At 42.8% G+C, this 71,656-nt stretch overlaps 5 protein-coding genes across 5 annotated transcripts in view; 2 read left to right on the forward strand and 3 right to left on the reverse strand.

Moving 5' to 3' along the window:
- Nucleotides 1-18,795: 18,795 nt before the first annotated feature.
- On the reverse strand, nucleotides 18,796-30,678 carry LOC306786713 (adhesion G protein-coupled receptor E3-like; the record flags this gene model as incomplete). The annotated part of the gene is made up of 20 exons (XM_079281559.1): nucleotides 18,796-18,873; nucleotides 21,917-21,982; nucleotides 22,133-22,292; nucleotides 22,496-22,587; nucleotides 22,870-22,936; nucleotides 23,024-23,265; nucleotides 23,392-23,595; nucleotides 23,703-23,897; nucleotides 23,984-24,159; nucleotides 24,357-24,470; nucleotides 24,561-24,723; nucleotides 24,848-24,877; nucleotides 25,115-25,195; nucleotides 25,440-25,477; nucleotides 25,576-25,722; nucleotides 25,812-25,958; nucleotides 26,103-26,246; nucleotides 26,473-26,598; nucleotides 26,691-26,837; nucleotides 30,669-30,678. 20 exons carry the CDS (start codon nucleotides 30,676-30,678, stop codon nucleotides 18,796-18,798), a joined length of 2,427 nt encoding a protein of 808 aa, XP_079137685.1.
- On the forward strand, nucleotides 30,227-34,770 carry gtf2f1 (general transcription factor IIF, polypeptide 1). Its single transcript, XM_079281278.1, has 14 exons — nucleotides 30,227-30,278; nucleotides 30,649-30,724; nucleotides 30,972-31,018; nucleotides 31,304-31,376; nucleotides 31,534-31,727; nucleotides 31,910-32,080; nucleotides 32,218-32,432; nucleotides 32,581-32,731; nucleotides 32,849-32,907; nucleotides 33,113-33,244; nucleotides 33,386-33,456; nucleotides 33,685-33,823; nucleotides 33,931-34,069; nucleotides 34,219-34,770. The coding sequence occupies exons 2-14, from the start codon at nucleotides 30,713-30,715 to the stop codon at nucleotides 34,421-34,423; spliced, it is 1,608 nt and encodes a 535-aa protein (XP_079137404.1). The 5' UTR covers nucleotides 30,227-30,278; nucleotides 30,649-30,712; the 3' UTR covers nucleotides 34,424-34,770.
- Nucleotides 34,771-36,167: 1,397 nt separating this feature from the next.
- Nucleotides 36,168-41,011, reverse strand: LOC306786714 (GDP-L-fucose synthase-like; the record flags this gene model as incomplete). Its single annotated transcript, XM_079281560.1, has 10 exons — nucleotides 40,881-41,011; nucleotides 40,566-40,680; nucleotides 40,294-40,422; nucleotides 40,011-40,084; nucleotides 39,479-39,612; nucleotides 39,302-39,366; nucleotides 39,052-39,118; nucleotides 38,825-38,904; nucleotides 37,108-37,207; nucleotides 36,168-36,223 (listed from the first exon to the last, which is right to left on the reverse strand). The coding sequence occupies exons 1-10, from the start codon at nucleotides 41,006-41,008 to the stop codon at nucleotides 36,168-36,170; spliced, it is 948 nt and encodes a 315-aa protein (XP_079137686.1). The 5' UTR covers nucleotides 41,009-41,011.
- A 2,760-nt stretch (nucleotides 41,012-43,771) lies between these two features.
- On the reverse strand, nucleotides 43,772-47,263 carry alkbh7 (alkB homolog 7). Its single transcript, XM_079282375.1, has 4 exons — nucleotides 46,895-47,263; nucleotides 46,062-46,235; nucleotides 45,808-45,932; nucleotides 43,772-45,682 (listed from the first exon to the last, which is right to left on the reverse strand). Exons 1-4 carry the CDS (start codon nucleotides 47,168-47,170, stop codon nucleotides 45,562-45,564), a joined length of 696 nt encoding a protein of 231 aa, XP_079138501.1. The 5' UTR covers nucleotides 47,171-47,263; the 3' UTR covers nucleotides 43,772-45,561.
- Nucleotides 47,264-53,370: 6,107 nt separating this feature from the next.
- Nucleotides 53,371-71,656, forward strand: part of cacna1aa (calcium channel, voltage-dependent, P/Q type, alpha 1A subunit, a) — a gene marked incomplete at both ends in the record, with an annotated part of 78,129 nt that continues 59,843 nt past the window's right edge. Inside the window, one exon of the mRNA XM_079281410.1 lies at nucleotides 53,371-53,696. Within this exon, the coding sequence (XP_079137536.1) occupies nucleotides 53,371-53,696 (326 nt within the window). The remainder of the gene's footprint in view (nucleotides 53,697-71,656) is intronic.

Consider the following 71,656-nt stretch of genomic DNA (forward strand, 5'->3'; position numbering starts at 1 on the left):
CTGTACTTTGCATGACTGTCACAACTACTGTCTTAAATAACCCTTATAGTGATTGGTTGAATATTCAGCCTGTGTTTACTATTTACTGAAACATTTGAATGTGTGTTTAGGTTGGTTTTGGTTGTCTCTGTGCCTCTCTGACATCTTTATCTTTAAATCCCACATACTGCTCACTTCAGCAGTCTCACACAGAGTGACACAAGCATTCTGCATATATCTATATATATATAAAGGCATCTCTCTCACAGCATGGAATATAATTGGAGTGTTATGGAGAAAGGAAGAAGTAATTAGAGAGGAGGACCCAGCACCATGGATGATCAGCTCAAATCTAAAATGGACACTATGCTCCAGGCCGGCCTGCTGTTACATAACGCTAAAGCATTATTCCCTGTAGACGGGTGCACAGTGGTCATTACGCTTAATTCTTATCAGCATTACTTCAGGTGCCTCACTATTCCATGACTATGAAGAAATCATAAAATGTTCAGCATCGGAAGGCCTTTCCCCCCGTTGCTTTGGCGTGTTCAAAAATCTTGTGAGTAATATTCTGAGTCTGCAGTCAGCTGTATGCTCTGAGCCGCTTACATCTGCTATGCTTTGCCGCACTTGTGTTTCTAATTTCAGACAAATCATTTCTTGAGCATGAGAAAGTCTTGACTTCTCCATCTGTATCTTAGCATGCAAACATCTCTTAATTATCTTGACAAAGTGCATGAAGATGTGACGCGTTGCATCCAGATGCAAGCTTGGATCTCACTGTATATTATCTCGTGGTGCATTGGAAGAGCAGTGAAAGATACCTAATTATGCCTGAAATGCTTCCAGGCAAATAATGTAGCAGGAAATCTCCTTCACACATGAATAAATAACAACGTCAGGCAGTTGTGTGGTGTTCATCTGGATTCCCATTTGTAATTTGATGATGCAAACATCCAATTGTAATGACTCATCCTGCATGAGCTCTGTGAGATCATCAGGACAAGAAGGCAGTTCAGAAAGAATTTGAAACATTCAGTTTTACTTATTTTTACTGCATGCTATGAAGCACACTCAATGCCAACATACAGTTTCCTGTTCGGCCTAACAGAATCAATATTTGGAATGATGCTCTTCCCAAATTTATGTTATCAAATTGATATGTTTGGTTCAACCTAATCTCCATGAACAGATTCTGACAGAGCAGACTTTGGTGCAGGCGGAACGCATTGGCCGAAATGCAAGCTTTTTATTGTCTTAGCATTAGCTTGTTGGCTGCTTGTGAAATAATCCAGCCGCCAGAGACTTATCGGTCATCAGACCAATAGCCATTGACTTCTGAGATTGAGTTCAACCAGAAGTGCACTCCATCCGCTCAACACACCTTATAAAATATCAGTCGCTTCTATGTGTGCATCCATGCTGATAACCAGGCCCTATGGGGGAAAAACAGTCAACACTATGAAATTGTTTTGTTAAACATTGGTTGTTAAACATTGGTTGTAAGTACACAAAAAAATAATGTATGTCTCTGTGGATGTTCTTGTATGTGTGTCCATACATGTTTAATGTGGCTGGGCGAGCGTAATGCTGGAGTGAAATGCATGCTGGGATATGCCTTAGATACATCTAGAGCACAATGCAGCGTCGGGACATACACACACATGAAGATTTTATTTTCCTGATGCTGGCATGTTTATGTTTACAGACCTTTTTAGAAGGCAAACAGCCCAAGTCTTCCATCTTCATCACAAAGCTCTCCTCAGTGTGCTGCATCAATAACCATTCATGTTGTCAGCTATGCCTGTGAACATAAACCAAAGCTTTTCTACCTCTCCAGGGGGATGAATAACAACTCTCTGAGGGGTGGTGATACTGTCAGGACAAGCTTCGATTGGTTTTTGTTTTATAATTTTATTTTCACCCCAAAAACAGAAAACAACAGTAAAATAAGATCAGGCTCCGCTGTGCTATTATGACGGAAGCATCCACTTAGATGGCGAAGTATATTAGTGGTGGACATAATGTAATCGCCGCAGCGCATACTACTTTACTAATTCCTCAAAAGCAAAAGCAATTGGTTGCTCGTTGCATTGCCGTCGTTAAGTGACTTTAGAGAAATCCAAAATCCAAAATCCAAATCCAGCCTGCATTTTGACGGTATTTAACGGCAGCTAGCTTAATGTTAGCCATGGTGACGGCACGCAGCTGTAAGTCTCACACTCACAGCGAAGACCACAGATGATTCCTGAATGACTGGTTTTAAATGGCTGGGTAACAAGCTAAGAGGACACATGTCATACATAAATTACAAATATGTCAAATGTCTCCTCTTGTGGCAGAGACGAAGTGCCTCGCTTCACCTTCAGCCTCTGCACCAAGCTAACAGGCAATTAACTGAGAGTGAAAACGCTTCTGTGTTCCTGCCTTTGCCTGTGTTCAGCCAGATAATGGTTTTGTTTTGTCACAGTTCTTTACGTTGAAAAAAATAATAGATGGATAATCATTTGGTAATAGCAAATAAATAATGTCAAGTAAAAGTTATTCTTTTTTGGGGTTTAAGTTAATAGCATACATCGAAAAAAAGACCATCTGATTGCAACCATTATATCAGTTATAGAGAGGACATATTCATTGTTTTTATACTAAATTCAGGCAAAGAAGAATACATGTTTTGTTTTTTCGTCAGCTGTTTTCCAGTTTACTCTGCTATCCATGCATTGACATCTGGAGATCGTTTGATATTTTAGGGGGATGTTGCATAAGAGACATAATCTCTTATCTCTTTTGTCGCAGCTGAAACAATCGTGGAACAAAGGAATCTGTGGTTTAGTTTCCAAGTGACATTCTTGGAATAACTATTTGTTTGTGAAAGCTGGGCACTTATCTGTGCCTGAAAATAGCATGTTTGTTCATCTTGATAAGTTATTCCTTCTGCAGTGACATTCATTTTAAGTTGTGATTTAGATTGTCTGCTTTAGGCTGAGGCTACCGCAGGTGTGGGCTGTTTGCTGATACATCAACGGTTAAGTCTTCTGTATTACTAAGGATTCATCCGAAAGAACATGTCTTCATGAACAAAAACAAGAACTCTAAATCCTTCTTACATTGTCTTCCCGACTCATTGAGTCTCTCAGCGACAACACATTCACATTTCAATTGCTGTTTATTTGATGTTAGCTGTGAACAAAGATTCAAAGTACAGGATGTAAATTATCACAACCTTTCACTTATGAATAAAAGAGTGCTGATTTTCGGATACGAACCACAGCACTGTGCCACACGCACATTATCACGCATACTCATCTAAGCTTCCGTCGCCTGGCTGGTGGATTAAGTGTGAGCATTTGTGAAATCATTTGAACCCCTAGGGGTGTGAAGAGGAGTGTAGATGGTGTGTGTGTGTGTGTGTGCAGATACTTGTGTGTGTGTGTCACTGTGGTTACGCGTGCAATGTGGTGTGTATTTGGCTTAGGTTTGTGCACATTACACAGCATATGTCTGCTTGTGTTTGGGGCCCGCAGTGTGTCTGTGTCAGTGTGTTCAGATCCGCCGTAACTACAGACCAGTAAAACTGCAGGAACATAAGCTTTAAAAAAGGTGCTGGAAAATGAAAAAGAAGAATAAATGAACCTTCCTTGCCTTGTTTTAACAGACGATGTAGAGCAATCAATATTAGTAGTGACCGTGGGGAGAGGTAGCATTTGTTTGACTATCGATCACTCCAAGCCAACCGCGTATTTCGACATTTGGGCCTCATGACTCGAGACTCCCCGCCTGAGAAGCTGACTAAGCATCACACAGCATCTGAAGGAACTGGAATGGGAAAAAACGTAAAGGTGTTTTTGTTTTGTTTTTGTTTCTTCTTTTTTTTAAACTTTTCAGACATGAATGAAGGTACACACATCAACACACTGTCAGAGTTTACTCCGTTTGTATTAAGGAATCTGTGGGCATACCAAAAGCAGCTCCTGAGTGCAGATGTGTGTCTGCAGGCTGTAGGTTAGGATGTGTTTCTCATCTCCAATCCCCCTGGAAACAGAATGATTCTGCCCTCCCACCACCTGTCTGTCTATCAGTGCAACAGCACATATACTCAAGTACTGTGCTTCAGTACAATTTTGAGGTACTTGTGCCATGGCAGTCCAAGTAATTCATTTGTGTTTTTGATCAAAATGAACAATCACAAGTCCCACCATTAGACACGCCCCTTCATGGGGGTTCTTTTCTGTCCGTGTGCCAAAGCACTTTTTTCTAGCTACGCAGATTGGGAGAGCAAAGTTTTCATATCAATATCCCGTGTCAGCTCATGTCCGTGCAGCCTTTCCTTGCAGAGAGTAAAACAGAGGCGTAAGGCTTAGTGTTGATTCTGTGGGTGTGTATTTGCAGTCAGTATTTTGGTTCAGAGTGAACTATTTTGGCTACACTGAGGCAAAGGTTAGGTCAGGTTGGTATGAACATTGCTTTGCTCGCTGTACTATTGACAAACATTCTGCTTCAAATTTTGAAATCATGCTTTTTTTGAAATCATGCTTTTTTTTAAATCATGCTTGAAATCGATTCAAGACGAGAGGCAGGCTACAGAAAAAGAGGGCGATGGAAAGTGTAAGTGTGTGTGTGTGTGTGTGTGTGTGTGTGTGTGTGTGTGTGTGTGTGTGTGTGTGTGTGTGTGTGTGTGTGTGTGTGTGTGTGTAAAAAGGAAAGCAGAGTGATAACAACATAGAGGGAAAGAGAGAGAGAGATGAGTGTGCAGCACAGATGCCAAATTAATCTAGGGCAGTCCAGAACAAAACAAGGCATTATTCCAAAATCCACTTTGTATGTGTGTGCAAGTGTGTAAGTAATTGTAGTTCTTTATTTGTGTGTGTGTGTGTGTGTGTGTGTGTGTGTGTGTGTGTGTGTGTGTGTGTGTGTGTGTGTGTGTGTGTGTGTGTGTGTGTGTGTGTGTGTGTGTGTGTGTGTGTGTGTGTGTGTGTGTGTGACAATGTGTGTGTGATGTACAAGCAAATATGCAAGTTTCTGTCTAATGTGAGTGCTACATTTCAGGGGCTGAAAAACAAGTATAACAAGTACCTTTTTGCTCAATCTTTGGAATTTTTATTCATCACCTTTAGCAATTACAGTGCTCCGTGCATAACCCACTCTTCTGTTGTTATGCCTCTCTCTCTCTCTCTCGCTCTCTCTCTCGCTCTCGCTCTCTCTCATATACCCGTATCGAGATTTTTTTCTTTGTCAAACTGAAGGATTTTGTGTATGTGAGCATGGATGTGGGTTAATAGGGGTGGGGGGTTGGCACAAAGCAAAGATGATGGCAGATGGTGTCCTTACTTAACACACATACAGTACACACAAACACACACACACACACTGAACACTTACTAGACAGCTATCCAGAGAAAAATGAGCGTGCACGTAACATGCACGGCTCATAATATACACACATGCAGGTTTCTGCAGACGCTTTGTCGACCTCGCTGAATCACTCGGTTCTGTTTACATGTATTTGTCGAAGTTTTTGAAAAGTTCTGACAGATTCCAAAAATGGTGTGTCATGTGATTATGCTGTTAACATATACTATACGTTGCTTACTTTGCTGCTACTATACTCTCACACGACCACACCACCACGACTTTAATTGGTCTTATATAGTTCTTATTTTTATTTCTAATAGGTTTTTTTTTGCAGCGTCCATGCAAAACCTGCCTGTGCAGAACGGGCTGAATGCTGGGCTTGTGGTGTTGCTGCTTGCAGCTTTCTCGAGAATCCTTCATACAAACAACTTCACACTCGACAGTGGCTCCTCAGCAATGCACCTGTCATGACATAGTTGTGTCATAAACCCACTCGCGGCTACTCAGAAACACAGGTGAAACACACTCTGGTTGACGGGGGGAAAAAACACCCAAGTCGCAGCTATAGTGTCAGAAACTGGTGAAATACAGACAGTCACAGACAGAAAAATCTGTGAAATACACTGGTTCACAGGTACAAAAAACCAAGACTTTTACATGTGTGCAACTGCCTGAGGCCCCCAACTAAAAGGGCCTCAAACAGCTATCGATGTATTGTGATGTCTAGATGTGAAAATGATTGATTTACTCCAGGTCACTGAACCGAAAAATAACTTACAAAAGGCCCCGAAACCACGTAAAAATATCTGCAACTCAACAGGGCTACTGTGTACTTCTACTTCAGAGGAAAACATCACACTAACAAGTTTACCTGACGGGGAGACGGTACGCCTGTTGGTGAGAATCAATGTAGTGTTAGCATTGATTCTAGCACGCTATATTCAGCAGCCAGCAGCAAAAGTGAGCAGCAGTCAATGAGCCGCCGCCTGCAGACGACAATTGAGAACACGTGTGCGCTGCACGCTTCTTTATTCAACGTTTATCAATATTGACGCGTGTCCAAATTACTCTAAGCTGACACTGCACTTCCTTGGGTCTCGAGCAATACACAGGCTAAATGCCAAGAATTCCTACAATGGATGACATGCAAAAGACATACCCACAGATTGTATACATACTCCCTCCAAATTTTCCTTTTTATCCTTTCTTATCTCAAATTACTTCTGTCCCCGTGCTGCTGCAACACCTGCAAATCTCTGAGGATGAATAAAGGCTCATCTCGTCTCATATTATTGAAATTTCGCGATTCAGTTTTAATTCTTTGGCTCACAACTTAATTCAAAATCGATTCTGAATTAAAATGATTTCACTTTTATCACCTGCTATTTTCATCAGCCAATTTATTTTTTTACACAGGAATGTGTTGTGCTCATGATCGCCTTATACATTTTAAATGGCTCCCAATTACTTCAACTCGATAAAAGCTGCACACTCCCACACATTTGACATTTCTTTCTGTCATATGGCAATTTAGAGTAAGATATTGTACTAAACTATTTCCCATTACTGTGCACTGAGAACATGAGGACAGCATTCTGTATCAGTTGATAGTTGACTGCGGTCTGAAAACAGCAACCCGAACAGAAACAGCTGCATGTTGTATGAGCCATTTCGAGCTCCTTCTTCCTCAGGAGATTATTAAAACCAAATGTGCCCGAACGCTTGGTTTCATCGCAGATCAGACCAGTTGAAATAACTTGTTCTCCTTCAGAGCATCATGGAATAATTCGACTGCACTACATCAACACAACGCAACGTTCCATCTATACTGTCGCGCTTCTTTTGCAAACTAAAATCGTATTGATGTACATGAATTTTTGATTTGATTTAGAATTTGAGAGCTTCAGAACCAATTGATTCCTCCATTCATTTATTTTTTCCATATTGTACAGTATAAATTAGGCTCTGATAGAGGTGGGACAGTATTTCCATTAGATGTATACCATAAAAAGCAAACATGGCATCTTGGGTTTGAATAATCTTTCAGGTGTAGCATCCTATATCTTAACAGTAATGTTGAAACACATACAGATGTATCCAGTATGTGATTCCTCCATACAGTACTTCTACATTTTAAGAAAAAATGTCAAGATTGGAGTATATTATGGTAAAACAACCGTTCAAGCATGTATTGCCAAAGTAGCACGTGCAGCATTGGTGTATGTGTGCAGGAGGAGGCTATATAAATGTGTGTGTGTGTGTGTGTGTGTGTGTGTGTGTGTGTGTGTGTGTGTGTGTGTGTGTGTGTGTGTGTGTGTGTGTGTGTCTGATGGCTGAACTGAAGGGAGACGTGTGTGGTCCATGCACACGTCCAAGCACTGCATGCACGCTGCTTCTCTGTCACCACAAGAGAACCAGCACCTTCCCTCATGCAGACAGGCATTGAGTCTGCCTATGCAACAAACGGACTCAATTCAAATGAATGAATCCTCAATTGTAATGTGGGATTCAAGCAGGACTGAGGTGGCACATGTAAAGTCTCTGCTGCTCTGTGCATGGCACTTTGAACTTAACACTGGGCTGAAAACACACTGGAGTCTACAGATCACCATCACCCTTCTTCCTGTCCATTTAATAACAGTTAGGCTGACATGACCGTACCTGCTGGATGCCATTCATGGGGTTAAGGTGTTGAAGATCAGATGGTTCACTAACTTCTCATTACTGATTCTCTATTCTTTACATCTGTTTCTTGTTTCCTTCTCTTTATTCCTTCCTCGAGTCCTCCTCTTTCCAAGCCTGCGGCTGTCCACCTTCTCTGCGCTCCTTTCACATTTCCTCCTCCCATGGAACATAAAGCAGCGGTTTCACCCCATCAACGGTTTCCCAGCCCGCCAAACGTACAGCTGATGAACAAAACCTGCAGTTGCTGTTTGCATTTCTGACACCTCATCAGCGAATCGCTGTCTAACATGTCTCTCAGTCTCTTTCCCAAGGGGGGGGGGGCCTACCACAGGTTCCTGGCGGTGAAGGAGTGACGGCTGTTGTGAAACATGACTGTCGTATTGATTGCACAGAGCACTGCAACAGCTGTTCGGCTGAAAGAGAGCGCAGTGTGCTACGGCCAGGGATGTGATGTGGAGGAGTGAGCAAGTGTGAATGTCTCCCAAGGGTTATCCCTCTCACGATCTCAGCATAATCCCTCCTGATGGATACAGAAATATATCTGGAGGGCGTGGCCGGGAAAAGGGAGGTGGAGCTGGTGGAGAATGCTAAATATTTGAGGTTGTCAATTGACAGTCCTGATCCGTGGAATATTAGCATTAGAAACATATGAGCAGAGAGGCTAATTCGAGAAAATGCCCATCCCTATTTTATACAAAATACATTTGTCAGCATGATTACTGAAAGACTACTCACCCAATTTTCATGAAACCGGGTGTAGCATGGGATAAATCCATTAATTTTTTAGATCCAAATCATGGGGGAGCTACATTCATTATACTTTCGTTAAAGTTGCAAATGGGGCATTGGGTCTTGGTGGAGGTCTGCACTCTCTGAGTTCCCTTCTGGAGTAGTTACGACTGAACCGAAAAACTGCAGTGAAATAGGACAAGCATCTCTGGTTTAAGCAGACCTTTTACAGCATCGGTGTCATTAATACCTTGTCGTCTATGTGTTGAATGACTTGTCAATCAACCTGTCAACCTGTCAGAGCAGGTTTCAATCCCACATTTTGAATTCAGTTTGTGCCCGTTAGGTTACATTGTGTCTCGAACATGAAAATGCAAACGGCAACAACTCAGCAAAGACGGTTGTTGACGGCGAGAAAGAACGCGGTTCAGTGACATAGTGAGAGGGATAATGAGTGACAGCCACCGTTTGCTTCACTCGTCATCAAACTACACACACTGCGCATGACTATTGCAGTTTGATCAATTCGCTAAAGGTATGTGCTGTCACACAGGAATTATGGATGAATATATAGAAATCGGTGTGTTTGAATGCCAGCAAACTTGACACTTTAAATCGGTTAAAAAATATCTTCAAAATCTCACCCAAAACAACGGCATATACAAGAGCAGCACTCCACCACGTCAGGACCATCATCCGTTTGACCTGCATCCGAGTGCGAGGCCAATTAATTAGGTAAGCGGGGCTCTAAGTGTCTCGGCCTCGCACTGCACCGAGGTCGGGACAATATAATGGCACTAATGGCTCTGGCTGTCGGCTATTCAACAGCTACTCAAAATCCTGCCATTATGGCTATCAATTGGCCCAGACTAGTAGATATTCCTGTTAATTCTTGAGTTGTGAAGCGAGCGACTGCTGAAACATTCCTAATCACAGCTGCCATGCCATCCATCAGACTAAATGATGCTGTTGATTGGTTAACTGATGAATATCAAGTTCATAACATATGCTTTTTTTCTTGTTACACAAAGATATGTGTAACGTTATCTTTGGTGGCAATATGTTTCGATCTTTCTCTAGTTCATATGTTTCTCTTTGCTGCATCCTATGTGTATGTTGCTGCAGTAACACAGTCTTTCACATTGGCATTGTTGCTGTTCTTCTTTTTTTGCTCACCTAAACTCCCCAACATCAGTTAGCTTGTCTTGGTTTTCACACAAGAGAAGCAAGCACGAAGAAAATTGCACTTCAGGTTTCTTGCAGTATAACATCCATCACCTCTTGAGAGCAACCAACAGACGCTATGGATCCCCAGAATTATGACGAACGTATAGTTCAATATTATTCTGATGAACTGAAGATTTCATAGCAACAAGGCAGCGGGTTTGGTTGGTGGGTGGTCATTATTTAGGTCTCCCAGGCCTGCCTCCCCTACTGATTTCCTCTCATCCTTTTACCTGGTACACCACTGATCTGTGATTGCAATTGATTGGAGACTGCTCATCATTCCTCCACAGGCAACATCAGGAATCATAGACATCAGGAGGCAAAGGATTATTTTGGGGCATGAAACAGAATGGGACAAATAAATGCAGCGGGTGAAGACAGAATGAAGCAATGAGCGAAAACCAAAGGCGCGTAATAAAGTCGGACATCAAGTAATGTGTTGCATTGTAGCTTGACGTGCTTTCCTTCGTGTATTTTTTCCTCAATTCAAGTGGGTGTGGCCAATGATTGATGTGGCCATGCAGGCTTAAGGCATGGATGGTTAAGCCACTGGGAGAGGTTTTTCTTATTGACTGTGGTGAGAACAATTCACTGCGCTGTTTCAGAAGGAATCCACCTACTTAGCAAACCGATAGACCCCCTCTGTCATTTTCAGCACAACCTGATGGAGCACATGTTGCATTGATCAATCACTGATTTGAGAAACAGCCCTTTCTTATTGACATTCATTTCTTTAGTTTAAGACCAACATCAGTTGACTGTGGCAGGTTTCTTGACAGCTGAATTGATTTTAAATGAATCTGTTCTCAAGTTATAGAAATCAATGTAATTGCACTTTATTTATATTTATTTGAACCGAATTGTAGACATATTAAATCTAAAATACACTGAGTCACAAGTGGCCCTTTAATATATTTAATTTTTGATGGTTTTTTTGTGCTGCTTTTCCAATACTCCACAATTCGTTCTAAATTCTTGTATAAGAGTGAAATATGTGGCTGGGTAAACAAACACGAATATGACAGCTGTCGTATAGACAAACGCTAAATATTTCCTGTTATTGCTCTTTAATCACCTGAGTGAAGAAGTGCACGCTACAGCTAGACGTTCAAGCAAACTCTTGTCACATCTTACAATCATGTAATCTACCCCAATATGTGGCGTTTTTTCAGCCCACCAAAGGCCGTCTTGCGCTCTGTCAGCACAATGCGCTGTCGGTGCGGAACCACTGCACTCCGTCCACCGCGCGCTGACGTTCAGGACGCAACTATCGGTTGGTAGTACAGACACTTCTAACCGTCGACACAGACACAGCCCGTTCATTTAAGCATCGGACTGACAGTCACGTGTTATCTCGTGCCTGGCAGTCGAAAATGTGTGGGCGAGGGAATCTGCGAGGTCCATCGGTCAGTAGTCGGACACTGTTGCTGCTGCTAAGAAATCTCTCTCGCGCTCTCTCTCTCCCTCTCTCTCTCTCTCTCTCTCTCTCTCTCTCTCTCTCTCATACACTCACTCACTCACTGACTCTCACGCGCTCACGAGTACGGCAGAAATAAAGGCAGCTGACACCGAAGCCCTCATTGCAGGTAAAGTGTGGCGCCTGTCGTGCGACTGAGTAGTCACCCGTGCTGGAAAGCTGGGCCATTCACCCTCAAAAACACAGGCTAGAACGCACGCGCGCGCGCACGCACACACATACACACACGCATCACCAGTTTTATCCCCTGCGTGATTCCTCCCTCGATACTAAATCCCCTCTCGCACATCTGTCCATGTCGCCTACTCTGCCCGTCCATCCTCTCGCGGCAGACTCCAGCATAACTACCAGCCTGGCTTCACGTGACACTTTCAATCTAACCACCGATTTTTAATCACTTCTGTTTCGCATTTAAGCCAAAACATGCACAAATAGCGCGTTCAGCAACAATTGTCGCAAAACGGGAAAAACATAGACTTTATACCAGCGATAAAAAATGTTTTTACAGATCACAAGTCTGCTCAGAATCGTACTTAATGCCAAAAACATAAAACACCAACAGAAAAGCTCGTTAAATCAAGCATATGGGCTTCTGTTACACCAAGAGGACTCAACCCAGCAGAGCGTTGGAGTCTGTATATAGTGCAGGTGCATGTTCGCTCCGCCGTCGCTTGCATCCATCACACACAATGTGTCATACCAAGGATACAGAAATCATTTCCAAATTGATATTATCAGAAGTGTTAAGATGCATTTGTTTGTACAGTACCTTCACTTATTTCCTTTCCAAATTATGCGTCCGTTGGCTGAAGCAAAGAGAGAGATATTTTTGTTTTCCCATCCACTGCCACCGTCGCAGGCTCAGCAGCGCAGCGGGAGAGGATGACTGAGAGAGAGAGAGAGAGAGAGAGAGAGAGAGAGAGAGAGAGAGAGAGGGGGTGGGATGCACAGACCTCTGCTGTAGAGTAATATGGTTGAACTGCAGTGGGCATCTGCCTCTACAGCTGGATTATTTTACAGTGAAGTGAGTATACCTGCAGCTACACTTTGTGGCAGCACTTACTTTCATTGAGGACTGTGGGGTTAAAAATAGCAGATGCCATTAATATAACATTGAATACATCTTGAATAATTATGAGTGGGCGTACTCGTGGGACAGGGACAGTGACACACTTTTTAAGGAAGTCAGACTCTTATTCACTGCATAAGACCAAGATTCAAGAGACGTTAAAGACAAAAAGACAGATGAACCAGTGCAACGACCAGCCTTCTTCATTGGTAATTACAGTAAGAGAAATGAGCAGATGCTGTTGTAAAAAGGGAACAGGGGAGTGGGGAGGGAGGGAGGGAGGGAGGGAGGAGGGAGGTTGTGAATCAAACTGTGCAAATCCAGAGCTTGGAATGAGACAAACCTGATGATGTTCTGCATGTGTGTGTGTGTGTGTGTGTGTGTGTGTGTGTGTGTGTGTGTGTGTGTGTGTGTGTGTGTGTGTGTGTGTGTGTGTGTGTGTGTGTGTGTGTGTGTGTGTGTGTGTGTGTGTGTGTGTGTGCGTGCGTGCGTGTGTGTGTGGCAGGAAGGTTGATTCTGCCCGTTTCACATGGAGGAACAAGTTGGAGGTGTGATCATACTCAATTAACACTCTTCCCCTCATTTCTCACTGCACTTTTTTTTTGTCTCCTTGTCTTTCTCCCTGACAAAAGGAAGCGCACACAGACACATGCAAACACACGTGTATTCCACAGCTCATTAACTCGCTCGCTCGCCATCTCTGCCTCTTTTCCCCGCCAGTGGAGGACTATTAGCTCCAGAGACTGATGCGGCACTGAGACTCTCATTAATATTTTCTCATTATCAGTGCCTGTAAGGCAAGGCAAGGCAAGTTTATTTGTATAGCACATTTCAACAACAAGGTAATTCAAAGTGCTTCACATAAAACCATTAAAAGCATCAAAACATAAGGCAAAAGAAAAGGAGATTTAAAAACAATTAAGAACATTCATTAAAACATTAAAAAACAGTGCAAGAAATAAAATGCAGTAGTAAAATGCAGAAATGCAGGAAATTGATTAATATATTAATTGAATGTGGTTCAATTAAAGGCAGCAGCAAACAGAAAAGTCTTCAATCTTGATTTAAAGGGGCTGAGGGTCTCAGCAGACCTGCAGCTTTCTGGGACTTTGTTCCAGATATGTGGAGCAGAAAAACTGAACGCTGCTTCTCCATGTTTAGTTCTGACTCTGGGAACAGAAAGTAGACCGGTCCCAGACGACCTGAGGGGTCGGGATGGTTCGTAAGGTAGCAGCAGATCAGAGATGTATTTTGGCCCTAAACCATTCAGTGCTTTGTAAACCAACAGCAGGATTTTAAAGTCAATTCTTTGTTGGACAGGAAGCCAGTGCAAAGACCTCAGAACTGGAGTGATGTGATCCACCCTCCTGGTCTGTAGTGTTAAGCAGGAGCACAATGGCTTGTCTTGGCGTGATGCTTAACAAATGTGTTATCTATTGCTGCTGGAAAGACGTGTACTTGTGTGTTTTAAGCTAGTTAAGGCCGATGCTTCCACCCACGACAGACAGCATGAGCAAAAATATAGCTGTCACTATGCCAACTATACATAATGATGATTTCTTGCATCAAAAGTCATTTCTTACTGCAGAACCATTGTTCCACGTCATCTGGTACTGATGCAGCCACAATTATTGCCACCACAGATTGCAAGAGAAAAACATGAACAGAAGGCAGAAATCAGAGAAACGAGCGAGAGTGCTTTCTTGATTCACCCTCCATTAGCCATGGCTGGAGGGTTTTGCTCCATCTTTACCTTTCTGATACAAGTAACGGCCTAAAGCTAACTGGTTGATGAGTTGAGCTGGAGGAAAACAGAGACTGAGGACTGGATTGGAGGCGATACAGCGAGAGCAACAGATTATGAATGTGTACCATGAAATATTAACAGCAAATTGTATGTAAAGTTTTCAGTTTTTGAGAAACTATCATGGATTTGTTTTCTTATTTTTTTGTTCTTCTTTGGTTCCAGATGAATGAACAGTTGGGTCACAGAAATCAATAGGAATCCATCACGACCAAACATCATGGGTTTCTAACGAGATTTGATGATTTGTTGAGATACTCTTGTCTGGTGTCGGACAAAAAGAGGGGCAGACTGATGAGTCAGGTCGTGTCATTAGTGGGCCAGTGTGAAGGTTAAAAGACAGCTCATATTTCATAAGGATCATTTTTTGTCCAACTACAAACTGTCAGGTTGCTGGTTGCCTCGGGGGACCCAAAGATTCTGGCCTGTCTGCATTTCCTTAACAGTCTCATCCGGCTGTCGAGTGATAATTAATTATTTCTTAATTTCACTCGCAAGTACAAAGCCACTTTGATGCATGGGACTCTTTCTGACAGCTAAACAATTAAAAAGCTGCTCTTCTCTGCTCAAGTTACTGCCAGGGACTTTCATTTTGCATCTGTCTCTTGACGATAACTAATAAATGGTGTTGTCATCATGCCACTTTATTAAGGTCCAGGAGCTATGACAATGGCTGCTCCATTAATGAACATCATTTCAGGTGCCTTCATTCCTCTCTATGATTTCGATTTTCCTGGGAAACTGCTTTGGAGCAACTTGTCAGCTCCATCTGCTTATGTGTTTCCTCCACTCAAAGTCCATCTGAAGTCACCTTTAGTACCGGTAATGCCTTTTTACAGTCAAAAGTGTCAACCTCTTTCTTTTTGTTTGTTTGTAAATTAGGACGGACCCTTTAGCAGGAAAAGCTAATGTGGGTTGTTGTTGTTGACAGTCTGTGGCTCCGCTGTGTAGGCTGCTGTCTGGCTCAGCGTGACTGTCTGCTTTGCCGATGATAGAATGCAGACGTTACTGCTATTTGCAACACTTTGACGAGCTGTATCGAAATGAAGTTTCAAGTGTTTTTTTTCTCAAAGGAAAACACTGAACAGATGACTTACCCAACGAAAGACAGTTTAGTCTCAGTTGGACTCTCCTTCAACAGCGTTGCCTTGATCCACCTGCAAGCAAGGTAGGTCAAGGTTTTCATGACTTTGTTCTACTTAAAAAACAATTATCCCCGCTTTTAAAGGCTACATCAATTGAGGCCCAATTACAGGACACTCTGCATTTTAAGTGTTTACTTTGGCTCCTATGATTAAAGAAATAAGTACAGGCATGAAATGACTTGCTCTTTATAATCCGCAGACCAGACTATGCGGTTAAGATGTAGTGAGGCACAGACGGAAAAGTCAAACAAACGTCACATGCTGCCGTCTCAGTTCCACCCCTGGTCCTGCCTCCTTTCTGGCACCCATTACTTTGGCTGACATCGACATCCTTCGACAAACTCAGACACGTACGGAACACATAGTCAGTTCAGATTGCAGGATTGTTGACTCGAAGGGGTATCTCAGCTGACTGGCCTCACGACTCAAGCGCTCCAAGTGTGTTTCCATAGCAACCAAGTATTGAGGAGAGGAGCAAAGAGCACCCTGAGCACCGTATTCTCTCGTTTGTTACACTCCTGTAGGTTATTTCTTTCGGAGGCGGCATGTAGAAAATCCATGTTCTCAATCCATTAATATTATTGCCTTTTACAGATATAGTTCAGCAAAGATGCATATATTATCTATCAAATCTTTCGGGTCTTTAGGTTGTCAGAAATGCTTTGACACCATTATATATATATCTATATATATGTATACTGAGTTTTATATTGAGGTAAAAAATGTATTTAGAGATATACCAAATTGAAGTCCCATCCGATTAGATTGTCCATCAGCTGGATCAGAATTGATTTTCTAAAGAACAGTATTTCCAGGATCATATGCTATGAAGCTGATTTGTACATTTCTCAGTTGTCAGAACGTATGTTGAATAGATTCCGTGTTTAACACACACAAATATTGACCGTGTGTTTAGAGTGTGAATGTTGGCTGTGTCATTAGCGGCCTCAAGCCTGAACAGATTTGAGGGTATCATCACTGGACTCAACTGGGATGCGATCAGCATTCAAGCAGGCAGAGTTCCAGCTGAACCTTACGGACGCTGCACATTATTGAACAAGAATTCGCACGCACAAAGTTTCTCTTCTAATTCACGCGCATGCACGCAAACATATAATCACTCACACAGACACAAGTTATTGAGGAACAGTCTACTGTTTAAACACAGTGCAGGAGCTGCTGTTGTGTAGATAGCATACTACGCAGCATGAACGAACATTATCTTTATTCAAGGGGAAGCTAAAGGTGGGGAAAACAAAGGGCATATCAACTTCCTTTGCTCTGCTCTAATGTTTATGAATTATTAATTCATTTCCAGAGGTGTTGTTGAATGTGAGGGTGATGACATTAATGCCAATGTCAGCAGATAATAGCCACTGTGTCGGGTACACAGTCGACAGGGGATCAGATCACCAGGAACTCTTTGAAGAACATTCCACTCAAAAAGGTACAATCAGTAAAATATGCCTCCTTGGTAACATCTAGTGGCAGTCATAGTAAACTGCACCAACATCAGCTGTGTGGCTCATGCGCAATTCTACAGTAGGCCTACATTGGATTTGACTCACAAATTTGTAACTGATGCAGAGATGAGACCAGATGCTGCAGAAACGCTGTTAATGACCTCATTAGGATACACTCACACTGCAGGTCTTTGTGCTCAATTCATGTGTATTGCTCAGTTCTGATTTTTTTTTTTTTTTCATTTGAATGTGCGTATTATCTTTTAATTTTTGTGAAGCAATGGCTGCTACTTCTGTTCGGAGGTGTGTGTGTGTGTGGATGCTGAGTCGGAGTGGTGGGATTGTGATGTGAACGTGCAGACAGCCGACAAACGTCAATCTGGAGTGACTTAAAAGTCACATGAAATATAACTTTTCAGACTGAGGATGCATTGAGAAACGGCTGACCTGTATCTGCTTTAGGATCACATATCATCGTGGCCCAAATCAGAATCAGATTTAGATTCCATGTGATTGGTGCCCACTGTTTACAGACATAATAGGCCAACTAAATGTGCGCCTATCTATGTAACCTTTAACTACAATCTAGAAGTTTTCACTTTAGTTAAATTCTCATTTGCCACTCTATATCGTCAACTGACCGATTGTAATTCCACCTCAGTCATTGCATTTTGTGGTGCTGAAACTCCAGTGCAAACAGTTTCATGAGACGTGATCTCCATCTTTTATTTAATTTCATTGAAGAGAACAGGCAAAGAGGGCAAAGAGCAGCACATACAGGAATTCAGAATATCTGTTGTAGAGCATATATTACATCCATGTCTCATTGAGACCTGTATGATACAGTAAACTGGGTTGAACCTTGCATGTTACCAATCTAAGACAATGTATGCTTCTATTCCGAATCAATGTGTCACGTAAATACAATGTAAATGCAAACAATGTAAATGAGAGGTATGTTGGCGTTGCTCGTGGCTTGAATTTGTCTTGTAAAGTTCGACACACCTCGAAGTGTCCCAGCTCTCATGTAAATACAGTACGTGTTGAGAGGGAGAGAAACAACTGAGACACGAATGTTTTTACTGAGTAGAGTTTGTTTCTTTAGACTCAGGGTGTAGTCAGTAGCATGTGTGTGGAAGCTAGACCCAAGCAAATGAATCAGGTGGAGAGATGGTGACAATTTCGACAAGTCTTCACTGTGCTTTATAACAGCGAAGGACTTTCAATAATATCAGCCTCATTTTATACAAATATTTCTGTGAGCCTTAGTGTGTGACATGAATCTGTGACGGTCATTTACCGTATGTCACAAGGACATAGTGTAGAAAGGACAAAACGGCAGCTTCCCGAAAAGCTTTTAACTTTCAAGCTTGACAAATTCCTACATCTACATCTAAAAGGTATTTAGCAATTCAACATTAAACGATGAAGTCAACACAGCATGATTCATTGTATTGTTCAACAAAGGGCACGAATAAGCCTGACTGCAGTAATTCAATGAGGAGTAGCACTTTAGCCCTCACCGTTTGAGACTTTAAGCCTCACCGTTTGAGACTTTAGCCCTCACCGTTTGAGACTTTAAGCCTCACCGTTTGAGACTTTATGCCTCACCGTTTGAGACTTTAGACCTCACCGTTTGAGACTTTAAGCCTCACCGTTTGAGACTTTAGCCCTCACCGTTTGAGACTTTTGAACATTTTACTTTCAGTCCTCAGACAATGAAAATGGCAAGCTAGAACCAGAAGCAACAATGACCCATTCAAGGTGTAGACATGTTGAAACATGTCACCTTTTGCATTCATTGAACTAGAATGTCTAAATTATAACGACATACAAATGCTTTTCCAGCTCTCCCTTCTACTTTATCAGGATTTCTCCTTTTTCCCCTCGTCCGTCTGTCCCTCTGGCTTGTCCAAATCCTCAGAGGCCGAAGGTGCATCTTTCTGTTGAAACACATCATTATAAATCAGGATGAGCGTTGTTGAAATTGGTATCCAGTACAAACCAACATGCTTGAGATGATGTGTTGCCGGAGACTCACCACAGATCTGTCTTTTCCACAAGAGCATGTCAGCCATCTTATGTACTCCTCTCACACCTGGAGCATACAAATGAACAATTCAATGCGATACAAAAAACACACAGGGACTGCAAAGCAAACCATTGCACGAAAAGCAATGCAACACATCATCGACATAAAACACCAGATCCACGGTCTCAAAGGTTGTAGGTCGAACATCAGTGTCATCTCATCTCTCTCAGATCAATTAAGAATACCTCCTTGTTGAGCAGGCAGTGGACGATGAAGAGGAAGGTGTGTCTAATATGTTTCATATCAAATTATGTACCTGCATAGGACCATCAAAATTCCACAGATTTTTCATTTCAATGCAAAGATAATCTTGAGCAGCCATACCTGGTGTCTTTGGATTGAGAAACATCACTTTTCATGCTGGCCAGTGTGGGTCTCAGACTCCATAGAGTAGCACAGAACAATATCCAATTAAGCTTAAAAGAAAAATACAGACACAGAAGCTGAGCTGATATGGAGCAGCATATTGCCAAGAAAGAAAGAAAAACATTCATCCACAGCTGGTAAAGACTACTTCCTAGCCCTCCACTGCTTAACCTTTTCATTGTTAGTTTTTATTTGGCAAATGCAGCATCCAGGCAAATTACAACTGCATTTTTCGACCCCTCCACTTGTTCGTGACTCTGGTTAGCTCTACATTGCTCTGCATTGCCTGCTACCCCACAATGCTTTGACAGCAAATACACTCACGCCCTTAATAATTAGGGAGAATTTCTGTTTGGAGAAAGCTTCATGCATCACCTTGTGTTGACCTTTGAGTGCATGTTGGCTAGTTTTTCAGTTGGTCCACAGCAAGTTAAAGCCAGAGACCACACCGGGCTGAGCTGATTGAATTTCCGCTCAGTGTAAAGGTAAACCGCCACATCACCTGCCGTGTTGTTCCTTATGAAATGAAGGAACACGTTTCCTGTAAAGCCAGGTGGGTCTTTATTCATAGTTCTGGCTGTTCTCATCCAGCGTTCGTTGCTATACCTTTGAAAAATAATGTGCCGTGTTTTAAGTAATCATGAAAGAGGATTATGAAGACCACAAAAGCCCACACAGTAAGGAGGGGCGGTGGATGAGTCCAACAAACACTGAGCTTTCAGCCACAGTTGATTCCCCATGTGAAAAGTGAAGTCACTGTTGACTTATTTGTCACTTAACTTCAGTAACTTCACTTCCGTAGTTATTTTGTTCAAATTCCTATTCCTTTGAGTCACTCCTTCGGTGAGGAGGCTGCTGCTGCAGGGTATCTTCTCAGACTGGAGCAAAAGATGGCTCCCTAAAGCAAAGCCCTTAAATCAGGAAGTGGCCATTTTAGAATGTACCAAAAGACATCTCATCAGGGGAGGATTGGGATTTCTGTTCGTGTCTTTCATTAGTTTGTTGTTGCTTTTGTTTTGGTTAATTGCTTAAATATCTTCACTGATAGACTCATCTTCCTGTGTTGTTGTCTGTGTTATCTGTAATGTCGGTGGTAATGTTTGTCTTTGTATTTATTACCCCTTTATTTAAAAAATGGTCTGATCAGCCATTTTAACCCCCTTTTGTCTTTGTGAGGTTTGTTTAGCCCGTTCTTTTTGTATCCAGTGTTAGTTAGCATTTCATAGAGTTAAGTTCAGTCCAGTGAACTTTTATCGGCCCAGAACTCTGTTACTTATTTAAGTACATTTGTTTTGCCTCATTTTTGGTGAAACATAATTCACCTGTCACTCCACATGTTTCCACACCGCTTATCTAATCGAATAGCTGAGGCACATGATACCCACCTATCCTGTATGGGAAGACATGAGGTGTGAAAACACTGGATACATGTCAGTAAACAACTGGGGGAACTCAGAGACAACGACTGTTTATTATAGACTCAAAACAATATCATCACAATAGTAGAAGCACTTAATATTTACAGATGAGTTAACAATGTCATGCCTGAGTCATCTATGGACTAATTCATAGGAGAGAGAGCTTACATTTGTGAAAATGCTCTGACTTTTGCACTGCCCACCACTGAACATGGAGCTACTTACTTGTGCTCGGCAGAGTTCGCATGTTGGTTCCATGCGTAACAGATGAAACAGAAGTGGTCAGAAAGGATGGATCCAATACTCTGCTGTGGCCGTGTCACAAACACGTAGCTGTGCATTGCAGAGGCCAGTGGTTGTCATGAGGTTTTATGAACCGTTGTATTCATAAGCTATGTGTATAATTATGCACGTACGGTTCCACATGTCAACAAACGTGACCTATAGAGCTAAGCAAAAAGGACTGCATTGAACAAGGGAAGAACTGAAATAATGATTACATCATTTTTTTCCTTTGCTGTCTCCAAGTGAACATCATACAAAGCAGAAAAAGTCTTGATGAATAATAGTAGATACAGATGAGGTATACACACACACACACACACACACATATACATTGTATGACTTGTCATCCCCAACCAAAACAACAATAAAATAACAATATGTAATGACTACTTGTTGAAAGTGGATAGGGCTTTCATATCTCCTCCCTGTTGCACGTCTCTCTTTCGTGACAGTCATTAGCCTGTCTGCTCTTCAGCCAATGTCCTCGGAGACCGATGGTGCATCTCTCTGTAGAAATACATTTTTCATATTTATTTATTTTCACTCAAATAAGAGGCATGCAACATTACACAAACTCTAATCCCAGCATGACATTTGAAAGAAAGCTTCCTACAGATCAGTGAAAGGCAAGACTTTTTGAATCGAGCCTCGTATCAGAGGTTCACACATGCAGGTACACCGAGCATGTTGTTTTGTCCGTTACTATTTTGTGTATTTGTGGATCATATTAACCTCAAAAAGAATGAGGTGTGCTAAAATGAAAATGAACATTTCACTGTTAATAAAGTGCGATCATGCATTGTTGTTTGAGTGACTAAAACTCACCACTGATCCTTTTTCTTTGCGCTTATTGAAAGAACAGGTCACCCATTTCACGTACTCCTCTCTGACCTAGAAAACACAATGAAAGACAACTCCTTCAGATGTATATGTTAATGATATCCAAAAAAAAGATGGCTGTTTTTATTGCTGTCATTGCTAGAAGTCCTCTGTGGATTGAAAATATATCAGAAAGAGTCATCCCCCGCATAAAGAGTCTACCTCCTTGTTGAGCAGGCAGTGGACGATGAAGAGGAAGGTGCCCTGCTGGGAGTTAAGAACTATGAAGAGGACCTGGAAGAAAAGGTTTGTCTGGTACAGGCCCAGAATCCAGGTACAGCCCAGAATGACAAACTGGGCCAGGATCTTGAACACAATCACCCTGTAAACAATGACATTTAATGAGTTTAAACACAGATGACGACTGAGTACAGTGTTTATAACACTTTGTGTTGACACTTCCTCTGTCAGTTTGCAAATTATATTTAACTAATATGTTTCATGTCAAATGATGTACCTGCATAAGACCATCAAAATTCCACCGATTTTTCATTTCAATGCAAAGATAATCTTGAGCAGCCATACCTGGTGTCTTTGGATTGAGAAACATCACTTTTCATGCTGGCCAGTGTGGGTCTCAGACTCCATAGAGTAGCACAGAACAATATCCAATTAAGCTTAAAAGAAAAATACAGACACAGAAGCTGAGCTGATATGGAGCAGCATATTGCCAAGAAAGAAAGAAAAACATTCATCCACAGCTGGTAAAGACTACTTCCTGGCCCTCCACTGCTTAACCTTTTCATCATTAGTTTTTTTTGGCAAATGCAACGTCCATGTTGGCTAGTTTTCCAGTTGGTCCATACAGAGCAAGTTAATGTCAGAGACCACACCAGGCTGAGCTGATTGAATTTCCGCTGAACAGATGGGATGCAACTGCTAATATGCAATGTACTTACTGCAAGGATGACAATCACAGGGCCGGATAAAGCCCAGTTGAAATTACGCTGTCTGGAGAGCCAGCACCTGCAAGAGGAAACAAACAATCCTTTCAACCTAGATGCAGACATACGGGAGAATATGAGTGTTTGTCTTACTGTTTGTCATACTCACACCTCTGCTTCAGTAGCACCATATCCATCAGAATATACCAGTGCAGAAATACCCACAATCACAAATGGAATGCCGTAGCCAATCAGGTAGAGAAGTGGCCTTGGGAGGCCATCTCTCTGGATGACCTGCACCTTAGAGAGTCTCCGGACCAACAGGTGGAGCTGGAGGGCCTCCAGCAGCATCCACACAAAACTTGCTATGACTACGAAGTGGAGGAGCCCCGCCATGACGGTGCAGGCCAGCTGTGGACACACAAGGTATATCTTGAAAACAAAGAAATGCTCCTGGAAATAGCCTCACCGAAGAATGGGTCAGATGGTTCACATTGAATACACGTGGGAGAGACCCCATGAGGGTCTTTGCTGTACCTCATGTTCAACATATTCGTCATTCCACAGCAGCAGCAGGTGGGAGAAGAAGAGGCTGAGGCAGAGGTGAAGACGGGCTGTGTTGTTGATCTTGGGGTTCCAGCTACACAGGAGGAAGGTGAAGATGGCCAAAGCGAGGAAGAATAGTCCGACAATCACACACATTCGGTTTAGCCACTCTATGAAAGGATTCTCCGGTGGAGCCTGAGAAGACATGACAACACAGGCAAACACATACTGTGATCAACCTGGCTATGTGTGTGGGAGTATTAGCAAATGCACACACACACACACACACACATCTATAATACCTCCCCTATCTGCATGATGAGGGCAAACGTGGATAGATGGGAGCAGCTGCACACCGTGTAGTTTTCATTGGTGTATGCAACCCAACAGCCCTCTTCCGACCAACGCATGGTCTTGGTCTTTTTGCCACTTCCTTCTCCCTCCTCTGTTTTGTCCTCCCAGTACACGCAGGTCACCATACCAGACTCAGGTACCATCTGATGAAAGATTTTAAGATATGCTGAACGATAGCACGCCGTGTGTTTCCTCAAAAGGTAGATGGATAGAAAACATTGGGCAGCACCTTCTTATGTTGGATGGTAAAGTTGACGGGCTCAGTGAGGTTGGTGTTGTTCATTGCCGGTAAGATTGCGGTGATGACGTCCGAGTACATCTCTGTCATGTTCACTGTTTTAAGGTATTGATGACTGAGAAGACTCTCCATCCCAGTTAATGTCATAAAGGCCGCTGTTGCAGAACCTGGAAATGTCCAGCGGATCAACAGGGTTTTTGCATGTTTTAGCCCATTTCATTTTCTACCATGTTGTGTTTTCACTTCATGAACATATAATTCTCTTTTTCAGTTTCTCTACTTTTTAGGACATCATCTTCCAAATGAATCTGGTAATCTTGGTCATTTGCCATCATTTCTTTCATTATGATCTTTTCTCTCTCACCGTTGTTATTTTTGGCCAGACCTTCCAGGTTGATCTGCATGGTGTTGTCTTTGGCTGAGAGCGAAGAGCTCTTTGCATTTTTGCCTCCAGGCCCGATAGTTTCAAGACTTAAATCTAACACACAGGTCAGTCTTTAGATTTTGATGATCCGCACAGTACACATACAGTAAATGTCTACAGTGAACTGAGATGAACATGTCTTACCCACTGTGGAAGACTTCACAGTTCTCTTGGTGTGGTTCTGACCTGGCTGCACTATAGCAGACACTAAACGGTCTGAGATGTCCAGGATCACACTGCCGGTCTCCCCGTCTCCTTCGCTACTCACCTTGCGTGACCTGGCACGTGGTCCAACACCTGACACTTCCTGCAAGAATTTGAATATTTCAATAAATTACCTTCCTGATGATGCAAACACAAAGTAGGATTAGAGCATCATCAAACGCCGTGCTAGCTACAGTGACACAGGTTATTTATGGAATAACAAGTACCATAGATGCTGAGAAGATGTTTGCCACAGTCTGCAGATAAAGCACACAATAGAGAAAGAGGGAGAGAATATAACATAATGTGCATTACACTTCAGAGCATCCAACCATGTACAATGGCACAGTTTAAAAAAACCTTGCATTCATAATCAATGATTTTAGGACCAATAACAAAAGTGTATCGATCATTATTGCAGTGAGTGATCTATCATGGAAACACATATTTAAAGGTAAATTGGAGAGGACCACCGCTCCTTGTTTTCTACTCACTGCGTCCGGTAAGATAAGGCCCTCATTGTCTTTCAGTTCTTGGTCCATGTTGCCAAGAAAAGCTCTCTCTTTTGTCTGACCCTGCAGCAAAATACACAAACATATAGCCTCATCGTTCATGTAATAAGCTGGAGCGATAATATATTTTGGCAAATATCGAAACATTTTTGCAACATGAAATATTGCAACATTGCCACCTCTGCCTACTCACATTACAAGTCACCGATTGTATTGCGGCATGTGTAATTTAGATTAGATTAAGACACCTGCGTGTTGTTATAGTTTTTAAAATCATTCATTCTTTGACAGTGCTGGTGATCCTTACCTCTGGGGGTTTTATCTCATCTAAAATGTCCTGAAGACCTGGTGAGTCAGTGCAGATGAAAATTACCAAGAAATTGAGCACATCAGGATACGGTAGTGTACTTTATATACTGTAAGCAATTGCATCCTAAACTCACTTTGACAAAATGTGACCCCGACATTCCAAAAGAGTCCAGTTGAAGGGTAGAATCCGTCAGCACAAGAGCAATAGTAGGTCCCCGGTACGTTAGTGCACACAGTTAGTTTACCACATAAACCAGGTGTCTCACTGCACTCATCTATATCTGTAAAGAGAGAGAACACACACTGTTAAACACATAATAGTAAAGTATATGGAAGCAAAATCACACTAATAGTGAACATGGGCACTCACCTGTACATGGGTTAGCAATGCTGGCTATCACACCTGGGTGGTTCAGCCGATAACCAGGGAAGCAGGTGCAGGTGTAAGATCCGATTGAGTTTGTGCAGTTGGCATCAGGACCACAGATGGTGGCATGTTTGTCACACTCGTCAACATCTGCCAAATACATGATACACGAACAAGATAGCTTTGTGTGTGACTCCTCACTTCTGTTAGAGGTTGCAATTGAGCTGCAGTTTTCCATCTGCTCCGATAGTTGCTGAAAAACATCTTGAATCTGAAAAACATCAATCTAAATACCAATACAGATGTTGGTCTGGCTGGGCTCCTGGTCCGGTTCGGTCGGTGTGTACCCCAGCTCACATGTACAGGTATAAGCTCCCGGTGTGTTGGTGCAAACAGATTCAGGGCCACAGACGGTGGAGTTGAAACACTCATCAATATCTGAGGAAGGAACACTCAACACAGTTGGTTTGAAATTGTGAAGATGCTAAAATCAATGAGGAATAAGTGATTTTACTCCAAAATAAATGTGCTGAAACAGGGGTTTCACAAAAATGTCATATTCATATTCATATTTTGACATTTAGAACTACATCTGTTAATAGCTTAGAGGACATGAGAAAAAGTCTTGTTCATCCGGTGATGTGTAACATTACTGAAAACAGACCTTGGCAAGGTGGAGTTGCGTCGGGCACAAGCTGGTAGCCTTCATGGCAATTACACACATAACTTCCTATGTTGTTGAGACAGGTCCCACCATCGCCACAGACATTGTCAAGACACTCGTCAATATCTACAAAGGAAAAAAGAAAGTTGTGTATCAGCCTGAACTCAATAATGTCATCGCAGCTCAAGATTGACAGCGAGACCTTTTTTAAACGGTACCTGTGCATTGGTTGGAAGTTCCAGGTGGTAATGCTGGATTTGCAGCATTGTATCCATCCAGACAGGTACAGGAGTGTGATCCAATGGTGTTGGTACAATTGGCGTCGGGACCACAAATTCCGGCAGTCACCTGGCACTCATTTGTGTCTGCCAAGAGACGTTACAGACAGGAGTTTAAGGTGCGAAGTGCGGTACATGTTCACAAAATGAAATGAATGAAACATCTTAATGGTGTGATGAATGAAATGAACGGGAGATAAAACATAGTTCCGGTGATTATATATCCCACTGTGATTTACTGCAGTTCAGATGAAATAACTGTACGTACCAATACAACCGTATGAATCTGGTGTGGGTAGGTGTGTTGGGGGGATTTCATACCCAGAAACACAAATACAGCCTCCACCACTTGTACACTGAGCAAGGGGTCCACAGGAGTCTGGTTCACACACAGCATGGACTAAACCGAGACAAAACACACACACACACACACACACACACACACACACACACAGAGAGAGAATCAAATAGACGAACAATATTCTTGGTGAAAGATAAAAGTATCTCTTTAACTGCAGTTAGCAGCACATAATTTAGTGGGACATGAACTGAAATATACACTTAAGTACATGGCAACGGATGTCAGTGAGTAATAACCCCTTACTGGTTGGATAAGCCGAACTGCTATGTGGGTGACTTGATGGTTTGTAGATGTAGAATCCTTCAGGACAGAGGACCACAGATATCGTAGGACCAGTATTGCAGCTTCCAGTCCAATAATATCCAGACCCGGTTGTCGGAGTTTCCGATTCAGTTGTTGGATGACTGTAGCGCAAATAGATGGGGTAATGGCTACCACCACGATGGCCTGAATGGCAGCTTGTCAAAAGTCTGTCTCCACCAATCCCTGTGAAGCGCCACCATTGCGAAACAAGATCTGCATCATTATATGGAAAGCCAGGAAAGGAGGTTGATTCAAATAAGTAGTTGCGCCATGTGTCAGTTATGTTCGTGTATCCATCACAAGAACCTGTGTCGAACAGAAAATCGTGCATATGTCAATAATGATGAAAATATTTCACCAAGAAGCAGAATCTGTATCTGATGTTTACAAGTGAAAATCATTCTTACCAGGAGGAAAAACACAATGGCCAAGGATGAAGAGGGAACCTATAAATCACAAAGACAAAGAAGAGGTATTGTTTTTATGCATTCTAAAAAAAGTCTAAACATCATTTCTATCATCTTAAAATGTGTGTGAGATTTATATGCAAGACTGTTATAGAAATGATCTCAATGTTGAGCTGGCTCGGATGATATCGCTGACAAGACGTATTCATAAGACTAAATTACAACAGCATTTGTTACAACATACTGCCAATATACAGTATTCATAGAGTAAACTCAATTTTATTTTCAAAACATTGCTGCATTTGGTTAAAAAATAAAAAGCACATGTTTACTCTGGAGGCAGATCTGAATCCAGATACAGGTATTAAAACAATTGTGCAGCCTTAGCAGGGTTATTCTAAGTGAACAGTCGTTTCATTTATCGTAGTAATTCATTGTCACACATCAACTATATGAAACATGAATTAACTCACCCAGGAGCAGTGAAAAGGCACAGCAGTTCATCATGACAGGTCGGACTCCACAAAACATCAAGTACCACAGTTTAAGCCATGTACACCTACATTTTGTTGATTTGCACAGCATCCAAAAACTGTTTTTACAAGGTTTGGCACCAATGCAAAAACCAATGCAAAATGATTTACGTGTGACACAGCTCAAGACACGAGGAGGGAGCAGAGGTGAGAGGCATACTGCAATTCATTAACATTTATAAAAGTCCCCATCTGCTTAGTAGTAAGAGGATCACCCCCAAACTATGTTCTGAATGCAATACAAAGTATTCAGAACATGTTGTAGTGTGCGGTATATGTTTCTGGGTTGAATTTGAATTCTTTTTTGTTGCTGTGGTTGTGTTGTGTTGGCCTATAGCTTCATGATCATCAACAGGAGGTTTACCTGTTATTCATATTTCACATGGATGCATTTATGGTGGTAAATAGAAAGCCAAATGTTCGATAACATTCTTCAATGAAGAGGTTTTTTTATGATGCTGAAAAATTCCCCACATAGGCAAAATAAAGACAAATGTTTTATTTGAGATATCTTCTTGTCAATCATAAAGATGGTAAATGTGTGGTAATTCTGTTGGAGAGTAATGTTGTTGGATAAAGTAAACATGCTTAAGACTATATAATCATGCCTTGGATATTCTTCTTGGGTATTTCGATGTAAGCCCATGTACAGTGAGGCATTAACATCAGATAAAAAAAAGTCTACACTGCTCCTTTTGTTGTCAAAGTCACCATTTCTGAGTGGTTGTAAATATGTCTGGACATTTATAAATTCATGAGTGAAACACCTCAGAAGAGAGGGTGCGTGCTTCCCCTGTCATGTCAATTTGTCTTGTAAAACTGTAGCATGGTTGTGCAGCTAGGCTGTATGTAAATAACCAACAAATCCCTGCAAACACAAACAGAGGAAAACACACTGGTCCTTTTTTTAAGGCAGCAGCTACTGTGTGAACATCTTGCAAACATGGTCTCGTTAACTGAAATTTAAAATCCAGTGAAAATGCTGCATTGAAATCAAGGCTGATACCAAAAGAAGGAATGAGATGAAAGAAATAATTTCTGAACAACATTATGAGGAAAGATCACTGGTGTCAAAGTAAAATGATATCACACCCACAGGATATTACCAAATATTAAGAGGGACATCTGACAGAATAATACCAACATAATAAACACGACTGTCTCTTTCGGTTGTTGAATCTCTTTTATTCATCTATTTTGTCGTTACCTTGATGCTTGGATTTGACCTGTATATTTACTCATGAGTGTCCATTGCCCCCCAGTGGTCACACTGGGGAACTACAGTACGACAATCAAATTAATGTCAAGCGTTTACATCAGATACGATCGATATTGATTGAAATACACACAATTTAATATTACTGTGATTGTTACAAACACAACATCAGTACTGGTAATAACTGTTGATACGGAGTTGTTTTAGTGACAATTGTGGGGCCTGTGGACCAGCTAGAGATGTGAATATTTAAATCAAGGCATACATGATAATAAAGATATTGTTCATAACAATACGTTTTTTCATGTTTAGAAATAATTTTCATAAACGTCAGTATGCATATAAATCATAACGTTTTTAAAACAACAATTAAAACATGTAACGCATACACAACGTACTCAAGTAGGATTTCAAACACAGTTTACCAAAACGTCCGGTGTATACTTTCAAAATAAAGTCACGACTGAGTAATTCACAATTGAAATACAATATAGACAACATGGTTTTGTTAATTTCTCTATAAAGGTAATAACGATGACATATTGTCGATGTGGCACAGTAAAGGTAGCTTGAACACATGGCCAACCCGAGCTCAACAATGAAAGGAGGACGGAGCGGGCGAACTTACTAGGAACCATTATTCATAGTCTGTGTTTCCTCACCACTATTTATAGGAACGGAATAAGTACAGTGGGAGTACGCGCACCGGTAAATCAGATGCATTTAAATTCTGTTAAATGTCTAAATGCTCTGTATTCCTGTATTTGTGTGTCCCTGCACGCCTCATGAGCTTGAAGCTGGAGAATCTTAGCATCGCTTTCACGAGCCACAGACTGCAGCTAAAGCTGCTGTTTAAGCGTGTTGTTGCTGTTTGTGTTAGCATCAGATGCTAACGGTACAAAGCGTTTTAGTCCGTGTGAGACGTTATCAAGTTTTATGTTGCAGTTATTGACTATTGTATGATTAAAATACTTGTTGTATTGTTTATTAAACGTTAGTTAACCCTCATGGAAACAGGTGTGTGTGTGCGCGCTTTTATTCACATTTAACCTGGTTAACGTAACTCTTCTTTTTATAGTGTAACGCTGCCCAACTAACCTGAACCCATTGTTGATGTGTTAATAACAACCACGGAGACAACCATGACTTCGCTGGTGAGTTTTATCTCGTCGTTCAACTACAAAACCTGACTTCTATACCCGCTAATAAAGTTCTGATCTTGTACTTGTACACCGCTGTGACATGATGACAAGTTAACTGTAAGGTAGAAATAAGAGCATAGCCTTCACATATCATGTAGACAGCCTTTTGTTACTATTTATCTCATTTTAAAGTTGGATGGTGGTCTGTTGCAAGAGACAAAAGTCCTCCAAAATAAATGTTCATCTGTTTGTCTTACAGGGGAGCAGCAGTTCCTCGGCCACAGAATACACAGTGCGAGTTCCCAAGTGAGTAACATGGCCTGACATGCAAATGTCCTCAGGAGGGAAAGTGAGCCGACAAGGCGTGCAGAGCTACTCAGACGCAGACTTCTGTATTAAGAATGTAGATGAAATGATCGTATGTGTACGTACTGACCTTTGTGGTAGTCCTGTGTGTTGATGCTGAAATGTGACATGACAAATAAGAATTGGTTAGTTAGACTACATAGTGTATTGTTTATACTATTCCTGTGACCCTCAATAGGAATAAGCAGCTAAAGTTAATGTTTTTTTTGTTGATCTGTCCCATAGAAACACCAGCAAGAAGTACAACATCATGGCTTTCAATTCAGGGGACAGAGTCAACTGTTCAACCTGGACTCAGGTGGGCTTCCTGTCAGCGGTGTAGCACAGAGAGAAATGACAAGCAGCGTGGTTTCCCTGAAAAGAATACAGAAAATCTGAAGTCTAAGACGAGTGTTTTAAAGAAGCATGTAGCGACTTACATTTCTTAACTCCTTCCTCTCCCTTCCTTCCTTCAGGCTCGTATGGAAAGAGACATGAGTGCCCGACGGATATACGGGGAGGAAGAGGCAGCGGACGGCGCAGCTGGCAGTGAGTTTGGCAAAAAGCAGCGCGAGGAAGCGCGCCGGAAGAAGTATGGTATTGTGAAACGAGAGTTCAAAATGGAGGATCAGCCCTGGGTTCTTAAGGTCAATGGCAAGGCCGGCAAGAGGTGGGGAGAAAGAAATACTTCACTACAGTCCGATTCACTCTCATTTAACCAACATGTCTCTCTTTGAACCTGGTTAGGTTCGGAGGGAGCACACGTATATTTATGTTTGTTCTTTATACTTTTAGAGAATTTCAAATGTTCTTCATGGGGATCTCTACTGTTTTTATCTCTACCGGTTACAGGTTCAAAGGTGTAAAGAAGGGCGGTGTTACAGAAAATGCATCGTACTACATCTTTACTCAGTGTCCTGATGGAGCGTTTGAGGCCTTCCCAGTCAACGGCTGGTACAACTTCACACCGCAGGCCAAGCACCGAACTCTCACTGCTGAGGAGGCTGAGGAGGAGTGGGGCAGGTGCGAATAGGGGTTGAACATGGGAGGGATGGCAATTTTTAGTTAAAAAAAAATATATATATGTATAAGTACTTGGTTTACCCAACTGGTGCCGGTGTGTCAAACACTTAATATCAGACATTCTCCTCGCTTTACAGAAGAAACAAGGTGGTGAATCACTTTAGCATCATGCTTCAGAGACGTTTCCGGGAGCAGGAGCGTGGTGGTGGTGGTGACGATGATGACGATGAGAATGAGAAGTCCGGGAAGAAGAAAAAGAAGGGGGGTGGGAGAGGGGGCGATCTGCGCATTCACGACCTGGAGGACGACTTGGAGATGAGCAGCGATGACAGCGACAGCAGTATGGGGGAAGGTGAGAAGGAAGGAAAAGGATGGGTTTAAAGACACTTAAACAGGATTGCAGTATTCAATGTTCCTTCAGTCTGCCATAGCTGTACACGTTTTCATTCCCTCTGTCATCGTGTGATTTCCCCCTTTCCACCCACCTCTTCATCGGACAGATGGAGACGGTAAGTCGAAGGCGAAGAAAGACACGGGCAAAGGAAAAGGAAAGAAGAAGAAGAGAAAGAGCAGCGACAAAGAGGCCTTGGAGGACAGCGATGACGGGGACCAAGAGGGTCTAGAGGTGGATTACATGTCGGATGAAAGCAGGTCAGATCCGTCGTGTCCTTTCACACGAAGACTCCCACTTTGTGTGCGCGATACAACATGTTGTCGTTGGCTGTGTTTCTTCCTTCACGAGCATGTCATTCTGTTTTCCCGGAGCAGTTCAGACGAAGAGCAGGAAAAGGGAAAGCCCAGCAGCAAAGGAGAGGATCATCCCAAAGGTCAGGTCTAATCACTTAATTAATCACTTAATGAAAAGAAGAGAATGATTTCATGCATGTGTTATATAGTCGTATCCATGAGTGTATGTCCTCACTCAATGCACACAAAGTGTTTAAGTTGTTGTGTTTTGGGGTTTACTGGCTTTACGGAATGAATGATTGGTATTTAGATTGTTTTCCTTCCAAAATGTTTGTCCTTTTATAGGGATCGATGAGGCGTCTGAAAGTGAGGAAGAGAGTGAGGAGGAGAAACCCAACGAAGAGGAAGCGAAAGAGGAGGAGGAAGAAGAGGATGGAAAGAAAACGCCGGTCCAAACGGAAAAGAAGAAGAAAAAAGGTGCAGACCCCGCGGAGACAGATAAGGGTTTGACGACATACACGCTTAATAAACATAAGCAGTGTTAAATGACACTCCCGTCTGCTCGATGCATGAAGACAAGTGCATTGATGCTGAGTCGTGTGGTTTTGTGTGTCACAGACAGCAGCGGCGAGTCAGAAAGCTCGGACGACAGTGACATCGATGGAGAGACGGCCTCCGCTCTGTTCATGGTGATTAGTGTGTGCGTGGCTGCATAAGTGGATGTTCGTGCATTTTCTCTTTCAAATTCAACTTGGTCGTAAGTAACAGGATGATCAGTTACTAAGAGTCAATGATGTGGCTCTTTCACGTCTCTAGTAACATCCTGAATATTTTCAATTACTGTGCTGTGCGGATGGTTCTGTGTTTCCATGTTTGTAGCGTCTCCTCGAGCATCCCTCTTTCTTTCCCCGTCTCAGAAGAAGCGCACGCCTCCTAAACGTGGAGGACGTGGCTCAGCAGGCAGCTCCAGGACCGGCAGTCGCCCCGGGACACCATCCATAGACTCTGCCTCCACCTCCAGCACACTCTGCGCTGCTGCCAGCAAGCTAGAGCAAGGTGCCTCCTCATACCCCATTTCGACGTATTTGTGTGAAACTTTCAAAAGTGGCCATTGATGTCGCTGATTCGTTATTCTGTTCCAACGAAATCTGTCTGTCCTGCAGGTAAGAGACAGGCGCCGGGTCCGAGCGCTGACTCACCAGCTGCCAAAAGGCTCAAAATGGAGCCCAGCAGTCAGAGCCCTGCTCCCTCTGGGAAGAGTACGCCTCAACCCCCATCAGGCAAATCCACTCCTAGCTCCAGGTACTTGATTGTTCCCAGTCTTAAGTTATTTAACGATTCTGAGATTTACGGTGAAACTGCAAACTATATATTTTTTGTTTAAATGTTGAACTTGGTCTTTGTGAACAGGTTAAAAAACCGGTGTTCTTTTCTGTCCGTCTACTCCGCAGTGATGTGCAGCTAACGGAGGAAGCAGTCCGCCGATACCTGATCCGTAAGCCGATGACCACCAAAGACCTGCTGAAGAAGTTCCAGACCAAGCGCACGGGTTTGAGCAGTGAGCAGACCGTCAACGTGCTGGCACAGATCCTGAAGCGACTCAATCCGGAGCGCAAGAATGTCAACGACAAAATGCACTTCTACCTCACCGAATAAGCGACGGGGTGGAGAGGGAGTGAACCTCTTCAGTCATAAAACCGAGGCCCCCTGAGGGGGTCTGTGTCCGTTTTAAAACATGCTGTCCTGTGACATGCCACAGGATCGGAAGTTGAAACTGTCTTTACTGGTGGCATTTATCAGAAAGTATTTTGTTTTGTTCGTGTTAAGTATTAAGCATCCTGAATTTGTTTTTCATTCCCTGAAATCTCACGTTAAATAATAGAAAAACATCTCGATTTGTTTCCATGTGTGAACAGTTTAACTTGGAATTTAATGATTGAAAAAAAAGTCTTTAACTTGTTTTGTTTTTCTGGAGAATTTTTTCCAATAAAATGTAAAAACTGTGGCTGTGTAAGAGTTTACTCTTTGTACCCCATCCCTCATCTCAACATACTCAAACGGGCTACGTCTTTTATTATTTTTATACAAATGTTAGTGTATGGAAATTTAATAGAGCAAAAGCTTTTGATAAATATGCTTCGTATAGAAAACTAAAATAGCATTTCAAATCTCAATCTAACCTGCGAAGTAAGGTTTTGTAAACGGATCATTTTTACAACTTGAGTTGGAAGATTGCATCCTCAAGGACTTCAAATATAATCATGAACTAGTTCTTTATTTAGTTTCTAGAGGTGTGCTGAATGTGTTTTCAGCCTGCAATACATCCACTGTTGTGCATGAGTGCGGTTAGCATATATTCTATTATGATCATGGACTTTTTCTTAATCATTCCAAATGATGAAATATCTGACGGTTTCATTAGAATCTTAGATCATTAAGGAAGGTGGAGCTAAAGAACACCTCTAATAACGCGTTAATGTGCACTGTAATGAATTGCTGTAAATTTACAGTGGATTTTCAACGGTATCTTACAGTATTCCACAACTAATGTTAATGTTCATCCCTCAAATGTAAATGAACAGTTAATGCCGTAAATTAACAATAACAGCAGACAACTGTAATTTAGCAGCATAATACAGTATTTTATGTGAAGTGGTGGAAATACGCTTCTCTATACAAGTTCAGTGAATCACAATCCATCTCCATCGTACTGTCTATCGTAGGTCAATGTATCTGTAATGACGATATAATATTTTTATTATTCAAACTGCGTATTGCCTAAAAGTCAGCGATTGAGGTGCAGCAGATGACAGTACCCCCAGACAACTGGAAATGGATGGAGATTGACCTGCTCGGGCTGCTATTCTTAGCAGGTGTGTATAGGTCCCGAGGCGAGGCTGCATCTAGTCTTTGGGATGCAGAGAGTGGAAGGGCGATTTTCTGTGCAATGATGTCACTTGACATGATGTCTTTTATACTTTCTCAAAAATTATACGATTTCATAATCGTGAGTAAAGACCTGCAAGGCGTGTGATCGACAAACTTGCGGCCGTAAGAGAGCTCTGGGAGAAGTGGATTCCAGATTAAACACAGTCTTTCTGCACTGTGAAGAGGAAACACTTCGATATTCAAAACGTTTGTGATGAATGACAGGTTGTTCCTTCATGCAAAATAGATTTGGGATTCAAAATGCAATCAAGCTGTTTTATTTTAGGGGTTTAGTGAAGGCGGGTCATTTTTGACCCTTAGGACAAGTAGTGTACACTGAAAGTGAAGACAACACAAGGGCTAGAGAATATGTTCAGCAATGTTTATTGTGGCACTGAATGAACCAATATTGTACAGTGAAAACAACTTGCTCGGCACCAGAACCAAAGAGTGGTGTTAATGGTCGGTCACTTCATATCCGGGCTATGTCGTAGTTGCTCTCGAACCAGCTGCAGGTCATCTTTATAGCTAGAAGGAGAAAAAGAGGAAACCAACAAGTCACCGTCAAGCTGAGGGTCCATGCAAATATTCATTCAAAGCTCCCATTTGAATCTTGAAAAAAGTCAAATTTGTTCTGCTGCCTCCATGCATGTGATTATGTACGCAGTACTACCAACGTTATTGTCGGGTTGATTTGTTCTTTGTGTACTTTTACGAAATATTGACACGGTGAGATTTTTGATGAGTAATCATCAGTAATGTGGATATTGTGACGACCCTCCTCCTCTCATACACTAGGTGTCCCTGTTGTTTGTGGTTATCTGTTGCAGGTGCTGTTCGGAGTAATATCAGTTGGATGAGCCACACCTGCGCAGCTGTTGCTCTGTCCTAAATACCTTCTTTGTTTGGCAGCCTGGCTCTCTGGAAGATGAGATCATTTCTGCCACCGGCATTACACTGTTCTTTTGGGTTTCAATTTCTGTTATTGCTATATACTGCCACACACACACACACACATGCGTTTCAGGACTGACATCTGATAAGTACCCTTTGTTCATGTTTGTGGGAAATAAAATGCTTTTCTTAGCAGCCAGCTAGCTTGACTCACTGTTTTGTTGCAGTCAATGACTAAGTGGCTAAAGGTAATAGAACAACTAGAACAGTCTGTTAAGTTCAGAAAAGTACATTGTTTTACCGTAAGACAGCCTTTAAAACCTGAGGAAGATATTACAATATCCAAAATCGGAGACAATATCGAGTCTCATATTACGAAGCCAATATAATAATGATACATTCCCAGCCCTACAATTTGAGGCTTGAAATTAAGTGCTCAATTTGAGGCTTGAAATGAAGTGCTAAAACAACAGCAGCACACATTTATAATGAAGAAGTCCAGCAAAGTGAGATCAAACCTTCTTTAAGGGGTGTAAAGGAGAAGTCGGGGCGGTAGCGTCTCAGCTTGGCATTGCTGGCTGTCTTCTTTATCTGGCCGTCTGACATGGTGGTGTCAAACTAGTGTGAGGGGTCAAGGAGAGACTGGATTTGATCTGTGTGGGTTTTGCACTTCAAGGAACAGTGCGTAGCATTTAGGGGATCTATTAGCAGAAATTGAATATATTATTATTATTATAAGTGTTTTATTTTGTGTATAATCACCTGAATATAAGAATCGTGACGACAACCGTAGTTCTCTTACACACGTGGCACGCGGGAGAAGTTTCAGTTGGTTGCAAGAACAGAGATTGTTTACATTATATTGGTAATGTCCAATTACATGTTTCGTTTTTAAGCCAGCAACTCCTTATGGAGCTTTTATACAGTCAATCGGTTCTTTACTGTTGACCTAAAGCATGTACTTCATATCCAAGGTTCACAAAGGCATCTCAGAAGCAGTGGCGGCTGGTGGAACATGTTCTAGGTCGGGCCATCCTATCAATTTCAGCAAACATCCCAGTATGATTTAATGCAAAAGAATGTAAGTATCAAACACGCATTATTACTTGGCAGTTAAATATTTAACATTTATTCCAACACGAAAACAATCAGTAAATAACACTTATTAAATATAATATAACATGTTTATTTATTGAGATGCCCCTATGGACCTTGTTATAGGAGGTAAAGATCAGGAGAAGTAAACATGAAGTGTAATTATGAATACTGATGTTAAATTAAGCTATGATGAGTTTTCACTGTTAATTTAACATCTCTATTACATGTTGATGCCTCCATGACCAAGTTAAGCAGATGAGACTGAGGACAACTATGTAGAAGAAAAGATGTTCACTTTGCATAATATGTAGCTTGACAGAGTTCTCATGTGTGTCCTGGTGTTCTCATGTTTCCTTACCTCCTCATCCCTCACTCCTGTAACTGTCCATGCTGGATCCGTCCCCGTTGTTTTAAAAAGCTAAATAAATTATTAGCATGACGTCATCCAGCTAGCCAAACCTGTCCGGTGTACAGCTAGTAGTGAAGCTTCGCATGTACTGCTTCCCTTTCCCGCGAGTCTGCTGTCTGATTGTGAGGTCAGGCTGATCTGATATCAGCTCTTTGGCTGCAGAATCTCCGCCAAAGTTCTCCTCTCAAACGGGTCTTGGAGGAGTACTGCTCGTGGCGCGGGCGCTCGCCTGTAGAGACTTCTCCTGACGAGAACGCGCAGCGAGGGGGGCCTGATCGTTCTGGCCCCACTCTGAATCTATTTGAGGGCGCTGATTGGCTAAATTGTATGTCACTCATTTATATCTTTAATCAGCAATTGGCTAAACTGCTTCATAGACCCGCCTCTTTTGGGCCAAAACGATTAGGACCCCCAAGCTGCGCGTTATCAGAGTGTCGTGTACACAGACTGAGAGGACGAGCAGGAAACGCATATATTTTTCGCAGATATCATATTTTACACACATTACTGGGTACATTCCATAGTTCAAAAACACAAATATTGACAATTTGTATAATTTATGATTATTATAATTCTTTTTTTTTTCTTTCTTTTTTGTGTGGCTCATGGTGGGGCCAGGCCCCATGGCCCTCTATTGACCAGCTGCCACTGCTCAGAAGTAAAGCCATATGCACAGACATCTCAATGTGATAAACCGCTCTCTGCATTGGGGAATGTTGAAAGGATACATGTATTATGCCTTTGAAGTCCAGAGCCTCTACAATAATGTCCACGGCGTCTTTGATTGAGATTTCCTCCTCCTCACCCACTGATGACAAATCCACAGTGAAAAGTGAATGATTAAACCGTACACATGGTGACTGTGTCTCACGCCCACATTTTCTTACCACACAATAAAAAAGCTACCCAGAAGGGAACTACAATGCTAACTAAGGCTGACTACAGTACTACTTACCAGAGAGGATAATGGGTTCAATTTCTTTATATTCTCTCAGGGCCCAAACGATGAGACGACCCAAATCCTGACAGTAAACACAGAGAATGGACACGTTCTTAGTCGACATGTAAGCATGTTATCATACTCATTTATCTTTATACAGTCAGAGATACATTTGGCCAATTTAGATCCAGAAAAAAATGAAATTGTCATCGAAGCACACACCTATACAGTAAAATATAAGAGCAATATATACTAATACTCGTACCAGAGAGTAGATGAACTGCCTTCGAGGAGCTCCAGAGCCACACACAGTCAATGGAGTTCCCTCCTCTGTGAGAGAGACATGAGAAAAATACTCTTTTACCTCTTTTTGACTGTTTGTATGTTTTGTTCTACTATTCTCAGTCCGTATTTGTGTGTGAAAATGGATTCGTGTAATTACTTTTGGCCTTGCGTGTCTTGTTAATGAGCGCCGACAGCACGTGACCATTTTCAATGCTGAAGTTGTCATAGGGGCCGATAACGTTGGTTGGGATGACCGCTGTGTAACAATGACCGTACTGCTGAAAGTACGCCCTGTCAACACACAGACAGACACACATGCAGAGAAACGATGAACATTTTTCTGCTCACACACGTTTGTTTTGTTTCCCCTTGGTGGCTCACATGAGTTGAGCTCTAACAACACACTTCCCTCTTCCAGCTGCACACCTCCAACGGTAAAAAGCGTGTCAAGTGTCATGGTAACTTTAGCTAGCTTCACGCCTCACAGAGAACATTGTGCTTTGTGACATTCCTAAATTGAACTTGTCTGACAGCACATGCGTCAATGCCATACAAACAGCCTCAAGATAAATAAGAGCTAAGACAAACTAGAAACTATTTGCCTGATTGGCTGCTCCCTCCACAGCCCTTTGTTAACAATTAAAGCATGTCTGATGTGTCCACACTCCACCCATGTCTGCACTGCTTACCTGTTCTGAACATCAATCATTCTTTTTGCATGCGAGTATCCAAAATTGGAGTCATGAGGTGGTCCGTTGTGTAGCTGGGAGAGTGGGGCATTACAGAAAACATGAAGTTAAATCAATGCATTTCGCCAAAGTCAACAGTGAACTTCATTTCATGGCTCTGTAGCATATATATATATATATATATATATTGCAAGTCCACCTAATACACCCACAAATCCCCCTGTATTGAAGAAAGTAACAGGAAGTGTGTTGCTAAAACAAACAAAAGAGAGAAGGAGCTTACCATGGTCTCATCGATGGGGTATGTGGTTTTGTCAGGGAAGATACAACTGGACAAGCAAGACACTACCTTGGTCACACCCATCTCATGAGCGGTTTGGAGTACATTGTCATTGATCTTGATGTTGTCCCTCTGTGAAAGTGTCAAACTGTCACTGACGTAACAATTTAAATTCAATGCAGATATATTTTCAACAGACCCCATGTTTACATTAAAAATATATTTATAACAGTTTACAATTCGTCAGCTATGGTGAATCATCCATTATCTCTCACCAGAAAGTGCAGGTTCTGCCTCATGTGTAGATAGAGTCCTCCGACTTTTGCAGCCAGATGGATGACATGAGTGGGACGATACTTCTCGAACACAGCCCTGGTCTGCCCGACATCTCTGTCCGTGTTTTAACACAACATTTATTCACAATTGTATATAGACTTGAGACACATGCAGGTTTGAAAAGGGACGTTGCAACCTATATGGGTTCTTATTTGACTTCATGTATTCTAGTATAAGTGTCGAAACGCATCAATTATAGACTAATTTGTTCCAGGCATAGTTCGGTAGAAGAGTACAATTGAAGCCAAACTTACACAAGATCAGCATCCTTGGAGGAGAGGAAGATCCATTCTTCTCCGTCCAGTTTCCCACCTTCCTGCTGCACCACATGCTCAATGGATTTGCCCACCAACCCAGATCCACCAGTCACCAGGACACGCATTGGCTCCGCTTGGATCTTTGACCCCATCTTCTACAGATGTACTGGCTCTTCTGAGTGAAAATGAAAAAGAACTAGAAAATGCATTTCCTGCTGAAAATGCGTTGGAATGCTGAAAACTGAAATGAATTGCAAAAACATTGCTGAAAATAGATATCCAATTCAAAAAAAATTGCAAAAAGCTTAATAATTCAAAGAGTTTAAAGATTACAAATATGAACATTGAGCTGAACATTTTGATATTCGAACGGTTTCTGAAGCTTAACAACTTTCAGTGGTAGTGATATTTGTTGTAGTAGTACTAGAAGTTGTCGTTGTAGTAGAAGTATTATTAGCAGTAGAAGTCTTAGTAGCATTAGAATAAGTACTAGTTGTAGCAGTAGTGATATTTGTAGTAGCAGTAGTACCTACTAGAAGTTGTAGTTGTAGTAGAAGTATTAGTAGTAGTATACGTATTAGTAATTAGAAGAAGTAGTGGTATCAGTAGTCGTAGTAATAGCTGTAGTAGTGGTCATAGTATTTAATATAACAGTAGTAGAAGAAGTAGTAGTAGTAGTAAAGTCAGTGTTTGGAGTAGCAGTAATAGCAGGAGTAGTAGTACTAGTAGCAGTCTTACTAATAGCTGTACTAATATTAGTACTGGTAGTAGCAGGAATAGCAGTTGTAGTAGTAGCAGTTGTAGTGTAAGTAATAGTAGTAGTGGTAGTAATAATATTGATGGTAGTAATAGCAGTAGCAGTAGTAGTAATAGTAGCAACAGCAAAAGTTGCAGTAGAAGTAGTAGTAGTAGCAGTAGTACTAGAAATATTAGCAGCAGTAGTAGTAGTTGTCGCAGTATTACTAAGAGCATTCATTATTTCAACAAAAAAAGCCTAATTTTGAGCTTAACGTTTAAATAGTGAATCCATGAGGCTTTTATTTTGAAAGGGTGGGACTGAGTGGGGGAGAGGAGACATACTCTTAATGTTTGACACACAGAAACAGAGGTTATTAAGTGACAGGCTCTCTTAAAATCTATAAGACCTGAATGACTCTCTCACTGTGTGTCTGTGTCTGTGTATGTGTGTGTGTGTGTGTGTGTGTGTGTGTGTGTGTGTGTGTGTGTGTGTGTGTGTGTGTGTGTGTGTGTGAGAGAGAGAGAGAGAGAGAGACTGATCTCTCTGGCAATCTTTCTGACTATTGTCCTGCTCTGTCATGTCTTTCCTCGTCTCTCCCTCTTGTGTCGCGGTGTGTGTAAATGTCACTCGAATCAGGAAACTTATCAGAATACTCATATTTGATTGGCTGAGCTGCATCACGTATATCTCTAAATCGTGTGCGTGCGGCTTTTATTTTAAAATGGGGGCGAGTCCTCTAAAACAGTGGTTCTCAACTGGTCTGGCTGTGGGACCCACCATCACCTCTTAATGACAAGCCGGGACCCAAATTATATATTATATGTATAATTTGGGTGTATCTATGTTCAAGACGTCTAGTAGTAGTAATGTCTCTGTGTAGTAAACAACTGTCAAATCAAATAAAGAAAGTACACATCAATTATATTTTGACAAACATTTTTCAACTTTAACTGGATGGATCAAAGGCCCGCGACCCACTGAAAACGGGTCCGCGACCCACTTTTGGGTCGCGACCCACCAGTTGAGAATCACTGCTCTAAAAGTCTCCAAGACCTGAATGACTGTATGAGAGAGAGAGAGAGGGAGACAGACAGAGAATCTCAAGCTGCTCTTCACTCTAGCTGTGACATCACGCACTCTAAGCTGTGCAATACACACCCATTATAAAGTCAGAAAAGGGCTGAAAAATCAAAAAAGTTAAATTGCTGAAGTTCAAAATGTTTAAAATATATCGGAAAGCTGAATTCTGCGGCAAGAGTTCAGGGTTTTCTCAACATTTGAAAGTTAAAATGGTGTCTGTAGATGAAAGTAGGAGGAAGTAAAAGGATTTGAAAGTTGAAGAGGATTTGAATATCTTCTCCATAGAAACCCATTAAAAAATAAAATTGCAAAAAGCTTAATGATTCATAAAGTTTAAAGGTCACAAATATGAGTCATAGCACCCCTCTCCTGAAAAAGCTGAACTTTTTAATAGTTGAACGGTTTCTGTAGCTTTCAAAATGAAGAAGAAGAAGAGTTTCAAAAAACGTACGGATGAAATTGAAGAAGTTGAACAAGTTGAATAAAAATTCGAAGAACAATAGTTGGAATGCTGTTAAACATTCCAACTATGTAAACAAAAATGCAATTCAAAGCAGGACTCACAGGAAAGCGGAGAGGGATTGTCTCTACTTGTTGGCTGTCCTGTTGAACAACTTCATGTTGACAAACACAACCAGTTGGCAACACCTTCTCTGCAGAGGTTCACACCTACTTCAGCCCTCTAAACAGGTTGGCAAGGACTTTGAGACTCCTCCTACCTACAACATGCAGATGAGCTGCTGCCATCTGCTGGTTATAATGTATTTTAGACATATATATATACATATATATATATATATATGTAGATATACACTGTACTGTATATATGCACAAAGAAAAGTTTTTAGTTGACTTATATTGATTAGGCTTAAGTACTTTAAGTAGGGATTAAATATGTTTAAATAATAGTTGCTTACAAAACAAAATTGAGCATGCCTCATCATTGACCGATAAATAGCAGTGTCAGTTTGAATGTTGAATGAATACCACGTGAGGTGACCTTTGTCCAGCAGCTTGAGGGGTATGTTTGGAGTGTGTAAAGAATAGGTAGAAGGAATCCAAGTTCACGTTCATTTTATTTGGAAATCATTCACACGGTTCTCTGTGTTATGCAGAAGTAGAGACTCAAACCAAAGGGATGGTAACACATTCAAAAACAGTGAGTGGTTTTTGAAATTACGCTTAAGATGGCACAGTTGTTGTGGAGAAACCATGTACACACATAGTCACCATGAATGGACAAATACAACCAGTAATTTCAAAACGCACACACAGATTGGCAAAGATGATTGATCAGGATCAGTCTGGGGCCTCTTAGTTCCTCTTGTTGTGTTCTTCTTTTGTAGATATTTCACAATCAAAAAGAGTCATCCAAGAGTAATCTAAGGGTTAAGCAACCTAAAGGTCTTCTTCTGTGGTGTGCTACAGGTTGCATCAGGCACCTGAGGAACATTGTGACCTTAACCTATGAATTGTATGAACCATATGAATTATCATCGACCTCATATTGTTTGAATCCCTTGATAGGTCACTTATTGCTTGGGATAGGGCTCCTACCTCATAAAGGTATCAGTCAAGACAACCCTGCCTAAAGAGCGCATATATTTGGAAGTTGACTCTGTTATATAATCTATGCTTGGCAACAAAGCTTATAATCGGTTGTTACTGTGATATCATGTTTTCATTGTGTTGAAACTAACCATGAGCAAGAGTGTCATAAGTCCAGAGTGAAATTAGGAACCACTAAATTTAGTCTTCAACAAGAGAAGGTCAACTAAAGGCCGTAATCAGGCCACGTAGCCTGTCCGGGCGGGGTGTAGTGCTCCATGCTGTCTCGCAAGACCAACTCGTGAAGGCTACACTCATCCGGGGCAGGCTCAGGCTCACGAGTGTACCTTCAGTTTTGAAGAATTGGGGCTGGCTTTTTGGGCTTGAACGCAGGCAGAAGAAAGGGAAATCTTAACTTGTGTTAAATTTTAAAGTAACTTTTCTCCAGACTTTTGGCACGACACTTTGCTCACTGGTGTCGGCTTCATTCTATTCGGGTGTTGCAAACTGTTTGTGAACCATTTTTTCTCGATATTTGTATCCAAATAGATATACCATACTTTGAATAGATTTTAAATAAACAAGTTGAAGCTCAATTATTTTCTACGGCTCCATTTTTTTCATTCTTGATCGGGACAAGGAACCAAGAGAGAGGGGCCTATTCTACGGGGTACCACTCAGACCCTGAGGTAAGCTGAAGAACTGCTCTCACTACGGCACATGTACTGATTCCATCACACACACACACACACACACACACACACACACACACACACACACACACACACACACACACACACACACACACACACACACACACACACACACACACACACACACACACACACACACACACACACACACACACACACACACACACACAGGGTCCCAGGCAATAGGGAAGTAGGAGAGACCTGACGAGAGTGTGAAAAGATTTAAATCAGTGGATCACCGAGTAGGAAGATACAAATTATTCTTGTTGCCCCGAATAGCTATCCGAGCACTATACTATATCGAAAACAAAGTATAGGGTTAGAGGGTGAATTCAAATAAAATAAGAAGAAAGAAAAGACCCATGTTCCTCGGTTTAAAACAATAAACTAACAGACCGTCGGTATAGGTTTATCTCTTTAAAAAAATATTTTTTAGAACGTGCCGGAGAGAAAGGAGAAGCACGTGACAGTATATAAATATTACATTAACCAAAAACAGTTGGGATATCTGCTAAATATCTTAATGGCGATCCGTGACATAATCCTCCAAACCCAGGTGACGTTGTGTTCATATCCAAGCTGTGTGTGGAAGTGGGTGTTAGCCCGGAAGGTTCCGACAGATGACGGAGATACGACGCAGCCGAGGCACTTTCTGTCCGTTGAACACAGACTCCTCGTCTCTCAGGATTTGGTGAGTGAAGTTATATCTGGCCTGGTCCCTGCACGGGTGTGAAGAGAACAGGATTAAACACATTACTGTGCACAGTTTAAAAGACGGTGTGTCGGTATCCTGCGGTGAATAATGCAACTGCAGTACACTCCATGTGCAGCATATTTACTGAACCTGAGAATGTAGAGGGAAAGTCGGGGCAGCAGCACGTCCACCCATTCATCGGTGGCGTCCTCCTTCACCAAGCGCATGATGCTGTCTGACAGGAGACTTAACCCGGCGATGGTGCTGCCACAGAACTTAAGAGAGAACGACAGTAAGAGCACAGCTACGACAACAGTACAACCCACACAAAAGATTTTCCCCACTGGTAGCAGTGCTCAGGATATTGTCCATGATAGAAACTAACATTTTTCTTTAAAACCTACCTTGACACTATCAATGTGAGGCTTGATGTAGCCGGTCTTGTCCAGATCTAGAACGTGCACCGGCCCGAGGAGTGGACCACCCTCGGGAAACGCTACAGATCGGACACGATTCATCACCTCCTCACACGCTGCGCCCCACCTCGCACGCTCAGTCTCCCGGTACCCGTGGATAGCCTAGAGGAGGGGGAAGTGAACACAGTGCCGATGAAGTCAGTGTCACTGACGTTTAGAAAACACTCGTGCTGTAAGTAAGTGAATCACAAAAGGGTTTGAATGATTTCATTCCACAGCCTGTGGGTGTCGCTGTATGTCACCTGGAGCCAGTGAAACTATTTGCATAATAATTAAAAAAATATGTTTCAATTTACATTTTTCAGCATTACGTGTTGCATTTTTGCTCAACATCTGATGATGTGACATATGTCGTTAGTAATCATTTGTTATTGCTATGCCAGTACTCTTGAAATGGGATTTTTGTTTCGGGATTTGCAGGAAAACTAACCAAAAACTACACCCGGAAACGGTCAAATTTGATTTTCTTCCGTCTACGGGTAGGATTTGGGCAGAAAATGCCTTCCGATATACGGGTATAAGAGGTCAATGTGCGGATAGCGAATAGCGAATAGACGAGGCTGTAACGTGGTGAAGGTGTCCTTTAACTATAGCCTACTCGTATGAGTGGTAACGTTTTAGACGGTAGCGTTATTAATTGGGCTTAATTAATCCTAACATCTGTAACAGGTGTGCGGTGCAACCCACTTTTTATATGATAACGCGCGTGACAGGTGTGCAGACCCGTTTTAAACTACAGACCGTGCGAACATATAACTTACGTCGTCCCAGTGGTCGAATTCGTAGCGTTTCTTCTTCAGGCCCGGCTCCAGCTCTCGCAGAAAAGACCCTTCCTCCTCCTCGGTGATGAAGCCCGTCCTCACCTCCACCTGTGAGCCGAGTCTCCGCACGAGCTCCCGGCTCGAGCCGACGACGAGAGCCTCATCCCGGAGAGGTGACAGGCCGCTGCTGGAGGCACAGGAGCTCAGGCGGCGCCGCGGACAGGTGTAAACAACCGGTTTGTGGATTCGTTGTAACGCTGTGAGCAACAGTTTCATCCTATTGTCGTCACTGTTGTGAGTCAAACGCGCTACACACTATCCAATTCACCTCTGTGTTTTGGTCTTGTTGACAGAAGTCAAGCGACTACGTGAGACGCCATGTTGAAAACGCAATGCATTATGGGGGGTGGAGTCTTCCAGCAGTAACGCTTATCAACCAGGATCTATTTTTCTGCCCAAGGTGTGAGTTGAAAATAACTTTGCAAAGTGTTTCCCAGAATAAATTTAGAACAGAAAATGTTTTCAACAAATACCTAAATGTTGGTCTCCTGTGGCATACTGTCCAACACATTTCTCTGATGTAACCTTTTATATTGAAGATATGTGATTTGTGTGTACCTTTGATAAGGAATTGGATAATTCATATAGTCACATTTATTTTTCCATTGTCTCATATTGGTAATATTATATGATAAAGGCTAGAGAAGCAGACAACAATGGACAGAGATGACACATTTTAATGTTCACCAATAAGCGTTAGTGACCAACTGCTTGCATCATGCAGTTGGTCACGCAGTCATGTAGGTTTACAATAATCTAAATGCAACCCTTTTTCTTGATCTCTGACTCCAGATGATGCCGTTCTGTCCTGTGACCACTGGAGGGCAGTGAAGACTCGTTATTGTAAACAGACTCAGGTCAGTTGTCCCCTCCACATGTGCCAACATCTGGAGAAAACCTTCGAAGTCATACATGCAGAGAGGAAGTGGTGTTTCTAATTTGTCTTCTGCCACGTGTGTAGATGTAGCTTGGCAAAACGGTCACATGGTGCATATTTGATTACAAGCACTTGTATAATTGATTAAATGAACAGTAACTTAAATGTTCACTATGTAACATGCTTTAGTGACAGAAAGTGAAAGAAATACACAAATGAATCACAGTGGAATTGAATAACGCAAAGACATGGAGAAATGATTAAAGAATTAAAAAATAGAGGTTCCCCAGCTGCTCACCTGGTAGGGGGAAGGCTGAGTCCTTACCTCAGGGGCCAGGGTTTGAATCCAACCCATGTCCATTTACTGTATGTTGTCCCCTCCCCCTTTCCTGATCTTATAAAAAGGGGGAAATAGAAACCATGAATTACAGATGGAAATAAAAACAATCTTCGTTATGTCCCTTGACCCACAAACTCAAGGATGAGGAACCTTTTAGAACGGTTGGAGAGCTCTGAGAGTAGATAAAGTGGTGACTTCATCCTCACAAGAGATTCCCTCTGAAAAAAAAAAACTGGCCTATTTACCACTAAGGACAGTCTCTCTCTCTCTCTCTCTCTCTCTCTCTCTCTCTCTCTCTCTCTCTCTCTCTCTCTCTCTCGCTCTCTCTCTCTGTTTCAGTTTTTTAGTGAAATATCAGCATATAATGAAAGTGGGACATCTCCTTTTACCCTCACAGTGGACATTAAAGCTGATGTTTACATTCTGTATCAGCTCAGATGTGAGACTGTCAAGGAGCCCGGAGGAGAGGGAGAAACAGGAGGAAGAAGATGTTGGTTGTGCGAACCCAGCTGCGTTACCCTACTTATGAGCATATGAATCATTCTAGAATCTAGATGGTTAAAAATGAATTCTGCTCATTTCAGCAGAATGAAAACTTCTTATTTAGCCGTGTTTGCATTTTGGTCATCATATTCACACACACACACATGGATAAATGTTTTGATACATGTTAGCATGAGCCGCCATGTCACATGCACATCTACTCCATATACACAAGGATTATTAGTGCTCCTTCTGCTGTTGGACTCGGTCAGTGAGCATCCACAATAAAACTAACTCGCCCTCCCCTCCTCCTTCTACACACATACACATACAAATGATGTGATGCCCATTTCATTGTTGGATGCTATGTTGCTGCCCCCAGCATCACATTCATCCAGCCATGATGAGTGTTTTGGGTTCATTCTCATTCCCAGTTGGTGCACTCATTTAAAGCTCCTACCACTCGCTGCATTAGCGTCGGTCAGCTTGCCCCGGAGGCGTCATTATGTACCGTATACTGTTTACTCACGCAATTAAACTGAAAATCACCGGAAAAATACATTGCAATGGTCAGTTTGGAAGGTGCGTGTGTGGAAACCTGCTGCAATGATAAGCGCCAAGAGGTCAGAATGTCACCGGATAATCTAAAGATCTGCAGTCCAACAGTCCAACAATGTTATAGGAGTGAAAAACTAAGTCAGGAGAGAAGTCTTTTAGGTGAAGTGAGGTGGACCTTAGGAAAGCAGTGAGAGGGGGAGGGAAGAGGAATCCTCATCTCCGATGTTGTCTAGTGTCTAGTGAGTCTGACCAGTGTGTACACACACTCTGCCTCCTCCTTGTCTGTCTCCATCCATGTTCTGCCTGGGCTGCGAGCTCTGCTCTACATGTGATGTATGTGCATGTGCTCTATTCATTCACGATATGATCCCGTTATCCTATAAGGCTTGTATCAGTTGTTCTGGTGGCGTGCCAGAACACATCTGTTACAAGGCCTCTTTACCAGTTAGATTGAGCTTCAGTTAAGTCAAACTAAATACGGCATGTGACCCAATTTAGTTTGAACACTTTATGTAAAGATGTGTTATGGCAACATAGCATTTTTGACATACTATACTATTGGCCGACGCTAACCTCAATATGATGAAGACAACTCTCGCAGAGGTTTTCGTGTAAGTCGGTATCGGGTCTGTGGAGGACCAGGTTCAGCAGGGGCGGAGTGCTCTACCCAACCATTGAATTATTCAGCCTTATGAATCATTGAGTCACGACACTCCTTTTTAGGCCCTCGCCTCAGAGCTCCGGCTCCCAGCCACCATTTGAACATCTGACAGAGAACGAAGCACAACAGAGGACATTCATCCGAAGTTTAATGACTTTCTCATTGCCGTGATTTTAGAAGATGCCATTGTTGCCGCAATTCCTCACAGATTTCAGCTTTCAAACAGAATGTAAAACAGCACCTGAAGTTAATCACATGCATGCTAAATGTGATAACCGTCTACATAATGTAAACTCTATTGCAAGGCCATCGTCATATTTTCTTTAATTCCATTGCATTACAAAGAGGATTTGTATTCCCCTTTCTTTAAGAAGGTGTGGTTTCAGTGCTTTTTTTAAAAGCAGGCTCCAATGTGCACTCACTCACAAAGGCACCGCTGTAGAAGAAAGACGATCATGTTGCATTATTACTGATTATGTACTTATTATTACTGACGACAAGCATGTGCCAGACGCTTTCAAGAGGCAGAGAGTCCACGAGAGTCCAGGTCGGGCATCTCTAATCCAGCAACTGTGCGCAAGTGACAAGTCGCCGCATGAGAGTCCCCCCCCCCCCCCTCACACTCTCCACACACCCCTCCCCAACCCACAATCCTTTACACTGAGCTGCAGTGATGGTGTGGTTGTTATTTTGGCTTATGGTGTTATGCTATATCCACAGTTTGACTTATTGTATGTTAAAGATGCTGATATGGCTTGTGGAGGCGCTCTCCGTGGTCCTGACACGATGTGACACTGTCCATGGTAGCACTTTCCCATGCTGTCAGAAGCAGCAAGTTTCTCTGGTGTCAGATCAGTGTATTTATGCGATTACAATCTCTCTCTCTCTGTCTCTGTCTCTGTCTCTCTCTCTGTCTCTCTCTCTGTCTCTGTCTCTGTGTTATCGATTGGCGCACGCACTTGCAATGTTTTTCTCCTGATTCAACATCTTGGGGGAGGAGTGTTAATTATCCCAGTCACCCTTAAATCTGTATTTGATCATTTCTCATTCGCAGAAGCGGCTATTTCTGGAGTCAATCAATTAGGTCACACAATAGATTAAAAGCATGTTGTTCTGCTCTTCTCTCGGGCGTAACGTGGCGCCAGTAGCTCACGGTGTATTTATGAGTGATTCGTGACATTCATTAAATAGCCACGATGCCATCACTCTTCATGACCAGAAAATCCAATAAAACAAATCATCCTTTAGATGGAAATACAATCAGTGTTCAGACTGAAACTGCATCCTTGGAGATTTTATTTTGAAACTGAAGATGTTTAGAATGACAGATTTGAGCACACATTGTATAGAAATGTTATCGCAAGAAGAAAAAAATACTGCGGTTCTTGTTATTTCTCGGCAGTCCATTCACGTTGACTTTGTTTTTACTCTGTGTTATCATTGAACATCTTTGTTGTGCCAAAGCATATGGTCGCACCTTGAACAGGCACCAGTGTTTTGGTGGAGCTTGTGGAAAAGCCTCGAGGAGAGGAGAGGTAGCCAGGCAAGAAGATCCTCGACTCTGTTTCGGGAAGGGAGGGGGGAAAGAGCTCTCTTCGTCCATTAATTTCCAAATGTGTGTTGCTAAGAATAGCCTCCCGCCTCCACCTTCCCTAATAAACACAGGCAGACTCGCGCGTGCACTTTGACGCGCATGTACTCACGCGCCCGTGTGCGCGCAGTCATTGCCAGTTTGGGTTGCAGCTGTATCTTTGCTCAAGCTGCATGATGCCGACACCCCGCATCACCGCCAAACACACGCGCGCATCTGGCTATAATAAGCATAGTTATTAGGTCTTTATGAAACAAATGTCGAAGGAAATGAGGAACACAGTCACACAGTTGCCGATGCCACCTCATCCTCTAATAGGCTCTTTTACGCATTATTTGTAATTGATTTGGAGTTGGGCGTCTTGAGAGGTCCAGTCCAACTGGGCAGGGCTATTGCCCGAAGCACCTTCAAATAAACAGGCGATGTCGATGCCTCCCTCCGTGCCACACGCCTGGAAGTTGGACAAGCTGCGTGCGTCATGCGCTGCGGCTGCAGAACCGATCAGGCGCTCATGATGGTTCACACAAACTGAAAGACAGCGATTTTGCGCGCGGCGCGAGTTATTTCATTTGTAGGAAGACTCCAACCTGAATTCCAAAGAAACAGCCGGTCCCCTCCCTTTCCGTTGTGTCTTCATCCATTCACGGATCCATCCAGCCGTCCGTCCGTCTGTCCCGCTCCTCCTCCCCTTGGGGCCACTGGACGAAGAGAGAAGAGGCCGTGAGGAGCGCTCTACCCTTCTCCAATGAGAGAGAGAGAAAGGACGCTCAGCCAGGACATTTGGGCTTAGCAGTGCGGACGGAGGTAGACTCTTCGGGGCGGGGATGGTAAGGGGCTTTCTCGGCACTGCTGCATCTCGAACAGCCAAACCAAGAACATGAGAGGGTGTAAGACGGCGGAGAAGCGGCCGTCATACCCTTGTCTTTGACTACGCCGTCCGTGTGTCCCTTTCTCAGCTTCTGGATGGCCGCGCAGGTGACAGAGAGAAGATGATGGTTGATGAACGAAGGAGGATGTTATTGAATTCGTTTGAGACAATTATTTAATCACCGGCGCTCGACAACAATGACAACGACATTTCAAAAGAAAACGGTATTTCTCCTTATTTTCCCTACTCGAAATTGTGCACTCTGAAAAAAAAGACGCATTAACAACAAATGTCACAATTGTCCTGGTCTCAAGGCTTGTCGGAGCACACTGGTAAAGCAGATGTAAGGTGGCGGGAGCCACATTATCGCCACACACTGCCAAACATTGCGGATGTTTAAAAAATAAATAAATGATAAAAGCTTTTCCCTTTTCAAAGCCTTTTAAGTCAAGTTGAACGTCACTGACGGGCATTGCTAAAGGCTGATACAAATTGGCAGATTTATTTTCGACAGTCTGATGTATTGAGGCCTGTGTGGTTATTTGAGGCGTTTAGATCGTCAATAAATGCTGTCATACGAGTAAAGAACAATGATTGGACCTGAGAGGTGCAGGAGGCTGCGGTGCGCTCTGATACAGGCATGAGCCATGGAGAATATGAAACATTCATGTTAACGCGCTGCAGTCTCCCCATGATTTCATGTTGATTTCATGTTCTGCTTCATGCTGACATAAGAACCGACTAAGACGGAGACACCCCACTACCCTACAGTGCAACCAGCCGGCCAGTCGACCACACATTGTATTTCCTCACACCCACAGTTGGCTGTTGGCAGAGACGTACATGGGCGTCCTCGTCTGCTAAAACCAGCATATAACTGCTCGCCGGGTGCAGGTGTTCAGCTTAAGCGCACAAGACAACCCGTTTGGCATATGAGACGTTCTGATCCAGATGGGATGTAATGTTGTGTGGCTGCACAGCTGAGCATTGGTCTCCTTCTCCGCTGCTTCGTGAAGATTGGCTTTCGGTGTCCAGAGAATGGCGCGGTTCGGAGATGAGGTACCGGCCAGGTATGGCGGTGGGCCCGGCGGAGGGGGCCCGGGCGGCCGAGGTGGGAGCAGACAAGGAGGACCCCACGGACACGGTCACGGACACGGGCATGGCCACGGCCATGGACACGGTCCACCCGGAGGGCCCGGTACCCATAGAATGTACAAGCAGTCTATGGCGCAGAGAGCCCGGACCATGGCTCTCTACAACCCCATTCCCGTGCGCCAGAACTGTTTCACTGTCAACCGCTCGCTGTTCATTTTCAGTGAGGATAACTTCGTCAGAAAATACGCCAAAAAGATCACCGAATGGCCATATCCTTAACCTGCCATTGTGTAGTGAGTAGACGCTGCTACTGTATGCTTTGCCCGAGGATCAGGTAGGCCCAATGTGCAGATATGTGTGGTTGAATGGTTGACATGTTTTCTCAGGGTTTAAGTTATAACAACAAAGGTGTAACAAGCAGATGCATCTGTGTAAGTCCACGTGCGGTATATGCTTCTGGAGGTGATGGAAGAAATGCCGGACATGTAATTTATAGTTAATTAAGAGGAGGAGGAATGGAGCAGCCACCCCTTTTATGAGGCTGTTCATCACCATCAATCACATTTGTTAGTAATTCCATGTCACTGTCGCGAGGGACCTGCTTGATATACGTCTCCTGCGTGTGATGTGTGTTTGAGTGTGTGTTGGTGGTGGTAGTGGTTTGGGGGGGGGGGGGGGGTAGCATGTGCAGTATAGGCCAAGCGCCTCGCGCGGCTATAGAGAAACAGGAGGGAGTAGGGGGAGGGGAGGAAAGGTGGGAGAGACCTAGAGCGGGGAGAGATGAAAATAAGCTATAGTTTGTGTGTGTGTGTATCCTTGGAGTGATGCACACACAAGCTCCCATATCAGCATGATGCAGGTGATAGATAGATAGATAGATAGATAGATAGATAGATAGATAGATAGAGAGAATGTAAGTGTGAATATAGGCTTTTAACTTGTGCATTGACACAGTATTTAATTTCTCCCCTTAATCACACAAGCTGCAGGTGTCACTGAATGATTGTGCCACCATCAACAACTGTGTGTGTTTGTGTGTGCGTGTAAAACAACCACGAAGTCTGCGAGGGTTCAATTTCCAGCAATTTCCTGCATTTTCATCTTTCATGAAACCAGCACGTATTGCACCATTCAGGGGAGAAGTAGCAAGTGATTTGAAGTGAGCAAGTTCATTTGCAGGATTAGTGCACGTGTGTGTGTGTGTGTGTGTGTGTGCGTGAACGCATGCACATGTGGAAGTAAGTTTCTGCGTGAGTGTTAATGACAAGAGGTTAAATTGGAGTAATGATTGTATTGATCCATGCTGATGCTTCAGCCGTGACATACACACACTAATTGGGCTGCTCTTGTGAAATGCAGGAGCTACTTGTAGTGCCTCTGAATCATGTCTATTCACCATCAAAATGACAGACGTGTGTGTTAGTGAGAGAGCGCGAGTGTGTCCAGGAAATGTGATGTTGTCTGTTCGATTTCCTTTCCGAAACACCGTACAGCGATGCAATGACTCTAAAACTCTAAGGTTGCCATGCAGTGTTGTAACAGTACATTTATTTTAAATGAAACTAGTCATTTGAAAAATGTTTTCAAATGGTGGATTTCCTACTTTTGAACAATGTGTTTTAGAGTTGGGGTGACATTTTGGTTATTACTCAGGTATTGATCAGTCCAGTTCGTCAAAATGCAGACCGCTTGTGTTCACACGCTATTCTGATAGAATAGAAAAATAAAATCAATGTAAAACTAACTAATGACTGAGAGAAAAATAGTTGTTGCACTGATTTCAACTTTGACAGTGCTAATAACAAAATGGATAAAGAATAACAATACTGGCAAGAAAAAAGGGGCCAATGGCAGGATCCTCCTGGAGATCTCATCCGGGGGAATCCAACATGTAAGGCAGTTGGAAACGCACTGGAATCTATCGTTTTTCTTTGTACTGGCTAAACCTGGTTAGGTTAAAGTTCAAACAACTTTGCTGTTTGTGGTAAGTTGCGATAGATCTTTTTTTAAAGAGGACATTTTGACTTGTCACAGTAGGAAAAGCAAATGTGTAAATAATCAGATTAAAGATGGCTGAACTCCATTCTGCTGCTTCAGTTTCAGGGTCTTGTTAATGTGCAGGCCGGCTCACCTTCACATCGTCGTGGCTTACCGTGACTCATGAATAAAACGGAGCTGTTGTTAATGTTATTAGTAACACCTGTGATTTTCCCACAAGTACTCTGTGCAGTGGGACGGAAGATTTTTTTCACAGCAAGCTGTCACACAGCCGATCCCAGATGGCTTTAAAAGTCTTTAAGGACACAATATTTCTTTCTCATTACATAAAACATTTTTCCTTCTCTTCCTAACAGTATATTTAGCAGCATTTACTGACGTATATGTAAATGAAGTGTCTTCTTTGTGTGACGAATAGTTGTAAACATTAACAGAAGTAGTACAATGTGTGTTGTATTGTGCAACACTGTGATATGAATGGGTTATGAGGCGTTGTTCTGGACGACATTCTCAGGTTAATCTAATCTTTGATTGGCTTTAGAAGTAGAACTTGGAGCCGACACAAGTAGGACCTCATGACTGGTCTCTGATGGCCTAGAAAGCAGCTGTTGAGGAGGGGTTTATATCATCTATATCTATTTGGGATATTTCAGGTCTTTCAGGTACACAGTCCCATCAGAGCGGTGTTTGATACAATAACATGAACACTAGTACGATCTAATGTAATCCAGCGCAACAGCTCTGCAATAACTCTTTGTGAAATATATATTTGCTGAGACTATCTCAGGGTATTGATTCAATTCATCAGTCATTCCTGGAGTTGTGCTTCGTGGTGCTGTTGTGTATTGAATTGTAATATATGCGAGGTGTAGCTGGTGCAGCATTTCGTCCACTTTCATGTTATACTCTCCAATCTTGAGTAAGTTTGAGATACAGATGATGTCATTGCGTGGCTCAATGTGGGAGAACTAACCAAGCTGAGGCTTAATGGAACACAATGGATTTCATGATGAAATGCTATTTTTGAGGTTTTTATAACCTCCTTCAGTCGATATATTTCTAAAATCCACAGAATCTTTTGAGAGCCTTTCCAGTAAAGGTCTGTCAAGAAGGTATGATGTCACCCGTTTATTTTTAGTTTTCTTTGTTTGTTTGTTTTTGTCAATTGCCCTTTGAATGGATTCGGTCCTGCTGAATGACTTAATGTGCCAAAGCTTGAGACGGTTGAGGTAATAATAATAATGCATTTTATTTGTAACGCACTTTTCATTTTAAAAAAATCTCAGAGTGCCACAGAGCCAGTACATAGTAAAACCATAGTAAAAAGCATAGTTAAAACATAGTTAAAACATAGTTAAAAAAACAAACTAGAATAAAATAAAAACCAGTGAATGAACAGAAACACAAAAGAAATAACTGACAGTGATTTAGGTCAGAAAGGCCTTCCTGAATAAAAAGGTTTTTAGGCCAGTCTTAAAAGAGACCAGTGTCTGTGTTGCCCTTAGATGGTCAGGGAGACTGTTCCATAGGCGTGGAGCTGCCGAGCCAAAGGCCCGGTCGCCCTTGGTGCGGAGCTTGGTGCTGGGGACCCGGAGGAGCGAGCTGTTTGATGATCTGAGGGTGCGGGTGGAGATTTGGGGAGTGATGAAGTCTTGTAGGTAGGGATGTGCATGTCCATTTATGCATTTATGTGTGAGTAGTAGGACTTTGTAGTCAATCCGGAATGAGACAGGGAGCCAGTGTAGGGAGTGCAGAATGGGTGTTATGTGCTCATACTTCCGGACTCTCATCAGGATCCTGGCAGCGCTGTTTTGGATGTATTGCAGCTTCTGGATGTTCTTGGCAGTGATCCCAGTGAATAGTGAGTTGCGGTAGTCCAGTCTTGAGGATATAAAGGCGTGGACGAGCTTCTCTGCATCTGACAGCGTTAAAGTGGGGCGGAGTTTGGAGATGTTTTTGAGATGATAAAACAAGGTTTTGCACAGGTGTTTTATATGGTCATCAAAGGTCAGGTAAGAGTCAAACCTAACTCCCAGATTAGTGACTGTGGAGGCGAGGGGGATGACCTGACAGTCGAAGGTGAGATGAGTTATGGAGGATGACTGAACCTGGTGTGGAGTGCCGACAAGGAGGGCTTCGGTTTTGCTGCTGTTTAACTGGAGAAAGTTGTTGCTCATCCACGCCTTTATCTCCCCAAGACAGGAGGTGAGACATGACATGGCTGCAGAGGGGCTTGGGGCAGTTTTGATGTAGAGCTGTGTATCATCAGCATAACAGTGGAAAGACATCTGCTGATGACACGACCGAGGGGGAGCATGTAAATAATGAAGAGGGTGGGGCCGAGGACCGACCCTTGTGGAACACCACAGGAGACGGGGAGCAGTCTGGACTTGTATCTTCCCAGTGACACATATTCAGTTCTGCCTGAAAGGTAGGACATGTTGATGCCTCCATGACCAAGTTAAGCAGATGAGACTGAGGACAGCTATGTAGAATAAAAGATGTTCACTTTGCATAATATGTAGCTTGACAGAGTTCTCATGTGTGTCCTGGTGTTCTCATGTTTCCTTACCTCCTCATCCCTCACTCCCTACCCTGGTGTTCTCATGTTTCCTTACCTCCTCATCCCTCACTCCCGTAACTGTCCGTGCTGGATCCGTCCCCGTTGTTTTAAAAAGCTAAATAAATGATCAGCATAACGTCATCCAGCTAGCCAAACCTGTCTGGTGAACAGCTAGTACAGAAGCTTTGCATGTACTGCTTCCCTTTCCCGCGAGTCTGCTGTCTGATTGTGAGGTCAGGCTGATCTGATATCAGCTCTTTGGCTGCAGAATCTCCGCCAAAGTTCTCCTCTCAAACGGGTCTTGGAGGAGTAGTGCTCGCGCTGGCGCGTGCACCTGTCGAGACTTCTCCTGACGAGAACGCGCAGCGAGGGGGGCCTGATCGTTCTGGCCCCAAGCTGAATCTATTTGAGGGCGCTGATTGGCTCAATTGTATGTCACTCGTTTATATCTTGAATCAGCAATTGGCTAAACTGCTTCATAGACCCGTCTCTTTTGGGCCAAAACGATCAGGCCCCCCAAGCTGCGCGTTCTCAGAGTGTCGTGCACACAGACAGAGAGCACGAGCAGAGAGCACACAGGCGGAGAGCACGAGCAGGAAAAGCATACAATTTGCGCAGATATCATATTTTACACACATTACTGAGTACATTCCATAGTTCAAAAAAACTAATATTGACAATTTGTACAATTTATGATTATTATAAATGTTTAAATTTTTTTTTATATTTATTTCCTTTTTTGTGTGGCTCATGCTGGGGCCATGCCCCATGGCCCTCTATTGACCAGCCGCCACTGCTAGAGTCTAACGTCTAACTGGGGCCTTGTGGTTTTCATTTCGCTACAAGGACATGTGCCCACTGTTGAAAAAAAAGGCAAACTTCAGAAGGACGACACTGACGAGGTCCCGTTAAATCAGCAACACTTGACAAACACAATCCACCTAAAATGTTATCCAGAGTATTACTGTCTCCGTTGACTGCTCTGGTGAGGAAGCGGTCTCTGGATGTCAAATTAAAATGCATGTTTCTCTCTTAGAATTAGGTACCAGTAAAAAACAATACACTTACATCCACTGACAAGTAAAATACCCAAGCCTATTAAATGTGAGCTGAGTTGTATGATATTGAATCACATTGTTTTGTCAGATGGTGGACCATAGCTGTGCATATAAAACTATCTGAGAAGAAGACATAGGCCAACATGCCCCATAACTACTGCACAGGGCATATACTGTATTGAACTTATTAGGAAATAACATATCATGTAACATGTTGGGGGAAAATTTGAAACTAAATGAGTCATCCTTTAGGACCCACCGACCTTTGACCCTCATTGTAGCACCCGCAAGCATGAACACACAAACAAACACACACATACACACACACACACACACACACACACACACTGTATGGTGTTCATCAGCAGACACTTTAAGTGTGTATTTCTGTACTGTAAATGGAGAGGAAGTCAATATATGTTCTAGCTATCTATAGTGACCAGCTCAATAGGAAATATTATACAAGTCATGTGCTTTGTAAATTAACCTCGCTTTCATTATCATAAGATGGGGAGTTAGAAAATTCTTTCGAGTAATTCTGTGGACTAAAGAAACGATTTTTATTCAACATATAAAATATAAAGCATGCAGTTATGCTTAACTGCAGATGCCATGCGTTTTGTGTTGCTTGTGAGTGAGTAGCAGTGCGTGAATCTCCTCGTTCCATATCTGATCCTGTAAGACGTAGAATCAATGACCATTGGAGACTAGGTTTAATCTCTTGGCCCAGCTGTTTCACTGAGGAGTCGACCTCCATCTTTTGTTTCCAATATACTGTAAAAGAAGATGTGTCACTCATTTTCTTTCTAAAAATGCAGGTTGATGGAAAGCGTGTTGTATGTGTGTTACTTCCTGAATGTGTCAGCAAATTGCAGAGGGCAGCACTCTAATATTTTCTGGTACGTGAGTGTGTCTGAGTCTGTAGCAGGTTCAGGATCAGGCCACCACCAAGAAAAGTCTCTCACTTCCTTTGCAATAATGTGAGGGGAGAGAGAGAGAGAGAGAGAGAGAGAGAGAGAGAGAGAGAGAGAGAGAGAGAGAGAGAGAGAGAGAGAGAGAGAGAGAGAGAGAGAGAGAGAGAGAGAGAGAGAGAGAGAGAGAGAGAGAGAGAGAGAGAGAGAGAGAGGTGTGTTTTTGGGTGGATGTGGCGAGTCAGTGATCTACGTTCACTGCAGAATCTAAATTATTTATTGGCCTTTCTCCAGCTTGCAACTGTCAGCTGATAACTACACAGACTTAACATCAGCTTAGATTTGTATTGTTTCTGCGTGGACAGATTTGTTTTTGTTTGAATGCACATCATGTCCTTACGGATTTGTTGATGAAAGTCTGTGGTCCAGTCACTCTTATTAAAAACATGCACACACACACATGCACTCTTACACATGCACTCTTACAGTACACGCTGCTGATCTCCTCAATGTGGTCACATCCATGAGTCTCTATCTTTCAGGCCAGACTAAAGATAACAGGTGCTGCTTGAAAAGAGCAGTTTTCAGCAAAGTAGCTGTTCTAAAGCAGAGGAGGGAAGGAAAGAGTGGAGGAGATGAGGTACAAAGCTGTTCCTGCTCTGCTTCTAATATGCAGCTGGAGTAGAGAGACAGAACAGTGAGATGGACTATGGAGTGACGAAGTCAGGAAGACGGAGACATTACAGAGAGGGGTAGACTAATGTGAAACAATGGAGAGAGAGTAAGAGAGAGACTCAAACTGCCTGTCCGCATACAAATCATTTAACACAAAGCGGTGAAGAACACTCAGCTACACTGCAGCCAGAGCACACACACACAACCTTGTTTTTGTCACTGAGACAGACTTTGCTTTGACTTACATACATTTGGTAGAGACTTCCCTCACCATAACAGCTACATAGCCTCGATCATAACCCAAAGCCTAAGCAAATAAGCATGACATTTCATGGTTTTGCCAGATTGGAGGTGAGTTCCCATAATGTGACTGAACAGATTTCTCTCTCTCTCTCTCTCTTTGACTGATAGGAAGTGAAGATGTGGCATCTCCTCTCACGTTTCACGACCTGTACCTTTTGTCTTTCACTCAAAGCCGATCCATCACTCTTTCCTCTCTCTCCTCCCCTCCACTGCAGCTTGGCCTCGCTCTAATTGGCCGCTTCCGCCTTTTTGCGATGCTAATTTAAAGCATTTGTTTGACGTTTTGGGGATACTTCGCAGAACATCCTGACAGCTGCAAGCCTTTTCTAGTTTAGTTTGCTCATAATTGTTGGCAATAAGAAGTGTGTCTGTTTGTATGTGTGTTGTGATTCCTGTGTGTGTGTGTGTGTGTGTGTGTGTGTGTGCGTGTGTGTGTTTGTGTTCTGTGTTTGCCCTCTGGGCTCAATCTGCCTGCCTCGTACCTTTGACTGTCTGGTAATAAATGTGTGAATTGATCTGTATCCTGAGTCCTTACGGGCAGACTCGGCACTGGGGTTTTCATGAGCACACACACACACACACAGACCCACACACACACACACACACACAGGCACATGTACACGCTCACAAGAACTAGAAACAAAATTGAACTTATAGACGAATCTATTTAGATTGTTTTTCTGTATTTTTTTCACACTTGGACAATACATGTTATTTTTCTCATTATGTGTCGTATGTATCTTTCATCTGTAGCATTGTCTTCCAAAAAAAACCGTAACCTGATAAATCAGTCTCAAGAAAAAAAATAAAATCAGGTCAAGACTTTTGTTTTAAAGAAAACACCCACTTATAGCTTCACTTGATGTGATATTGCTCATTGGCAGAGGATTGGTTTACTTGGTGTGTGTGTGTGTGTGTGTGTGTGTGTGTGTGTGTGTGTGTGTGTGTGTGTGTGTGTGTGTGTGTGTGTGTGTGTGTGTGTGTGTGTGTGTGTGTGTGTGTGTGTTTTACTGAAATATATCTGTCTGTCCTCCCACAGTGCTCTTGGAGGTGGAGTAACACTGAGGTCATTCTAGGTAGTAAGGAATCTATTTCCCCATTTCGGTTTCTCTCTTTCTTCCTGTTGACTCGTGAAGTGAATTGATCTTTTATTCACATTTTTCAAAATTGCACAGAATGTATTTATTTTTTTACCACAGGCAAGCAGAAAGTCTGTGAGATAATCTTACATCCACATGTACTTTTTTTATTCCATTGGCTTCTCATGTTTATTGGCTAACATCCTACCAAATGAATACATTTGCCATGAAGTGCTGAGGAGGAACGGTTCACCAACAGAGACTGAAAATGACGAGCAACAATGTTCTCAGATTGTAAATTGATCCTCGAGATTCTGATGAATGCATCGTGTCAGCTGCTTTTTTGATATACTGCAGATAGGTGCCCTTGTAACATGTGTGGCAATTGAGAAATGGAAGCAAAATCGATATGGAAACACGCTGCCGTGTAGCAACCGGGACATAAATCACAATAGAAATGTTGGTTTCAAATAGCTGAATCAACTTTGTTCGTCTTTAAGGGTCAAATGGCATTTAGGATTTATTAGAAATGTAGATAAGTATCATAGAATTATGATACTGTCCGTCCATGTTTACTCCCTACACATGTCTGCATTGCACATTGAATCGAAGATCTTGTCTTTGTTTCTCTCTCTCTCTCTCTCCTCTCTCTCTCTCTCTCCTCTCTGCATTTTTCTCCTTCCCCTTCCTCTTAGCTGTGCATTCTGGCTCTGTTGAATAATTCAGTTGAGTTGCTGGCTCAGTGTGTGTCTTTGAGAATGTATATGACTGCTTGTGTGTGTGAAGGGTGCAGTGACGTGGGGCTATTTTTGGGATTCTGATACGTGGAGAGAGAGAAAAAAATAGAGTCTGTGATGGATTGATTTTTTGGGGATTTTTTTATTTGTTATGCCTGTGTTCTTTAGTCACGTGCTGCAGCTTTTACGAGACAAACTCTGCTGGGAACCTTCACTCTACCTGCAGGGCATGCTGGCACACACACACACACACACATACACACACGCACACTCTTTGGCTGCTAAGTGCATACTGTTGAATCAGCAGATACTGTCAGGTCTACAGACACACGTTCATACTAACGCAGCTGCAGCTGCACCGCCACCTGAACATACAGCTCATGTAAAAAAGATGTCATATGCTACACTGATATTCTACACACAGCCCACAGTGCATACACACACACACGCGCACGCACATAAACCACCGTCAGCATCGTGTACAAAGTGACAACTCTGCTACATGTGGGAGAGGCGGTGGCAGGGGTGAGATAGAGACACAGCATATGGCGTGTGGATAAACAGGCAGCAGTAGTGGGCGACTGTAAAGACTCTACACACTGATTGATGGTAAATCCGTCTGAGAGAGGCCAAGCAGGGCTAAACTGGCCTTCGAGCACTCCTATGTTGTTTGGCAACGCAGTGAAACGTGGTGGGATGTGTAGAATCATTCTTTATTTTTACCACTGAGGCATGGCTTTGGTTTGGGTTTCATGTCAGATACCTGTTTGATACCTGTTCTTTTTATGATTTTGGTCACAGTATTGAATGCCACAGTAAAAATCCTGTTTTGTTTTTGGATCAATATTGTCCCGTGTGACAACGCCTCTCTGTGGAGGCCATTTTATTGCGGTGGATGTCCTCCACTGCCGAGTGGGTATACTGTAGGGAGACACAAGCAAAGCGGATCACTGCAGATCCTCATCCTGGAACGAACATATGTGAACTCATACAGTCAGAATGGAGACTCCATGTTAAGTATTGTGGACTTTAACATTCCCGGCTAAAGCTTGGAAAATAATTAATGACATATATTCATTTTACAAAAAACGCGTTGCTGGGTGTGAAAATGCACAAACTTTTCTGTGAGTCTATTAAAAATGTATGATGCAGGAATAAAATGAGGCGCTTCGACCGTGTCTCTTATCTTTCATGGTTTGCTGATTATCAAAATAATTTGGCTAGATAGGTCTCAAACACAGTGCTTAATCCCATTCATTCTTTATCAAATCAGTGCTTATGAGAGAAAAATGACATGGAAATGAAGTAATCATTTGAGCTGCCCTGCCAGTGCTGCACTGCATAATGCAACAGGACAGAGAGGGAGAGAGAGGGAGGAAGGAAGGGAGAGAGAGGGAGGAAGGGAGAGAGAGGGAGGAAGGAAGGGAGAGAGAGGGAGGAAGGGAGAGAGAATGAGGAAGGGAGAGAGAATGAGGAAGGGAGAGAGAATGAGGAAGGGAGAGAGAATGAGGAGGGTGAGGAAGGGAGAGAGGGTGAGGAAGGGAGAGAGGGTGAGGAAGGGAGAGAGGGTGAGGAAGGGAGAGAGGGTGAGGAGGGGAGAGAGGGTGAGGACGGGAGAGAGGGTGAGGATGGGAGAGAGGGTGAGGAAGGGAGAGAGGGTGAGGAAGGGAGAGAGGGTGAGGAGGGGAGAGAGGGTGAGGAGGGGAGAGAAGGTGAGGAAGGGAGAAAAGGTGAGGAAGGGAGAAAAGGTGAGGAAGGGAGAAAAGGTGAGGAAGGGAGAGAGGGTGAGGAAGGGAGAAAAGGTGAGGAAGGGAGAGAGGGTGAGGAAGGGAGAAAAGGTGAGGAAGGGAGAAAAGGTGAGGAAGGGAGAGAGGGTGAGGAAGGGAGAGAGGATGAGGAGGGGAGAGAGGGTGAGGAGGGGAGAGAAGATGAGGAAGGGAGAGAGGATGAGGAAGGGAGGGGAAAGTATCCAGGGCCATATAGAAACTGACAGTTTGCTAAATGTTGACTTGTTTTTTTCTTCTTCTTCAAAAGATTCACATGCAACACGACCAAATTACATTCATAAATTGTTTGTTGACAATATTTTGTAAGTACGTCCTTCATACCACAAACAAACACACAAAAAGAGACAGATGTGTAGAGAGAATACTCGTAGGCAAGGTGATTATTTTGTCCTTGTGGCTCCATTAGTTTTCATATTTGCAAAGCGAGACTCCTGTCTCTGAAGTAAACTTCATAAAGGATTAGGATCATGAAATTAACCTTTTCTTTTCTTGGCAAACATTTCAAGTGAATGTATTACAGTTAAAAAAATAACAATGGTGGTTCGTCAGAATAAAACCAGTGCGTGGTGTGCTATTACGCTTGTTTTTATTCATCGGGGAGGCTGGCACCTTCCTAAAGGGTAGCAGCTGGTCTGGACTCTGTTGGCAGACCAGTGGAGTGAAGGGAAGTCTGGTGTTGGTGTGTGTGCGTACAGCACATGTATGAAAATGTCTGCTTGAACGACAATATGACACACGCATGGATGGGGTGGGGAGCGGCGGGGCTGTGTGAGGGGTGGACATTTTGACAAGACTGTTCAGTGACAGTCGTGCTTGTGTGTGTGTGTGTGTGTGTGTGTGTGTGTGTCGGCATATAGTGTGTAAGCGTTCGTGTGTTTTCCATCATGCATACTTGCCATGTTGTAGATTTAAGGATTTCCAATTGTGAGACAAAAAGGAGTATATATGCTTATGTGGTGGTGCAGAAATGTGTGTTTCAAGATATGGAAGCATGCTGCAGTGATTTCATACAGAGCTGTGTGTCACATACATACTCCATGTGAAAGTATGATGTGTAGTATTCCACCCACTCTCTCGATACACATATATTTATGTGTGTGTGTGTGTTGGCACTAACCTACTTTCGACAGCATACACACCGCTCGAAAGAAGAAAATGCCGCAATACTCTTTTCACCCCTCTGTCATTCTCTCGCTTTATCCCTCATTCAGCACGATGCTCTTCGTCTCTGTCCTTCTCTCCTCCTCACTGTTGTTTTCCTCCCTCTGCTCGGCCCTCCGCCCGTCTCTCGCTTTCATTCCTCACCACTCACTCTCGTCAGTCATGTCTGTGCCCACAGGACAGTTTCTCTCTCTCTCTTTCTCTCTTTCTCCTATCTCTTTCATCTAGCCCTCCATATATTTCCCTCCTATCCAACCTTTTTTTGTTGTTTTCTTCATCCCCTCTCACGCTCCATCTCTTGCCGTCGGTGTCCTCGTGCGTTTGCTGACGCGCCGTCTCACTCGATACTGAACGGAGATGGCGTGATAGAGGTCGGGAGGATTGATGGGAGGACTCGGTGAGAGAACGATGGACTCGGGAGAGATCCAAGAAAGTGGGAGAGACAGAGAAGCAATGGGGAGAAGAGCAGAGAGGAAGAGATATCGGGATGTGAGAGGAGAAAGAGAGAGGAGGCTTAACAGGCAGGTAGGGAGAGAAGTATATCAGTGAGAAGCAGGCAGGAGCTTTGCTGAGGAGAGAAGTTAGGAGAGAGAGCGAACATGAAGACTGTACGGAGCGGTGATGGACAAGGTGAAGGAAAGGCCAGCAGACGTGTGCATGCTTCACTTGGCTCCAGTTTTGTACTTTGAGAGCCTCACTTCCCTTTTCTTGGCCAGACAGGAAATAAAATAAATGCATACGCAGAACCACATGTAGAGCGAGAAACGCACGGGAGGAAAAAGAGAGAGAGAGCGAGACTGAGGACAAAGCAAATATTGGAAAGATGAAGGGTGGGAGAGCAACACAACTCTCTGTCTCTGTCTCTGTCTCTCTCTGTCTCTGTCTGTCTGTCAAGGTGTTTTGATCCAGATGTTCTGTGCTCCACACATTATTAAAATACACGTTCTCACAGATGCCATAAGGAATAGACAGTACATGCGCACAATGTTTATGAAGACAAAGATTCACAAGTATGCTGATGCCATGTACAATGTAACTTTTTCACTATCTCTACATAGCCACACTGAAGATGACACATATTTATGAAAATGCTTCTTTTGAACACAATCCCTTCTAGCCAGGTGTCTCACTTTCTCTCTCTCTCTCTCTCTCTCTCTCTCTCTCTCTCTCTCTCTCTCTCTCTCTCTCTCTCTCTCTCTCTCTCTCTCTCTCTCTCTCTCTCTCTCTCTCTCTCTCTCTCTCTCTCTCTCACTCTTTCCCAGTTCTTCCCTTTAACTCCGTCACATTGCTATATATAGTCATTGAGGAACATAAATGAAACATAATGCGGGGACAAAATGTGCCAAATGATCATCTCACACACACACACACACACACCGTCCGCACCTTTGTCCCTTTGTCCCTGTGTTTCTATATCAGTCTCTCTCCTCCTCTCTGTGTCTCTCTTTCCCTTTTTTCAGTCAACTACACCCTGCCTTCTCACAGCCCCACACACACACACACACACACACACACACACGTGCATATGCATATGTACATGTACACACACATTCATGCACACTCATTGCTGGGGGGCAGGGAGGCTAATTGAGTGGTGCCCTGGGTGTTCTGGTAAATGTGTGCATGAGTAAAGAGCGGTCACACACACACACACACACACACACATATGCAAATACACATTGTGTGTTTGGACCAGGCTAGAGCCGCGTTTTAGACACAGAGGCATAACAGACATGTTTCACATGTGCACACATGATGTGTTTCCATAAATAGCCTCTGTTCAGTTTCTCCCTGATACTACCTTGGGAGAACAGCTCCCGAAGGAAGCAATCAAGTAGGAAAGAGGTGAAGAAGAGGAGAACGACTAGGATACGGAGTAGAGTAGAGTAGAAAAGGGAAAGAGTGGATTTCTTGGTCCAGTCACAATGTGTATTTCTACCTTATATGTTGGTGATATGTACACAAAATAACATGACTATTATTAATGGAAGTCAAACTCTCATGCGTTTTGTCCTTGCCTTTTTTTTCTTCCTCTCTACGTTCCTCCTCCTCCCTTTCTCTTGTTCACTCATTCATCTCCTTCACTCTCTCCCTCGGCCACTCTCACTCTCTCCACTTGCTCTTCTCTTCTCTTTTAAATGTAACTATTCATCTTGTGACCTTAACGAGACATGGAGATTGATTTAAGAAGACCACCAGTGTGTGTGTGTGTGTGTGTGTGTGTGTGTGTGTTAGAGAAAGAGAGAGAGAAACGCAATTAGATTTACAATGACACACGCCCTCTGTTCTTTATTTCTCTCTCTTTCTCTCTCCCTCCCTCCCTGAACTAGCCCTTAGATGTTGTGTACATAGAGATAAACGGTGATGTCACAATAAATCTCGCCCAGCATCCAGGCAAGCTATTACACATCAACACTTTAATGTAGCCCGTGTGTGTGTGTGTGTGTGTGGGGGTGTGTGTGGGGGTGTGTTTGTTTGTCTGTGTGGGTGGTGTCTTACCAAAACATAGACTTAGCATATTTAACTGACTCACAATGATGACGTGTGTGTGTGTGTGCGTGTGTGTGTGTGTGTAATATAAACAGGCGGCTACAGCACTGAGAGGCCATTGGTCCATTTGAGCTACAGGCTGCTGTCTGAATCGCTGACCTTCTTTGTATTCGCATGGCATGACATTCAATTTGATTTTTGTGGTATTTTACTGCTTTTTTGAATTCATGAAATTCCATGCCAGATTGACAAAACTAAAGTGACTCAATGTTTTGTTGGAAAGTTATGAGGATGAGGCACATCATGCCATGACTATGTACAAAAATCACTGATCATGTCAAGCTGTCTTTTGTTTAAACTAGTAATATTTTGCATAGAAACTGTTTGGATTCATATCTTCAAAAGTGTTTGTTCCTTGACTGACCTTCCTCACTCCATTTGAGTGGATGATTCTCGCCACCATCATTGCCAACTGCATCGTCTTGGCTCTGGAACAACATTTGCCTGATGGGGACAAGACGCCGCTGTCCGAGCGCCTGGTAAGTTGAACGGGCACGACGCAGCGCGTTGGCCACATGTCAGCACGATTAAATCCAGGTGACAGTTCTGACTCCTCATTGGTTTTACTGCAGTGGAGATGCATGCGGCTACTCGACTGAAAGTGGCAGTTAAAACGAGATGTTTTGATCCAGATGTTCTTTGCTCTACCACAGCACATTATTAAAATACTAAAATAAGTAAGACAAAGATTCACAAGGATATATGCTGATGTTATGTAAAATGTAACGTTTTTACGATCTCTACATAGCCACACTGAAGATGACACATATTTATGAAAATGCTTCTTTTGAACACAATCCCTTCTAGCTACTGATAGGTGTTTCACTCTCTCCCTCTCCCTCTCTCCCTCTCTCTCCCTCTCTCCTTCTCCCCCTCTCTCTCCCTCTCTCTCCCCCTCTCTCTCTCTCTCTCTCCCTCTCTCTCTCTCCCCCTCTCCCTCTCTCTCTCCCTCAGGATGACACGGAGCCGTACTTCATAGGGATCTTCTGTTTTGAGTCTGGAATAAAGATCCTAGCACTTGGTTTCGCCTTCCACAAGAACTCCTACCTGAGGAACGGATGGAACGTCATGGACTTTGTGGTGGTGCTCACAGGGTGAGTGGCAAGCGATTGACGAGCAGAACACACACCCATTTCAGAAAACCTGGAAAACAGCGGGCCAATTTTCCAGTCATTGAAAACACAAAAAGTGGGAGAAAAAGTCAAATGTCCTGGAAAATCTATTTTCTTAAGCTAACAATGAACACCAGGCTATCTATCAGAGCTCCCCAACACATGCATGGTTAATTAGCATGTCGCTAAAGCCGTTGACTGCATCTCTTCTGAAATCAAACTCGCACAGACAGGAACATATTAGCTTATGGCTCAATCACTGTCTGTTGTACCTGCTGGATCATCACTGCACATGTCTTGGAAACGTTCTGCAAAAATATCACCAGAAAAGAGTGTGAACCCTGTACAAATCACATGTTGTCGTGTGTGTGTGTGTACATGTTTGTGTGTGTACACGTGTGTATTTGTGTGCACGTGTGTGTGTTTGTGAGTGTTCTGTCCCTGCTCCTTTGCCCTAATGAACGGCCCCATTCTGGGCAAAGCAGCAGTCAGATCACAGAGCGGAACTGCAGGCAGCCAGCAGCCTGGGTAGAGAACAAATGTCACCACAATATACACAGAGGGGGGGGGGGGGGCACAGAGGGAAGAGGCATTGGATAGAAGGTATGAAGGCAGGATGTACAAAAAACTCACACAGTGTCGGCAGCTAAGGGAGAGAAGACAGAGAAGCACTGAAAAACGATTGGAAAGAGAGAAATGAAGCGTGTAGGGCGTGATGGAGAACCAGCAAGGGAGGGAACGCGTTCCTCTCCAAAAAAAAGCAGTCCAATAACTCCAACATAAAAGAGGACTCCAGTTGTGATTCGGACACCTCTCAACTGCAGCAGTGGGACCATGTATAAGGACCAACACTGAAAATGTGTGTGCTTTAGACGCCAAGTCCCCATGCTAGAAATGTTTTTTTTTTGGAAAGAGCTAAATCGTGATCTCAATGAGCAAAGTTTTGTACAGGGAAATGGAATGCAGCCTGAAGAAGACAATAAAAAAAGGTGTCAACAAGGGTGAGTTAGGACACATGATAGGATAACGAGAGTGTGTGTGTACATACATACAAACGGCTTTGTATTTGATTTCTATAAGGTACGCTGATTTGTCTCTGCCAGATGGTTCTGTTTTTCTGTTGATCCATTCATCCGTATGAACACATGACAGTGCATCTTTACAGATACTTTCTTTCTCATTTAAGTCGTGCAGGCCGTGTCATACTGTCACATACTGGTGTATGGGTGCAGTTTTTGTAACTCATCCACAAAACCTAACTTTTAATCGAATTATCGAAAGATTTACACAAAGCTGAAGAATCGTTTTTTGAATGCCTGGTTCAGATTTTAACAGCATACCTGAAGCCTGATTCTCTTGTTTCATGTGTTTTTCCTCCCAACTTTGCACCTTTGACATTAGAGTGTTTCCGTTCATTAAAACAGCAAAGCATAGAGTAAATCACGACATTTTAAGAGCAGTAATACTGTTATTCCTGTGCCACTCACTCATTAGACAAGTCATGGGGTGCCGGCTTCTGTGTCCAATGAAATGATTGTGTGGGAGTGCTGGCACAGATTAACATGTTGAGGTCATCGCATGTTTGTGTGGATGCATGTGGTGATTTGGAGAGCTTCTTGGGTTATTATTAAGATTTTATTTGTACAGGGACAGTTCACATTAATCGACAGCACACATTAATAAAAACATGACTGTAAATGTGACAGTGTTAGCTAAAAAAGCTAATTTTCAACCGTTGTCCCTGGGCACGGTGTTAGAAGCCGCTAAAAACATTTAAACATTTAAAAACTGTTTAAAAAGACAACAACACAAAAACAAGCAAACAGAGCTGTGCAATACAATCCTGCAGACACAGGATCAAACATGACAGACAAGCAGGCAGGCAGACAGACAGATAGACAGACAGACAGACAGACAGGCAGACAGGCAGACAGGCAGACAGGCAGACAGGCAGACAGGCAGACAGGCAGACAGGCAGACAGGCAGACAGGCAGACAGGCAGGCTACATACGGACATGGCAGGCATGAGACTGTTAGTGCTGACACACCTGGTTGTTAATGAGCCAGGCTTTGAGGTTGTGTGTGAAGAACCTGTATGTGGTGCTCTGTCTTATGTGTGATGGGAGAGTGTTCCAGGTGACGGAAGCTGTGACAGAGTATGATAGCTGGCTGAACTTGCTTCTCCTGCCTGGGACCACTAGGTCCCCGCGAGCTGTTGCTCTGGTTAGTCTGCTATTGGGCTTTTGTGTTATGAAAGTGCTCAACGGGGGAGGTGCAAGGCCATTAAGAATTTTA

This window comes from Melanostigma gelatinosum (genome assembly GCF_949748355.1).
Source record: "Melanostigma gelatinosum genome assembly, chromosome: 13".
Lineage (NCBI taxonomy): Eukaryota > Metazoa > Chordata > Actinopteri > Perciformes > Zoarcidae > Melanostigma > Melanostigma gelatinosum.

Bases quoted from the DNA above. Each gene is read 5' to 3' on its own strand.
- gtf2f1 (XM_079281278.1), top strand. The intron at 32,433-32,580 runs GTGAGAAGGAAG...TTCATCGGACAG, and splicing joins CGACAGCAGTATGGGGGAAG to ATGGAGACGGTAAGTCGAAG. The intron at 34,070-34,218 runs GTACTTGATTGT...TCTACTCCGCAG, and splicing joins AAATCCACTCCTAGCTCCAG to TGATGTGCAGCTAACGGAGG.
- alkbh7 (XM_079282375.1), bottom strand. From the start codon at position 47,170: ATGAAACTGTTGCTCACAGCGTTACAACGAATCCACAAACCGGTTGTT. The intron at 45,933-46,061 runs GTAGGTTTTAAA...TTCTCTCTTAAG, and splicing joins CTCACATTGATAGTGTCAAG to TTCTGTGGCAGCACCATCGC. The intron at 45,683-45,807 runs GTTCAGTAAATA...ACACCCGTGCAG, and splicing joins CTTTCCCTCTACATTCTCAG to GGACCAGGCCAGATATAACT.